General features: G+C 35.3%; 5 protein-coding genes across 7 annotated transcripts; 3 read left to right on the top strand and 2 right to left on the bottom strand.

Annotated features, from left to right (window-relative positions):
* Window positions 1-14,760: 14,760 nt before the first annotated feature.
* LOC145594306 (uncharacterized) lies at window positions 14,761-15,331 on the bottom strand. Its single transcript, XM_081650642.1, has 2 exons — window positions 15,317-15,331; window positions 14,761-15,198 (listed from the first exon to the last, which is right to left on the bottom strand). Exons 1-2 carry the CDS (start codon window positions 15,329-15,331, stop codon window positions 14,761-14,763), a joined length of 453 nt encoding a protein of 150 aa, XP_081506768.1.
* A 96-nt stretch (window positions 15,332-15,427) lies between these two features.
* Window positions 15,428-20,969, top strand: LOC145593622 (cystathionine gamma-synthase 1, chloroplastic-like). Its single transcript, XM_081649907.1, has 11 exons — window positions 15,428-16,036; window positions 16,403-16,506; window positions 16,700-16,773; window positions 16,865-17,033; window positions 17,538-17,597; window positions 17,949-18,152; window positions 18,247-18,333; window positions 18,580-18,687; window positions 19,661-19,756; window positions 19,873-19,991; window positions 20,668-20,969. The coding sequence occupies exons 1-11, from the start codon at window positions 15,553-15,555 to the stop codon at window positions 20,789-20,791; spliced, it is 1,629 nt and encodes a 542-aa protein (XP_081506033.1). The 5' UTR covers window positions 15,428-15,552; the 3' UTR covers window positions 20,792-20,969.
* An 8,285-nt stretch (window positions 20,970-29,254) lies between these two features.
* Window positions 29,255-36,504, top strand: LOC145595367 (SPX domain-containing protein 4-like). Its single transcript, XM_081651764.1, has 3 exons — window positions 29,255-29,921; window positions 35,343-35,505; window positions 35,718-36,504. Exons 1-3 carry the CDS (start codon window positions 29,556-29,558, stop codon window positions 36,209-36,211), a joined length of 1,023 nt encoding a protein of 340 aa, XP_081507890.1. The 5' UTR covers window positions 29,255-29,555; the 3' UTR covers window positions 36,212-36,504.
* Window positions 36,505-39,147: 2,643 nt separating this feature from the next.
* Window positions 39,148-46,600, top strand: LOC145593621 (proteasome subunit alpha type-3). The gene is made up of 9 exons (XM_081649906.1): window positions 39,148-39,425; window positions 39,536-39,619; window positions 41,493-41,566; window positions 42,175-42,261; window positions 42,355-42,439; window positions 42,571-42,617; window positions 42,941-43,006; window positions 44,416-44,506; window positions 46,292-46,600. Exons 1-9 carry the CDS (start codon window positions 39,282-39,284, stop codon window positions 46,361-46,363), a joined length of 750 nt encoding a protein of 249 aa, XP_081506032.1. The 5' UTR covers window positions 39,148-39,281; the 3' UTR covers window positions 46,364-46,600.
* Window positions 46,601-50,575: 3,975 nt separating this feature from the next.
* Window positions 50,576-71,669, bottom strand: LOC145593620 (nodulin homeobox-like). Of its 3 annotated transcripts, XM_081649905.1 has the most exons (17): window positions 71,536-71,669; window positions 70,380-70,505; window positions 69,658-69,816; window positions 63,379-63,456; window positions 60,577-60,705; window positions 60,197-60,415; window positions 57,574-57,705; window positions 57,309-57,404; window positions 56,331-56,492; window positions 55,721-56,012; window positions 55,489-55,614; window positions 55,333-55,402; window positions 53,923-53,986; window positions 53,632-53,824; window positions 53,276-53,553; window positions 53,148-53,182; window positions 50,576-51,485 (listed from the first exon to the last, which is right to left on the bottom strand). In XM_081649905.1, the coding sequence occupies exons 2-17, from the start codon at window positions 70,494-70,496 to the stop codon at window positions 50,915-50,917; spliced, it is 2,721 nt and encodes a 906-aa protein (XP_081506031.1). In that variant the 5' UTR covers window positions 70,497-70,505; window positions 71,536-71,669; the 3' UTR covers window positions 50,576-50,914. The 3 variants fall into 3 exon arrangements, with proteins under 3 accessions (XP_081506031.1, XP_081506029.1, XP_081506030.1); XM_081649903.1 differs by having other exon boundaries at window positions 53,276-53,824; XM_081649904.1 differs by having other exon boundaries at window positions 53,276-53,824; window positions 55,501-55,614.
* Between the last annotated feature and the right edge of the window lie 420 nt (window positions 71,670-72,089).

Genomic DNA, 72,089 nt, shown 5'->3' with positions numbered 1-72,089 from the left:
TTTAAAAAATTAGACAATCTGTCAGAGTGTCAAATGCCTCAAAAATCTCAACTTTAAAACTTTCACTCTTTCACTCAATCTCTCTCCTAGTCTCCCGCAGCCACAGTGTCAAGCGCCCTAGCCACCCATAAGCCGCCGAGACTCCCTCCCCATGACCACATCACCGAAGCGACGCAACCAACTAGCCACATATTCTTAACCAATTGTGCTATTGTATAGCCCACTCGTGTTCCGGCAGCTGTCGCTTCATCAGTGGCGGATCTAGGGGGTACATAGAGTTACAGCTGTACCCCCATTCCGCGGAAAAAAAAAAAAAAAAAAACTGATACAAAAAGAGACCGCCTGTATTTAATAGGCGGTCTCTTAGATGCTGTTATCAGTATTCCACCACAACAGCCTCATTAGCGCGCCTTTTTTGTACTAAACTATAAGAGACCGCCTATTTTAAAACTTGTTTTAGGCGGTCTCCTAGGTGATATGTATTCCACAGACCACAGTATTGCTTTTGAACAAAGAGACCTGTTGTTACAATAACAGGTCTCTTAGGTAATATTGTTTATTTTTCTCCGGTAGAATTGTACTTTTAATCAAAGAGATCTATTGTTACCATAACAGGTTTTTTAGACAATCTCTTTTTGAAAAGATATTTCGTTACTCAATTATAAGCCTTGTTGTTGAAGATAGGGTGTATAGTACACGCAAATACTAATACAATAGTTAAGAAATTATTATTACGCTCCACATATTACTTTATATTTTGTAATTTAGTTAAGAAAAAATTATTACGGTCCACATATTAATTTTTATTTTGTAATTTTTTTTATTAAACTTAATTTCGTACCCCTATTCTACAAATCCTGGATCCGCCACTGCGCTTCATCACTTGTGTAAGTTGTGTTCCGGCAACCGCCGCCCAGTCTTTCTTAGTTTCAGAGCTAACAAGTGAATGCGTAGATCTAAAAATTAAAGTAATTGGTAATATACATAAATGTGAAAGCTTTTATTATTGTAAGCCTGTAATGGCTGTAAACCAAAGGCTTGGTATTTGGTGATTTTGGTCTTCGTCTTCCTACTGTGTAATGTACTGGTGATTTAATTAAAAAATGCATTCCCCTTTTCCACTAAAAAAGAAGCAGCTTTTCTATTTCAATTATTTGCTAATTTGGGCGGTCATGGACTAATGGGCCAATTGCACTTTAACTTTGGATCGGATATCTGGTGATCCGATCTGAAATTTCGGATATCATCCGGTTTTTCGGATTGAGTATTTACCGATCCAAAATTTTTGGATATCCGAAATTTCGGATCGGATCGGATATCCGAAATGGCCAGCCCTAGCTATAAGTTCCTCATTATTCATCGGAGTTGGGCTTATAATATATCGTTGGAAAGCCCTTTTCAAGCCTTATCCAACTGCACTATTATTGGACCCTTATCATGGACCAAATTAAATTGGACTGGCTATTTTCATAAATAGAGCAGATTTTTGAAAATAGAAAGAAAGAATTTAATAAAAACAACCGTAACACTAGACTTTTCACACTTTCACTTTGTTCGATAATCAAACGACGTGAAAGGTATTCATCACTGGTTTGGTTTTGGGGAGACACATTTGGGTGTATACACTATGCAAATAAGTTTTTGTTCCCATCATTACATCAGTCTCAAACTCATCTCATGACATTCTTGAAATTTTCTCAAAAACCACTACCATTGATCCTGTTCCTTTTATAACCTCTCCCGTGATACATGATCACACTTCTCAAAATCCTATTCCTATTTCAGTTCAATCTGATATTTCAGATGTTTCACATAGACAACCTTGCAGAATTAGCAAACCTCCTTCTCCATCTCTCATATTATCAATGTTATGCTGCTGGAAATATGTGTTAACCAAACACTTGTTGAACCAACAAGTTATACAGAAGCAGCTACAGATCCTTCTTGGGTAGAGGCCATGGACAAAGAACATTTTGCCCTCAACAAAAATAATACATGGGACATTGTCATGCTTCCCAAAAGGAAGAAAGCTATAGGTTGCAAATGGATTTATAGAATAAAGAAGAATGATGATGGTAGCATAGAGAGATACAAAGCAAGGCTTGTTGCAAAAGGTTTCACTAAAAAAAAATGGGGTTGTTTATGAAGAGACATTCTCTCTAGTTGTCAAGATGTTAATAGTTAGGTGTTTGATTTCACTAGGTGCACAGAATAATTTGAAATTGTTTCAGCTTGATATAAATAATGCTTTTCTTCATGGAACTCTTCATGAAGAGGTTTATTTGAAGATACCAGAAGGGGTTTCAGCTCCTGCAGGACATGTTTACAGACTTAAAAAATCTTTAAATGATCTCAAACAGGATTCTAGGCAATGGTCTGCTAGATTAGTTGAAGAATCGAAGTTTCAAGGGTTTTCTCAGTCAAAGAATGATTACTCTCTATTTTAGAAGAAAGATGCAGCTGATATGACATTAGTTGCTGTTTATGTTGATGACATAATCATCACAGGTTCAAATGATCAGTTAATTTCTGATTTGAAAAGTCACTTGCATAAGACATTCAGCATTAAAGACTTGGGGGAGCTGAATTATTTCCTTGGTATTGAAGTGAGTAAGTGTGGTAATGTCTATGTCTTATCTAAGAGGAAATTCACCAAAGAACTCGTACAAGATTGTGAATTTGATATCTCCTTTTCCCTCTGCGCTGAAGCTTCACTCTGATCAAGGTGAGCTGCATGACAATGCTGCTCTTTATAGGTGCTATGTTAGGAAATTGAACTTTCTCACAAATACGAGGCCAGATCTTGCATTTGCTGTTTAATCCTTGAGCCAGTTTATGCATTCTCCAAGAGTTCCACATGTTCAAACCATGCAACATACCTTAAGATATGTTGCTAGTATTGTTGGTCAAGGTATCCTACTTGAGGCAATAGATCAGCTCACTCTCAGAGCCTTTTGTGAGTCAGATTGGGCTGCTTGTCCATCTTCCAGAAAATCTGTAACAGGTTATGTCTTACTTTTGGGAAGTTCTCCAATCTCCTGGAAGTCTAAGAAGCAAAGTACAACTTCCAAGAGTTTAGCTGTGGCAGAATATTAGGCTATGTCATCACATGTTGTAGGGGAGGTTGATTGGTTAGTTAGGATTCTCCCTGAGTTAGGCTTGTTTGATTTAAAGCCTATCAAGTTGTTCTATGACAGTCAGTCTACTATTCACATAGCTAAAAATCATGTCTTCCATGAAAGAACAAAGCATATTGAAGTGGACTATCATTTCACCAGAGATAAAGTCCTAGAGGGTTTAATTAAGCTTAGCTCTATTGCAGATGTATTCATTAAGCAACTTCCTGTTTCTTAGCAGCAGGAGTTATTATCCAAACTTGGCATGGTTTCCTCACCACTACCAAGTTTGAGGCGGGGGGGGGGGGGGGTGTTGGAATATATAGCTCGAGTCAGCAGCTAGCTCAGCATGATGAAGCAACAGCAGCAACAAACTTACAGCTCAACAATTAGTTAGTTAGAAAAGTTGTTACATGTTGTTAGTAGAAGTCTTGTAACTAATTCTTGTATAAACACCAAACGCATGCTATAATTTCATTATTCATTCAATAACAAACTTCTTTCTTCTTTCTTCTTTCTCAAGTTTCTTTTCCTCTCTATTTTCTGGAGAATTTCTCCAGAATGAAGTACAATTGATGAACTTCAATTCAATACATACCATACTCTTACTTACTAAATAAACATAAATTGTTCACCCCTATAATAAACCAAATTCATGGTATTAAGTGAAATCAAATTCATGATTTTTAAAAAAAAAAATAATCATGGTATTAAGTAACAAATTTCAACCCCATTATTTCACTTTGATTTCATTCTTGTTTCCAAATCCTTATCACTTTACGAACCAAGCACCCTTGGACCTTGGTGTTAAGTTCATTTTTAAGAGACTTAAGCTACAATCTTCTCAACTAATTAAGGAAATTTAGAACATATAAAGTATGGGCTTGTTCTGATTGACTGAGGTGAGCTGAAACGAACTTATTGGAGCTAAACTGAACTGAACTAAATATTTTAAGAGAGAAGAAAATTAAGAACTGAACTGAACTGAACTGAAAATAATTTGAAGATGCCCTACATTAAGATAAATCTAGTTTAGAATTATCCCCTAAAAGTCTCAAATTTTGTTATTTTTGTGGTTTGTAATTATTTTTATTTTGTTTTCTTAGGTTTATCACTCCCTTGACAAATAAAATAGTATTTTTTTTCTCTTTTTGCAAATGGTTTTTCTTGTTCTTAATTAATTTCTAAAATTATAGATATAATGGGTTGTATTGAAAATGGTTGCTTTATTAAACTATTTAATCTTTAAATACAAGCAGACATAGATGAAAACCATCCTTATGAGCTTTGACTATCACATAATTCTTTGAAAAATTAATACTCGTACAAGAGATGATTGACGATTTAAGATGTACTTTTTGTTTTCATTATATGAGTTCAACAACAAGAAGTTAAATAACAACGTTTACAAACACATCATAATTAACAATTATTTTATGTTCATAAATAATCTAAACCAAAAATCAAAAAATTCCCACATAATATGGTATGTGTCCTTTATTTTTCCAAACATATTGGCACATTGTTGATCCCTCGGTTACTACTCTGGTTCTTAGTGTGCTTAATGGTGCTGCAATTTATGGAATCTATTAATAAAATTTTAATTGTGCTTATTCCAAGAAGAAGGAGCCGGAAAATATGACCGAGTTTAGGCATATTAGTCTTTGCAATGTGGTATATAAATTGATCACTAAGGTGCTTGCCAATCGACTGAAAATTTTTCTCTCTGATATTACATCTATTAATCAGAGTGCTTTCATTCTGGGAAGGTTGATTACAAATAATATTCTTGTGGCTTTTGAGTTATTTCATCATATGAAAAAAATCAAGGAGTGAGAGAGGTTCGATGGCTCTAAAATTGGATATGGCAAAGGTTTATGATAAGGTGGAGTGGGGCTTTCTGAGAGCAGTAATGGAGAAAATGGGGTTTGCGTAGAGTTGGGTGGACAAAGTTCTACATTGTGTTTCAACTATTTCTTTCTCGGTTCTGATACATTGTGCACCTTCGGGGGAGTTTACTTCGCATAGGGATTTAGGACAAGGTGATCCTCTATCCCCATATCTCTTTATTTTATGTGCTGAAGCATTGTCAAGGCTCTTTAATAAAGCTAGAGGGGCGACTTCATGGTGTCAAAGTTTCTCAGCCGGCTCCGGTTGTTTCACATTTGTTCTTCGCTGATGATAGTGTCATTTTTTCTAAGGCCAATATAGAAGAAGTTGATACTATTAGAGAGATTTTGCAGACATATTAGAAGGCTTTGGGACAAATGGTAAATCTTGGGAAAACAACTATGTCGTTTAGTAAGAAGAGTGAGGGGGTGAGCAGTGATAGGAGTACCAAGTGGCTATGCAGCGATGTTTTTGGCAGGGCTGGTGGTCGATTGTGGGCTGCTGCTTAGGTGCTGTTGTTGGCGGATAATGGAGCAAGGGAAATTGGCCGGAGTTGATTGCTGGTGGTGATAGAAGTGACAATGGAGGAAATAAGGAGGTGTTGTGCGTGGTGGTGAGACAGGGGCTATTGTGCGTGTGATTGGGTGGTTGTTGGTGGTTGGTTGTTGGTGTGAGCAGGGAGTATGGGTGGCTGGAAGGTAGATGACCCCACTAACAGAATACCTTAACCAATTATGCTAAATGGTAGCAAAACATATATTTTTTGCTTTTAGATGGCAGTTAAATAAAATAACAATTTAGATGGATAGTAAAAGTCAAAGTGTTGTATTTTAGTAGTAGCAAAGCTCGAATTATTTTATTTTTAGTATAATTTCAAAGAGATAATATTAATTAATAATCCTATATATAAAATGAAAGAGCCTTTTGGGTGATAAATTTCACTATCTCCAAATTACCCCTATCAAGTTGTAAATTTACCTTTTTTTTTTTAACAATTACAGTTAAAATTTAAGAATTATTATTTTTTAAAAAAAAATCCTATCATAACTACTCTATAATAACCGCTCCTTTTCTTCAATATAAATTTACATATTCAACTATTCTCACTCCCTTAAAAAATGAAATCACTCTTGAATCGATTATTTTTTTTCATCTAATTTCTTATATTGTACACGCATAGCGTGTATCTTTGGCCAATTAACCAGATTGGTAAATTTTTTTTTGAATGGAACCAGATTGGTAAATAAAAAAGACCTCTAGCGACAATTTGGTAAAAAAAATTATTCCAACGACAATTTGGTAAAAAATCTTACAATACGCGATAATTTGATAAAAATAATAAAGTCTGGCGACATTTAGACAAAAAAAAAATCTATTTTTTCCAACATACTCTTTAAAAGTCCTAATTTAATTAATTTTTTTTTTTTTGTATTTTTAAATTTATTTTTCCCGTTTAAAATTTTGAATTTATATGTCATCCCCTTTTTTTTTATTTCCAACCCCTTTTTATAAAAATTTTGTTAATAAGGGGTATGAAACTTACGTGAAAATAAATACTTAATGCTTTTTTTTTTTTCCCGTCAAACTAGTTCTTTGCCCGAGCAATGCTCGGATATTGACAGGAAAAAAAATGTTACTATAAGTTTGTGTATATATATATATATATATATATATATATATATATATATATATATATATATATATATATATATATATATATATATATATATTACTATAAGTTTGTATTTGTTTATAAATTGAGTATACATAATACATTTAATATTTTATTTACTTGAAATTGTTATTGTTTTATTATTTAGGTCGTATAATCTCTCTCTCTCTCTCTCTCTCTCTCTCTCTCTCTCTCTCTCTCTCTCTCTCTCTCTTTTTAACCAAATATTAAAGAAAAAAAAAAGGTTTTTAGATTGAAATTTTTTAATGTGGTTGTGACACGTGTACTTTTGGGATAATCTTAGTGATTACTTTAGTAAAATAGTATTGATTGATGAGGATTGTTATTTCCATAAAAAAGGTTGGTAAAAAAACAAACTAAATAAAGCATTCACGAGTAATTTATCGGAAATTTTTGTATTTTTTGAGTTAAATATCGCCTGAGATTATGTTATTTACCAAATTGTCGCCGGATAAAGTTTTTAACAAAATTGTACATAAAGGTCTTTTTTATTTACCAATTTGATCAATTGACCGTGTAGCTCTTATCTTTTTTTTTCTTTTGAGAAAAGACGACGAGCCAAAATTATTGTAACACCCCGTCAAAAAAAGAAGGCGAGACGTTAGCGGAAATAACGTCAAGACGGAATGTCACTCTAAGGGTTACTAAAAACTAAACAAAATAAATAAATAACTGAAACAAAAATAATGAAGAGAAAGAAATCCCAAATGATCAAATAAAACTTCCAACGAGGCAGAACAACCTCAAATTCGACTATCTCATAAAGAGAGGTAAAGACATCAAAAGATAGTCGATAAAACTCCTTGAGAACAACCTAAACACTCTGCTCTCAACCCAGACTCAATAAACGCTACTCTTCACCTGCAAATAACATTTAGGTTCCACAATCAGTGGGGAGTAACTAGCAGTTCTCCCAAAACTTGTAGAAACACAAAGCTAAGCATAGTGTAAAGCATAGAAGCATACATATAAATAATACAACATATATACATGTCAAGCAACAACTTCATAATATAGACAAGATAAACATAATAAGATACATAGATAGGAATATAAGTCAACACCCGCAACATGGTTACAATACAAAACAAAACAACATGTATATTGAACAAAGTAATTATATTACCACATGATCACAGAGTAAGAATAAACAACACCCAAAACACAGCAATAAACTCATAAAAACAATAATTAACTCGTTTTAAAGATTCTTTAAAAAGATTAAGAAAAATTCATGACTAAGACCTTCTCAAAAGTGTAATAATATTGAAATAGACAATTTTAACTTTTCGAAAACTGATCCATGGTGAGGCAAGCATATAAAATATGAACGCCGGTGAAATCCGCAGCCCACCATCAAAGGTTTGTCAGGGCGAACCTACAGACGATTCCGCAGCCGTCTGCGTCTGAGAATGGCCAAACTCCTAGTTTTCCTACTCGAATTCCGCAGCCCGAGTAGTTCCGGACGACAACAATTAACCTAGAAAATTACATCTCGAATTCCGCAGCCCAAGATGTTGGCATGTTCCAACCATTGAATTCCGCAGCCCAATGGTTGTCTTACACTCACGAATCATATAAAACAGTAAAAATACTTCTTCAAAATTATCCAAACACATTTTAGGGATCATCAACCCTAATTTAAAATACTGCAGGTCTTTACTTCTAAGACCAAAATTCAATATAAATCCTTCAAAAGAGTTTAACTTCAAAATTCTTCAAAATATACAAAATCATTTATAAATCATATACAAGGTGTCACTCTTATTGTCTGGATTTGGGTACGAAGCTAATTATAACAAAATATCACAATACACTCCGTACACAATCCTTGGCGAAGCGGTGCTAAAGACAGTGTTATTCTACTTTAAAGTACAACGACGTCGACAACTTACTTGACACTTCAAAACCATTTTTAAAACTCCATAAACACTCACAATATAAATCAACATTGATCCTTGGTCTCAATTTCCATCATTATACCGACTCATTTAAATAAATAGTAAGTTATCCAACAAAATAAAAGATAGAATTATATAAATATAATAAAATTAAATTATTCATGATATAATTTTAACACCCAAAAATGGCAGCCACTGTACGACATCTTAAATGCTTCATGAACACACCCAAAGCATGCCTAAATGATAAAATAAAACTAGGACATATTAATCCACACATTAGGCAATATACACACACAAGATAGGATTAAATTCATGCTTTTAACATACTAAAAACTACATGACAATGCAGCAGCCCCTAATTAGAATTACAGCAGTACAATGCACAACAAACTCACCCAAAACCAACCTTAAAACCCATAATTAACCTTAGCCTAGTAACATACACACTCTAAAAACATAATAGATTATAATAGGCACAAGATTAGGCATATAAATTAGGCAATACATCTCTTAAATCCACTCGATTCACAAACTTAAATGGCAGCAGCAACTTTGCTTAGTTATAGGCATATAATTACATCAAAACTTGCCCAAAATATGATAATTCAATTTAGGGATAAACCTAACATGTTACTACTGTAAATCAAGCATGAAATCCATCATAAGCAACGCTAAAGTTCAACAAAAGCACACGGTACAGAGGCTGTTTTTACAGCAGCTATAATTCATAAATTTAAGGCTTAAACTCAACCAGCATGCATCATTAACAACTTAAAAATAAACCCTTATGATACCTTAACATAAACATTAAAAATAGGCAGATAGATCAACTATCTAACATACTGAGCAGCCCTCAATTCTCACGCACAAAGCAGCAAAACAATCATGAAATTTTAACACCTTGAATTAAAACAAATCCTAATCTAACCAACTCTAATTTGCACCTAGCCTTAACCTATCCTAGCCATGATTTCTAAAGCTTGGAATAGTGCTAGTTACCTCTTATATGAAGGCCATAAAAATCAGATTAAAGTGCAGCAAGGGTTGCTCATCAAAACGCCCCAAACGAAGCTCCATTCACCCCCTTGTCTTGTTGTTCTTGAGTACAATTGAGTGCTCGAATTTGAGAGGAAAAGCAGCAGCAAGTTAACCACGAAAATCCCCATGTTTGAGCCTTGAGATCACACCAAAATTTTGAAGGAAAGAAGGACAGAAACAGAAGAGATGCAAGCAGCGAAAAGAACGCTCAATCATCTTGCTTTGTACGTTTAAAAGAGAGGAAGAAGAAGGGTCCTGGACAGCCACTTAAAGAGGAGTAAAGGGGGTTTTATTACATGAGTAATTAGGGAGTTTAGGCTTTTACAAACTGATCAATAATCAGCCTTAAGGCTGCCGTGAAAAGGGAGAGAAATTGGGCTTCTAATGAGCTTCATATAACCCTAACTTAAGCTACACTTATGGGCTTGATTAAATGATTAATTTAGGCTTAAGAATGAGATTAGGAAAGCTACTTATCTTAATCTATTTATTCATGAAAGTTTTAAGGGAAAAAAACCCGACCCATAGATAAATGCTAGTTGGCTCGAAACTGGACTAGAAAAGGAATGTAGCGGAAGGCATTTTAAAACGCGTTCAAAAACAACAATATAGATTATAATATTGATATCTCAATAATATCAATAATAATAGTGAAAATAATAATTTAAATTACAATACAGAAAATATATATATAGTTCATATGTAACGAAAAGCGACATAAAAGATGAAATGCGAAACCAATAATATTATTCATTTATAATGACCTAAATAATTAAAGGACATTGTAATGAGTTTTATAAATATAAAATAAAGAATAGTTTATAAACAATATCAATTCGATAAACGAGTTGACGGAATCACCCAATACAACTTAATTTATCGATATTGATATGATTGCATGTAAAACGTTTTTAAAACTCCAAAATCATTTTATACCTATTAGATTGGTACTTTAGTCAAGTAATCACCCATGATGACCCGCATCAATCGCAATAGATTAGATATTAAAATTACATATAATTTAGTAGCACTTGCTAAATTGATGCTTAAGCTTAAGGAATCACCCTGTAAGGCTAATATCAATTCAGACAAGTCAAATACATTTGAAATGATCAAAACTCAAATATAGAACCTTTTTAAAATAATAACTTTCAAACGTTAAGTCAAAATACTATAATTAGAGTCTAAAAAGGTTGGGATGACCTTTAAAACAAAGAACGGTCTTAATAATTAAATTAACATTTTAATTTAGAAATTGAGATTTAAATTAGAAATTAGGTTTTACAGGTTGAAACACACATAAAGTAATAGTTCGAAAATACGGGGTGTTACAATTATTAATAAAGAGACAAAATGTCCGAGAGTACATACGGAGCAATGGACGTGGGACAATGATTAATCCACATTTGCTCGGTTCCAAAAGGGATGATTCTAGCTAAGTGCTGGGCAACATAATTCCCCTCCCTCTTTACATGTGTCCAGCAAAAAGAAGAAAAATAGTTGCTCAAAAAGATAATGTCCTCAAGAACACCATCAAAGTCGGAGAAGAATACAACTGCCTTAGTAAGCCTATTGATGAGGACTTCACAATCCGATTCAAGGACAACTTCCTTGAACCCCTGCCTTCTAGCTAGTTTAATTGCCATCACGAGAGCCTTGCCTTCTGCTATTTCAGCAGGCCACCAAGCCTTCACTCGTCTGCAAGCTGAAAATAACACCTCCCCTCTGCTGTCTCGTGCCACTGCACCTATTCCTACCCAACCTGTAACACCCCCAACTCTCCCTCTACGGAAATACCAGTATAATACGTATAATTATACCGTAGAGATAGACTTGGGCGTATTACCGCCGCGTGATAACGCAAGGCTACTCAAACTTACTAAAATAAACCAATACTTTGCAGCGGAAACTCAACTTTCTTTTATTAATACTTATAAAAATAGTAAGATAAGTGCAGGATAATGTAAACTCAATTTATTCGCAAACATGTTTTAAAACCAATTTCCAGTAAATAATCCAATAATTCCAAAACTCATGATTCAAAACCAATTCCAATGATTCAACATTCAAAATAATTGATAAACCAATTCCTTTAAAAATCCAATTCCTTTTTGAACCAATTTCGTTAAATTCAATTTCTCACCCAAGTGTGCACACCCCCCTAAGCTAGTCTCCTTATATTACAAGGCTATTCTTGAGGAAAGACTAGGTCATACAAAGTCCATAGTCTATCAATAAACCAAATCCGCATAGTGGGATTACCAACATGCGTAAAAAGCATTAATAATAATATTTCAATGGTTCAATAATAAATCCTTTTAATATCCAATAATTTTAATATAATTCAAACTCCTTTCACATGCTTTCAAAATCAAAACCTTTTAAATAAATACTTGAGAATAAAATCTCATATTAATAACTTTTCAAAATCAATAACTCCTCCTTGAAAACCTTTTAAAATTAAATCATTTCTTTAAACACGATAAGTAATTCAAACATGATTTAAAAATCAATCATTCAAAATACTTTTATCAATACCTCCAAACATTATTTATTTCAAATCATAGTTCAATCACCAATCAAATCATATAAAACATGTTATTCAAATCAATCACTTTCAAAGGTATCTAGCCACCTAACATACCTTGATCCTTGCTTAGCAAACACACCAAAAGAATCTCATAGCAAAACACACCAAAAGAACCTCAAGAATCTTGATAGAACACACCCTACAAATAAATATAACCTTAATCAATATAAGGTTAACAAATAATTAAAAACCCCCAACTATATGTACATGAACCTTTTAATTAATTTTCATAAACATCATTAAAATATGATTTTATATAATTAAAACTACTCATAGTAATTTTATAAATCCCCCATAATAATAATAATAATAATAATTGAATAAGAGAAGAGAAGAAGAAAAAGATAAGAAACCAAGGAAAAGAGAAGAATTGGATTTGCGTTGGAAAGAATAGGCAGAACTTGCAGAGGCTATAACTCCTTCGATATAACTCCGAATTGGGTGATTCTTGAGCCTAACCTCAAGGATTTTTCGAGAGGAACAATCTTCTGTGAAACGTCAATACCCTAAAAACTGACCAGAAGTGCCCGAAAATTGGCTTCAAAGATAAACGGGATGATTTGTGTAAAATTGAGGAGAAGAAAAGAAGAGAATTGGTGTGAAGAATGTGAGAGGTATGAAGGGATATTTATAGGCTAGTATGGGCATGAATTATGGTAGGAAAATGTAGGAAGAATTATGGTAATTAGGATTTAAGAGATTACTTGGAGAAGTGAGTAAAGAATTAAGGAAAGTTTGGATATTAAGGTGATTGTGTATACTTGAATATGGAATGTATGTATGTCATGAAAAATAATAAGAAAATTAGAATTACTTGGGGAATAATCAAGAGGAACAAAAGGCAAGAGAATATGATGATTGGATACTAAAAAGATGGAGAATTAGAATTAAGGAAAATAGGAGATTCTCTTACTAGTATTTAGGAAGATTTTGCTCGGTTTAAGGAATAAAAATAATTGTGTAAATAATATAGAATAATTAAATACCAATTATTCACCAATAATTAACTAAGAAAATCAAATTTTCTATACATAGAAAATCCAAATTTCCTAGCTAAATAAATGGGAATTTTCGGCCATTTAATATAATAAAAATTTGCTTTAATTAAAATATCCGAAATATGTAAATAATCCGGTTTTTAAGATAAGATAAATGGATAATAATTCTTATCCAAAATAATGATTAGTTTTCAAAAATTCTTTTGGCGCCAAAATTCAAATATTATTTTGGCTCCAAATAATAAATTTACTAAAATACCCTTTTTATAAAATAATTCCTAATTAATTTATTTGGAAGATACGTATGAAAATACAGGGTATTACACAACCCTCCTCTGACAAACAAGCATCAAAGTTAATTTTAATAACTCCCAAAGGCGGAGGGAGCCACCTGGTAGGACTCTTCTTCGATCTCACCTGGCAATTACCATAAATCTTCTTTGTATAGCAATCAAACTCCTCAACCAATCTGTCCAATCTCGCAAGAAGCACATTATTTGGGGTTATAGTTCCCTCAAATACCTTGTTATTACGCTCTCCCCAAATCATCCACATCAAGAAGGTTGCTTTCTGTTTCAACTTCCCATCCATGTTCTTCCACCTAGCAATCAAATCACACCAATTCCCACTCCTATCCACCAGCAGATTCCCACAATTGTTGTCCTCCCATAATTCCTGCACTTGGGCACAATCAAACAGTGCGTGAGCACTCGTTTCTTCCTGCACTACACACCAAGGACACCCAACATTATCAAGTAAATGACGATGGTTCAGCAAAGCTTTTGTGGGAAGCGTATTCGTACACAATCTCCACAGAAAATGTCGAACCTTTGGCGAAACATTCATGCCCCATATTTCCACCCAAGCTTGGTGAAAATCATCAAGATTACAACCTTTCCCCAACATATAAGCTGTTTTTGCTGAGTATAAACCATCCTTAGTAAACGCCCATGTTAGCATATCCTTAGTAGCCATAGAGTTAATCGGAATTGCAAGAATACATTTTTTATCACGCTCATTAAAATTATCAGCTATAACATTAGTCTTCCATTCTCTTGAATGCTCATCAATCAAGTCACTTACAGTAGAAAAGTCGGCTACCTCTGAACTTGTAACAAACCTGCCTTCTGCATCAGCTAGCCAGGGATCCCGCCAAATATTCACCTCCTTCCCACTCCCAATTCGCCAAATGGTGCCTTCCTTCACGAGAGCTTTACTACTCCAAATACTCCTCCATGAATAGCTACCCCCATACCCCAAAAAGGCATCGAGGAACGAAGAATTCGGATAATACTTAGCTTTCAAGACTCTGCTAAGCACTGAATTATCTTTATGGACGAGCCTCCAAGCTTGCTTCCCGAGTAAAGCATCATTAAACACCTCCAGATCTTTAAATCCCATACCTCCCAAACATTTCAGAGCACACATAAGATCCCAAGCTTTCCAATGTATCTTTCTTTGAGCATTCCGTTGACCCCAAAAGAATCTAGCCATAACCGATCGAATGCTATTAGTAACCGAACTAGGGAATTTATAGATTCCCATTAAATACGTCGGAATATATGGCTTGTATGACTGATTTAATCAAAATTTCTTTCCCAGCTCTTGAGAGAAGTTTTTCCTTCCAACCCTGCAACTTCTTCCAAATTCTATCAGTGAGCGCCTCAAAAACGGATTTTTTCGACCTCCCTATCACTGTGGGAATCCCTAAGTATTTACCATGTCTCTCCACCTGTCTCATGCTCAAAACCCCCATCAAATCCCCCTTTTGTTCGTCGCTAACTCCACTACTAAAGGAAACCTCCGACTTCTCATAATTAATTTTTTGCCCGGATGCTACTTCATACTGGTTGAGTATATCAACTATAACTTTGCATTCTCGTCGGTTCGCTCTAGCAAACAACAAACTGTCATCAGCAAACAAAAGATGGGAAATAACAGGGCCACTCCTACTCGCTTTAGCTCTTATCTTGTAGAATATAAAATCATCCAAGGTCCAACAAAAACAGAAAGTCTTTTTTTATTGAAAAACCAAAATATAAAAAATATAAAAAAAAAATCAATTTTTTTTTTATTCTTTAAAAAACCTTAGTTAACCCCATTTTCTCTCCAACTAACCATAGTTAAGTTAAGCCCAAATGTTTCCCCACCAACCAATACCAATTACCACCCCTTTATATTTGAAAATCAACTCTCCATTCAGAAATTTCCGTCACATTTCCCGGACAACGGAACTCTCAATACTCACCCAAACCAAACTTCACCACCATCACAAATCTCGAGGAGAGAGAAAAACCCTCAAAAAAACCTTCAATCTTCATCAATGGCGGTTTCTAGCACCTGCTACGCTAGGGTTTTTCCCGCATTCGAGTGCCGCTCTGAGCCTGAATTCTCCGCTACCTTGAAACCCGACATCCCTTCCTCAAACGCCGGTAAATATCGCCGGACTTTCGCCGGAATTGGCGGGAGTTCGTCGTTTTCCGGTACTAGCGGTCTTTCCTCGATGATCCTGCGATTTCCTCCCAACTTTGTTCGGCAGTTGAGCACCAAAGCTCGCCGGAACTGTAGCAACATCGGTGTTGCGCAAATTGTTGCGGCTTCATGGTCGAACAAAGAGGGTGATTTTAGCGGTGTTCCGGCGGCTACTGCCGTCGACGCCGCTGCCGTCGCCGCCGTCGAAATCGTGAATGATTCGTCGGAGGTTGATGATGTTGTTGATTGTAAAACTAACAGTGATGATAATGGTGGTGTAGAGTTTTCTTCTTATGATTTTTTGGGCTCTGATGGGAGTCTTGCTATTCATGCTGGTATAATTTCTAAATTTATTCAATCATTTTTGTTTATTTTTTTTTGTTGAGGTGTTGTTTTTAAGGTTTAAGTTGGATAGTATTTTATTTCTGAAGATAGTATTTGATGTTTCTATAAATGATTAAAAAAAAGGAAATACATTTTTGATTAATGAATATGTTCATACTTGCTGATTGATGTTATAGATCTCTTGTTGATTGATATTAGGGTTTTGGTGTTTCGGGTTTTAGATAAACCTGCGCCAAATTTATTCGTGTCGAAATAAGGAAGCAATGAAAATAATGATACATGATAGGAGGAATATGGTGTTTAGTTTTGTTGCAATTATATTGTGTGTAACTTGCTGAAGTGTTGATGTCGTGCAGGTGAACGATTAGGGCGCGGCATTGTTACTGATGCTATTACTACTCCAGTAGTTAACACCTCTGCATACTTCTTTAAGAAAACTGCTGATCTTCTTGATTTCAAGGTATTAATCTTTGGCTTTCATTGTTCGAGCTGTTTGGTTGATACATTACTTGATTTTTGGTGGGAGAATAGTTCTGATTGTTGTCGGATTTTGTTATTGTGAAAGAGTGATCTTTTTTGGGGTATGGTGCAGTAGTTTCCTTGCTATTGAGTAGTGTTCATTTGTAATTTACATCAATTATCTCACTTTGTAGGAGGGGCGTCAAACAAGTTTTGAGTATGGCCGGTATGGTAATCCTACGTCACAGGTTTTGGAAGAGAAGCTGAGGTTTGTCTTTTTATCAATCCACTGAGCTGTTTTTAATATCCTTGCTTATTTAGTTTGTAGAATGTCGATCTGATTGCTTATGACGTGACAGTGCACTTGAAGGAGCTGAATCAACAATGTTATTGGCATCTGGAATGTGTGCAAGTATTGTCATGATGTTGGCTCTGGTTCCTGCTGGAGGTCATATTGTGACTACTACTGATTGCTACCGCAAGACCAGAATGTTTATTGAGAATTTCCTCCCAAAAATGGGAATCAAGGTAAATTTATGCCATCCGTGTATATGTATATAAATTTCTCCTTATTTTTTTGTGGAAGAATCTTAATTACTTGGTATTTTATTGTATATCAAATGTGATCTTTTATCATGTCTTGCTCATTTCTACTTGGCATTTTAGAGGTCCGTATAATGTGGGAGAATACCAGTAGACCATTTTTAAGTAGAATGAAATGTTTTAATTATAAAAGTGGGGTTCGACCATTCAAGTGGTTTAAAGTATAAGCTTGCCCAGAATGTCATTCAATATGTTTCTAGAATCTAGATCATGCGAGGTGATGTGCTCTTTATGTTTTTATAATTTTCTCTGAAACTCATACTATCAATCTGTATGAAATTAAGGGCCGTCTCTTGATTGTCATTTTTTTTATCATCTATTTCAAAACCAAGTATCCTAGCTGCTGATTTGTATATTGTGTTGTTAGTAGATGAGGTTTTATTGGTTCTCATTGCGTGCTTTTTTTTTTTTTGTTTCCTCTAACTTTAGGCAACCGTCATTGACCCTGCTGATGTTGAAGGCCTGAAGTCTGCATTGGATCAGAATAATGTAAGTAGTAATCAGGGAAGACTACTTTTGGCCTTCTAGTTTTTATCTTTTTTCTTTGTTTTCCTCCAATACACCCTCTGTATATTTTTTATCTGTTCAATTTTGACTCTGCACATTTTTTAAAGCACTACTTTGGCCCTTGTTATTGTTAATTGTCATTGTCATTGTCAATGCGTAAAAATTATAAAACGTTGATGTTGGAAGTTAGACAAATCTAACAAGGTCTAATGTATATAACCACTGATGGTCAAAGTATGTGAATAGTGTTAAAGTTGGATACTACTAAAAAAGGGGTCGAAGTATGTAGTTCAAGAGATGAAGATATTAACAACATCATATGGTGTTTGGCAGGTTACTCTTTTCTTCACAGAGTCTCCGACCAATCCATTTCTTAGATGTGTTGACATTAAGCTGGTATCAGATCTTTGCCACAAGAAAGGAACTTTGGTCTGCATTGATGGAACATTTGCCAGCCCGCTTAACCAGAAGGCCCTAGCTCTGGGAGCTGATCTTGTTGTGCACTCAATGACAAAATTCATTGGGGGACATAATGATGTATGTCGACTCTTACTTTGGATTTGATCATATAGAAAATTGGTGCTTAGGTTTCTGTTTCTGATATATACATTTGAAATGTGAATTTTTGTAGGTGCTTGGTGGTTGCATCAGTGGCTCACTAAAATTGATATCTGCAATACGCAATATGCATCACATTCTTGGTGGGACTCTTAACCCAGTAAGTATCTTTGCTGGAAATTTTTGCTTTTCTATTTTAGCTCTTGTTATTCATGGTTATGTGAGATTCATGCTTTTGTATTTCTTGTATTATTGTAGCTTTTGACTTTCTTAAGCATATCATTTTGGGAGTCAGTGGATGTGCACACTGAGAGTAAATTGTATCATAATTATTACCTATTATGAATTAAATTTGTTGGGCTCTGCCCCCCTTCAGTTCTCATGGTTTGGATTTACTTTTGTCCAGAATGCCGCATACATGATCATTCGTGGTATGAAGACTCTACATCTTCGTGTACAGCAGCAGAATACTACCGCAATGAGGATGGCCGAAGTTTTAGAGGCACATCCTAAGGTAATTAAGTTGGTTTATCGTTTTGGTTACGCGACTTTATCTGGTGGAACCTTTTTTTTTTTTTTTTTTGAAGAATATCTGGTGGAACCTTGTGTGCTCTTGGTCTCCTGTATTTAGGTGTGTTCTATTATACGTTACCACCCCCCGCCCCCCCCCCCCCCCCCCCCCCCCCCCCCCCCTCCTATCTATATTAACGTGTTATGTTACAAGACTTGCAACTTATCTTACAGACAATTGCTTTCTTATGCAACATCTTTTCTTCACGAGATTGTGTAGATTCCTTGGTACAAATTACCCATGGAAGCTTTTGCTTACCAAAAAATTTACCTTCTTATTATGGTAAATTGAAGGAGGCTAGTTTTCATCAGACCCTTTGTTGACAAGAGTCTTATACTGACCATTGCTTCTTTCTCTCGTAGATAATACAAGGCTCCCATGCTTTTGAGGTCGAACTTCAACCATTTTTATCTCTTGAAATTTATTGATAGAAATACTAGAACTATGTTGTTAGAAAATCTATCTTTTTGATGGCAATGTTTTGAGTAAAGCATAGATCAATTGGGCAGAAAGGTCCTTGATTTATTCTGATTGTGATAAGAAGGTTGGGTTGTCAAATAACATCATCAGGTTGGTTATGTTGTAGACCTTTGGTTCAATATGCAAACATATCAATAACACTACCTCAATCTGCTTTGTTTATTCATGGTTACTGTAGCTTGATAGTCTCTTGTTCTTACTCTATGGACTATTGATTTTTGAATGTTAAATACCTAAACTAGTATTGTGACAGCCTTAAATATGGGAATGTTGTCCTTTAAAGGTAATAAAGTATAGGCATGTATAACATTTAATATTTCAGTGTCATCTATGCCCTGTGCTGTATTTGCTCGTGGTGAAATGATGTTCATCACTTCCTTGAAACTGTTTCTGAAATTCTTTGAGATGTTCAGAACTAACTAGGCAATATTGGCAGGTGAAGCGCGTTTACTATCCCGGCCTTCCTAGTCATCCTGAGCATGAGTTGGCTAAAAGGCAAATGACTGGTTTTGGTGGAGTGGTTAGTTTTGAGGTGAGTGATTCCGTTCCGCACTGGTTAATGATATTTGGCAAATTTGTTTCCTGAACTGTTGCCCTCATTGCAGCTACATCCGAGTTTGAAATAACATTCTATCTTTTGTATTACAGATTGATGGTGATCTGATGGACACAATTAGATTTGTTGATGCATTGAAGATTGCTTATATCGCTCCATCATTTGGAGGCTGTGAAAGCATTGTTGATCAGCCTGCAATCATGTCTTACTGGTACGTATGCCTTTTCTTTACGTTTTTCTTGGAAAGTAACGGACCAGAATAAAGAGGAGTTTATTTGTCATGTTATCATTTTCCTAAGACTACTAGATTGCAAATTGCTCAAAAGTTGTCAAGTTGAAGAGAAATCACTTAAAATTGATAGCCTGTTGTGTGGTATTCTTAGGATTTAGTCCTACTTGCTATGTCATTATAAGTAGTTACACGCTGATGTGTAATATGATGGTCCCTCCACTTAGGCCTTGGACCACCTTGTTGCTATGATTTTATTATTGTCAATTATATGTTCAAAAGCTGCTATTTTCCTTATTTAAATATATTTTCAAGATTTGGAAAGATTTGATGAATTAATTTTAATTGAAGCAGAAAATAGTTACAAAAGCATATTGCTACAAAAGGGACCAAAGTAGTTTTTTTTTTTTCCTTATTTCATTGTCTTTATTTGGGGCAAATTTATTATTTGCAACTAGAAACAACTATCCTTAATAATTTAGGGATGTATACTTAACCGTTAGTACCCTTTTAGAGTGTTGTCATTATGTGGGAGTATATGTTCGCAGCATATTCGGAGTACATGATAAGTAAACTTTGTCAAATTTATGTGAATTGTGGAGGTCGATTTGCATTGTTTGGTTGATTGATCTACTCTTTGCATGTATTTTAAAAACAGGGATCTTAGTCAATCTGAGAGGCTAGCGTATGGTATCTCAGACAACTTGATTCGATTCAGTTTTGGAGTTGAGGACTTTGAGGATTTGAAGGCAGATATGCTTCAAGCTCTGGAGGCCATATAAGGCGCAATTTCTTGCTTTCTTTATTACAGTAACTTGTTTTGTTCTTAGGATGCTTTTTCATCCCCTAAATATTTCTCTTCATTGCGGTTGGTGATTCATTTAAATGATTCCCGATTTTCCCGATGAAACATTGTATTTGCTTATTTCATAAGAAATCAGTCATTTGCGTTGTTATTTACTGTTGCTCTTTGTTCCCTGTCTGTTTGTCAAGTTCTGATGCTGAAAGGGTAAGCTCATACATGGTGGCAAGATTTGAGGTTGAAGAGAAGTTCTCAATCAAAACTCTCATCAATGGGGATAACACAAACCTTCAAGCCTTTTCTCTATAACTCCATTTTCTCACTCCCCTTGCCTTTGTTAAAGATTCGTCCAATTCTAAATCACAAATCCATAGCCTATTTCCTCCAAGGGTTGTCAAAAGTTGATGCAACATGATAGGCCAACACGAGCTTGACTCAAAATAAGTGGGTTTGGGTCAATAAGTTTTGAACCGTTTAAATGGTTGGATTAGCATAAACTGAAAACGAACGGGTTAATGTGGGTTTCAACTTGAAGCTAACACGTATAACCCGATTATATAAATTGTTTAAATGTCAACCAATTTACTTAAACTCGATTATGTAAAGCTTGGTTTTTGCTCATTTTAAATAACTAGGCTAAAATCCTGTGCAATGCACGGTTGTTAAATATTTTTGACAACAATGGTACAAATATAAAGTATATAAATGGATATGTGGAAATATATCATTTGGGTATATATATGGAATATGATTGTTAAATTAGAAAGAAAATATCATAAGGTATAAATAGTTTACTTAAAGATTTTGCCCCAAAAAAAAAAAAAAAAAAAAAAAAAAACACACACACACACACACACGATAAAAACGGGAAAATTTTCACAAGGTAACAACAAGTGTCATTGGTTATTCGCTATTAGTATAAGTTCATAGATATCAAATGAGCAAAATATACTTTTTGGCGCACTTAGCACCTGAGTGTATATAATTTTTTTTCTCGGGGAAATTCTCAATGGTAACCCTTTATTTGTGCTACATTGAAATGGTAACTCGCTTTTTTTTTTTTATTTTTTTTTATTTACAAAATGCCCTATCTAAGAATAATTATCCCATTTTTTCAAAAAAAAAAAAAAAAAAAAAAAAAAAAGAATTGGTATCCCACTTATAACCTTATTTACTTAAATAATTAGTTAAAGTTAACTATGGTCAGATTTATTTCAAAAGAACTCTAAAAAAAAATGGAAAAATTGCTTCTATTAATCTGAACTTTGCCTCGTCCGCCCAAATTAATCCATACTTTCGATTATTATCTATCACTCCCAACTTTAGGAGGTATTAATTTTTATTGCACCCAACAGGTCATCCAGCCTGATGTAGTAGGTTACCTAAACATGTGTCAGTGTATGATTGGCTTAATTTTTTTAAAAAAAAAAACAAAAAACAAAAAAAAAACCCACAAACCACCCATGCCCAGCAGCTTCCACCACCCCGCCACCCCCACCCCGCCGGAAAATCAGCCCCATCCCCGAAAACCCCTCCCCTGTTGTCGGAAACCGCCGCCCAGCCTTCCCCCTCCCTCGAAACCCACGCCCTTCCCTTCCCCCACCCCCGAAAACCCCTCCCCCGCTCCCGGAAACCGCCGCCCAACACTCCCCCTTCCCTCGAAACTCACCCCTTCCCTTCCCCAACCGCCGAAAATCCCTCCCCCGTTGCCGAAAAACGGCGCCCATCCCTCATTTCCCTTCCCTCACCCTCAATTTCACCCACTTACCTGACAATCAGCCACGAAAACGGTTGTGCTGGGTTGTTTCCACGGTCTGGGAGTGGTGGTGGAGGAAGGTCGGTGGTTTTTAGTGAAAGTCGTAGGTTGACCGACCGTTTGCCGGTGAAATTGAGGGCTAGGGTTAGGGTTTCGGCGTGATTGAGGGTGGTGGTAGTGGTGGAAGTGGTTGTGCGTGAGTTTTTTTAAAAAAAACCTATCATGATGCAACACGTGTGCAACTAATCACAAGTCAACAATGTTTACCTGATTAACCGGTTGCAAGTCATTTGGGTGCAATAGAATTTAATACTCCCTAAAGTTGGGAGTCATTGATAATAATCGAAAGTATGGATTAATTGGGCGGACGAGGCAAAGTTCAGATTCATCATGGGAGCAATTTTTCCAAAAAAAATAAATCAACCTACCCAATCACCAACCCAGCCACCCTCACCCTCACTTAGCCACCACTAGACCTCGACCCGAACCCGAATTTTGACCCTGACCACCGCCTAAAACCCAATTAGACCCCAAACCAACGCCTCCACCCTTCCTCTCTTTATCCTTTGACCTCTCCTCCTCCATAACCGAATTTCATTAATATTAGAATTGTGATTAGGGTCTGGGGCGGGTGGGGGTGATGGTTTCAGTGTATGTATGGGGTGTGTTTGGGGTTTAGGGGTGAGAGCAGGGGTTGGGGTTTCGAGGTTTGGGAGGGTGAGGGTGGGGGTGGAGATGGTGGTTTCAGGGAGGTGGAGTGGTGAAGGTGGTGGTTTCAGTTCAGGTGGTGGGATTGGGAATGGATGGGGGAGTGGAGTGGTGAAAGTGGTGTTGAGTTAGTGGTTTGGGTTATTTTTATTTGATTTTATTTTTATTATTATAAAAAAGAAATTCTAACCACAGTTAAGCATTTATTTAAAAAAAATAAAAAAATAATTTTTCTAATAAGGTCATTTTGTATAAAAGAAAAAAAAAAGTGTCACCATTTCAGTGTTCAAGAATTGGAGAAAATAATGCTGAAATTGGGGCTGCCCGAAAGATATGTAACTTTGGTTATGAATTGTGTGACTACAACGTCTTTTGATGTCCTTGTGAATGGCCAACCTTCGAAATGTTTCAAGCCTAGTCGGGGGCTCAGGCAAGGTGATCCATTATCACCAATCCTTTTTATTATGTGTGCGGAAAGTTTGTCTGCTTTAATTAGAGATGCTGAAAATAAGAGACTCATTCATGGTGTTAAAATTGGTCGGGATGTTAATCTGATATCTCATCTTTTTTTTTTTTTTTTTTTTTTTTTTTTTTTTTTTTTTTTTTTTTTTTTTTGCGGATGATAGTCTCTTGTTTGTTCGGGCAAATGAAGAAGAGGTGGAGAATGTGTTAGGAATTCTTTCAACCTATGAAATTGCTTCTAATCAGAAACTGTATAGGGATAAATCTGAGGTATCCTTTAGCCGAAACATCGATCAAGAACGGAAAAATATTCTTCAGATGAAGTTATCTTTTTATGCTGTCGAGGGTCATGAAAAATATTTAGGATTACCAACTTACATTGGTAGTTCTAAAAAACAGGTTTTCCAAAATATTCAGGATCGAATTTGGAAAAAAGTGAAAGGTTGGAAAGAGAAATATTTATCCCAAGCGGGGAGGGAAGTGTTGATTAAATCGATAGCTCAAAAAAAGAATTGGGGGTTATCATATACAAACTTGATATGCTTAACTTGTCTATTGAATAAGTACAAAAAATGAATTTTTTTTATGCCAATAATCTTGCTAACTGCATATTTTGGCGGTACAAATATTTAAGGAAAAAAGAGTTGCGTGAAAATTGATGAGGGTCCATTTAAATGACATTTGCTCGTTTTTCAATGTGCATCTTTAAACTTAAATATTTTGAACAATACATCTCTACCTTATAAAAAGTACAAAATTACTCTTATGAATAGTATAATGCCAATTATACCCTTCAAAATGTATATTTACGTATATACCCTCATTAATATGTACAAGTTATTTTTAATGAATAGTGTTTGGACAATTATACCCTCTAAAATATTTATGTACCTTTATGCTTTCATTAATGTTAGTTGACTTGGACATTTATACCACCTAAACATGTTTACATATTTTCTCTTATTGTTAATTTAACTAATTTTGTGATTTGAAGGCCAAATTGAAAGAGCTTCTAGATATGACTAACTATGATGCGCGCATCGCGCGCGTTAACTCCCCTAGTATAAGTAAAAGTCTAAAAAGATTATGAAATTTACATTGAGACCATAAGAGATAAAAAAAATTGGGTCGGGTCGGGCCTACGCATAAAATCCTGTGCCCAAACCCACAAAATAGTTATCGGGTTTATAGTTATTAATACCTACATCCTAGTGCAGGTATTAGTACCTACACGGCTACACCCCCCCTCCCCACATACACTATACAGCCTATAAACCTGTTTTTCACCTTTTCTCTCTCCTCTTATAAATCAATTTCTCTATAGTTTTACCAACATTTTAAATTTTTCACTCTTAAGCTATCAAAATCTCCCAAATTTGTCTAACAAAATAAATTCAAACACTCTTAGATCTCTACCAAAATATAGTATGTGAGAGAAAAAATTGCAGAAAATTTCTACAAAAGAACGACTAACAATCAAATTTTAAGTTGATTTTGTTTATTTTTGATAAAAAAAAAAAAAATTAAACCCTAACTTTTTATTTGTCTTATTCTTCAATTACTTTCTCTATATATATGAAATTCCAGTATTACTTCATGATTTCTTATAATTTTTAGCATAACAATGATTTCTTATAATTTTTGTCATAACAGTGATTTCATATAATTATAGTAGAGTGATATTTAATTTGGTATAATAATCCACTTTAAGTTGAATTAGTTTGTGGTGTATTATTAGCTTATAAATTTACTGGACAAAAAAAAAAAAAATACATAAAGTAGAATTTAATTGCCCTAATTTTCAGGATTTGATCTATTTCTTATGATTATAGAAATATAAATTTAGCTCGTATATGAATGTTCATTTTCATTTTGATAAATGTTCATATATGTACTATTATATGTCCATGCACATATTAATATACGCTCATTAGAATTATGATAAATGTCCTTATCTCCATTTTCTTTCAATAATTTCTATTGATCTAATAAGGAACATCAATCTATTGTAAATTTTCACTTTAGGTGGAAAATTGATTATTTTAGATGGATTTTATGTTCATTTATATTCAATTAGTTTTGATATATGTTCATTCTCTTTATATTTTATGTTCATTCTTATATCGAAAGATGTTCATTTGCGATCTAATTCAATATTTATTCTCATATATAAACATGTTCATTTAGATTTATACTTATTCATTCATTCTCACATTAAAAGACATTTATTTCAATTTTAATAATTGTTTGTTACTATATTGAAAAATGTTCAATTAAATTTTAATATTTGTTCATTCTCGTATTGAAAAAAGTTTATTTAGATTTTGATATTACTTGTTCATCTTCATATTGAACTATGTTCATTATTTTCTGGCAATATGTTAAAATTTTGTATTTTAAAATGTTTCTGCCTTGTTCATAGTATGTGTGTTTTGATTGTTACTAACATTTTACTTTATAAAATTTTGAACTCTTATCACACAGGACAATCAATGAAATAAAAAAAGTTGAAGACAATAATGTAGGTATTGATGAATAGATATGTACCAAGGAAACACACACAAATTAAACATCATAAGAGTACGTAAAAGGGTATCTATTACAAGGACGATAATTCTACAAACTTTTTATGTGTACCAAATGTATTAAATTAGAGGCGATGTTCAATTCATTTTGTAAGACACATATATACTAAGTACATGATATGTACATTTTTGAAGTTTAAGATTAACGCTTTTGATTTTTTTTTTTTTATAAAAGTTTCTACTTTTAATTAATAAAATTGAGCTTGTGTACATCTATACATTTGAAAAGATAAAAATGCTATGCTTAAGAAACAATAAGTATATAGTATCGCCGTATTAACAATATTGAACATTTAATGATACAAAACTGAACATTTATATTTACAAAAAAGAACATTTATATATACCAAAATGAACATTTTATATATGATTCGAAATCCAAAAATTATAAGATGACGTAATTATTATGAAGAGGGGGTGCAGGTAGTGCTACCTACATAGGGGTGTAGGCAAAAATTTGTATCGGGTTTATCGTGTTCCAATCGTTAACAGTTGAGGACTTGAGGTTGAGCCCAACTACGTATTTATGAAGTCTCTACCAAAATGAACATTTACTATGACAAAGCCGAAAATTTTCTAAATGTTTATTTTTTCTAGTAAATGTTCATTTTTTTCTAGTAAATGTTCTTTTTTTTTTTTCTAGTAAATGTTCATTTGTGTTGCGCGACTCCACCTAGAGCTAGCTGGGCGTGACTCTAGCTAAAAACTTGCGGGTTTATCGGTTTAAAGCGGATTTTTCAATCTTTTTTCAGACGAGGCTCGAATTTCGAACTAGAAATGCATTTTTAGTATTGCCTAAACCCACACTTCTTCCGGGTTGAGTCAGATTGGGCTAGCAAGTTGTGCCATAGATGGCCACCTCTAGTTGAGACAAACCTAACATGATTTACTCGTGTTAATTCTTTTTCTTGTATACTTTATTAGTCATTTTTTTAATGCTTGCATCACTTTAAATTCTTACACTATACCCATACTAAATTTCAAAATATAATCTTTTTATTACTTTTTAAGTAAAACATACTCAATGATAGTTATGGTCAAAATATTATGTTGACAAATGTGAATAGTAAAAATGATGCAACTATTAACGAACAGAGAATTGAGAAGTTAACATAAAATCTCCTTGATTGTGGTAGGGATCACAAATAAAACCAATGTTCGCGTGAATACATGAAGATATAGAATAATAACCCATTGTTGAAAAACAAGAGTCTAATATACTTAGTCAACAAAAGATGAACAAGAAACAATAAAATTAATCTTACTAAACAATGGAGGAAACTCGATGTGGCGTGTTAAATCATTGCCATTTAAAACGAATTTCGACGCAATCAAGGTGCATAATTGTAATTGCCGACTCGTTTCCTAAGATTTCACACCACTCCCACACAAGACACTTTTTGGATGGGAAGTGGAGTTAAAGTAAGCTCATGTCCAATAGATTAAAAGTGTTTTGCTTTTTGTGTATGTGTAAAATATGATTTTCAATTGAAGTATTTATGAGAAAGACTTGGCAACATGAAGAGTTTTGGGATAGATGAAGAGCAAGAGAATAAATAGAGTTAAGGAGTTAATCTACTCCTTAAACATCCTCTTAAACAAGAGTGTTAAGTGGGGTGTTAAAGGAAGAAAAAAAGATTGGAAGACGAATAATCACCCGAACTCCCACCGACCAATAAGATATGGCCTCGCCCGACTGGGCGGACAAGAGCAATAGTACCTAGTAAATCGGGTGCTCTCGTACCCGACCTGGTGAGGCATACCCAACCGGGCGAGCATGAAGGCTTGTTTTTCATGCTTTTCCTTTTGCTCTCGCACCTGGTCTCACATAGCTTACCCGACCGTGCTTGCGTCCTTTGGTCAAACTCGTCTTCCTCTCTATATTATAACAAAAGTGATGGAGCGTAGAGACCAAGTTGTGTCTATTATCAAGGATCAAACCTAATTAAATTATGTTGGTTGCTTTGTTTGTCTTTTGCAAATATTAGATTTGTATGAGTTTCATTTGTTTACATTAATGGTTATAAATTTATAAACCGTAATTAACGCAAAAGGTAAATATTATATAGTTCTTGTTACATTCAGTTAACCTTTGATCATCAGGAAACTATTTATTCTCCCGGTGAGATCAACCCTTTTCATTCATTTTGATGTAAAGATTTTGAATAATAATACTCCCTTCGTTTCGTAATAATCGCAACGCTTTTCTTTTATGTCTGTTTCATAATAATTGCAAGATTTTTTTTGCTAAGGACCCACTACTATTTTATTAATTATCTCTCCTAATAACCCCACTTAGGGCTTGTTCTCTTCAGCTTAATTTCAATTAAGTTAAGCTCCAATTAGTTCAGTTCATATCCAATCAATTCAATTTAGTCCCTAATTTCCTTCTCTCATAAACAATTTAGTTCAGCTTAGCTTTAGTATATTAAAATAGTCCCTTATACTACTTTTTATTTTTTTACTCCTTTTTTTTTTGTTTTTTTTTTTTTTTCCTCTAACTAAAAATTTATCCACTTGCATTATTTTATTGAAGGCTACAAGCCTACTCTATATTTCTTAAACTATATTGACTCCCTAAAGACTCTAGAGGGTTTCAAAACCTGATCTTGAGCTTATCATAAATATAAGCTAACCACTGATCCAACTAGTGTTTTTTTGTGATTATTTATGAAACAAATTGCATAGATACTAATTTTTGGGTCCCTTGTTTTTTGGGTGCCCTGAGTTGTCACCCACCCTGCACCGGCCCAGCCCCACCACTGCCGTTATAATTGTTACAAAACGGAAGAAGTATTATAAAGAGTTCATATTCTGAAAACAAGACACGAATCTAATTCAAATTTGCATGGCTTTATTTTCTGAATCTTTAATATTTCATATACAATTTAGAAAGACAAGTTAAATTAAAATTAGTGAGCAATATTAAAATTCAAAGTGTAACCATTATCTCAAAACAGTCGAACATAAGCAAAAAAAATTCATTGGCCTACAAGGCTAGAAGACTCCAACCCAAATATTCGCTTACCCGACTCTTTTACATCTCATGCATATCTTAAGTTTAATTAATAATCCAATTTTCAGATTCCAGATTCTCTCACTCCCTCACTTTGCACTTTCTAGCCCCTCTTTATTTCCTCTCAATTTCTCAATTTTTTTTTTTTTTTTTCCCTTGTAAAAAATTCTAAAATACTGTTCATTTTTTTTTTTCCTGAAAATTGGTTTTTTTGAGCATGAAATTTGGGAAAGAATTTCGAACCCATTTAGAAGAAACTCTACCAGAATGGAGAGATAAATTCTTGTGCTACAAACCCTTGAAAAAGCTGCTTAAACGATTCCCATATACAATTTCTTCTGTTAATACTAATACTAATAATTCTAATAATAATAACAATAATAATAGTATTAATACTCAAAATCGTCAACTGGGTGTTGGAAATTATGAAGGTGGTGGGTCCAGTGGTAGTCGCAGTACAACTGAGAGATCCATGACATTGGAGGAGTTTCAAGATTGGTTTGTTAGACTTCTAAATGATGAACTTGATAAGTTGAATGATTTTTATGTTGAGAAAGAAGAAGATTTTGTCATCCGTTTTCAGGTTTGTAATTTCATTTTTTTTGGATTTTTTTTTGGATTAATTTTGATTGATTGTTGTTTATGAATGTTTTTATTGATTAGATTTTTTGTGGGGTTGTTGAATTTTGATTGATTTGAATGTTGTTAGTAAGAAATTTAGTGTTTCTGTTGAGGTTATTGAAGTTTGATGTATTGATTGTTAGTGGGGGCATCCTTAGATTAGGTGTTAAATAACTAAGTTGATGGATGCATTAGTGGAGTATGGAAGTGGGTACTGAATCTTTTGAACGATTCGTTGTCGAAGGCGAGATTGATTTGTAAATTACTGAATTGGTGAAGATTGTATATGGTGGATGAGAACTTTCAATTGTAGTTTAGTATAATAAAGAGAGAATTTATCAGAAAGTGACAGTATTTTGAGAATTCAATGATTTAATTGCATTATTAATGGAAAGTGCTCAAGAATTTTGGTATTAATTATATTGATCAGCCTAACTAGGTAATTCCTTGTGGATTGGTGTGTATGACATACATTGTCATTGAGGATTCTGAATATGGGTAATTTAGTGGACCTTATTTTGCATCTGTCCAATTGATGGAGAATGAAAAGAACCGCTTAATAGAGAATCAAGTGCCCATAGTATCAACTCTTATCCGAGAGTCTAAGTGACATAGATCACCCATTACTAGCATTAACCGTTAGCTCATAGAATCAATTGAGTTGCATGAAAGCTTTAAAATTGTAGCTGTAAACTTTAATCTCTAAAAAACACACACCCGAGTTTAAAGATAAAGTTATATGCATAGGAGATGAACAATTGCATAAAGAGTGACATTAACGGTGTGTTTGGATAAAGAAAGGGGAGGAAAAGAAAGGGAGGGAGGAGAAGAGGAGGGGAGGGAAAGGGAGGGGAGGGAAGAATGGTAAGTTTTCCTTCCAAATCTCTTCATTGTTGGAGGGATCAATTTCCTACAATTTAATCCCTCCATTTCTCTCCCCTCCAATTCCCTTCCTTCCTCATTTGTTATCCAAATGAAAGATACCTCATCTTTCCATTTCCCTTCCCTTCCCTTCCTTTTCCTCCTTTTCCTTCAATCCAAACACACCGTAAGTCATTAAGCATATAAACCATCATAGATCACAATTTTGTAAGACTTGTCCTTGGCAGAACTGCAAGTGATCAACATGAGTTAAATCACGTGTACTCTTTAAATGGTAACATTTGGAAATCCAAAGTACTAAAATTGTTTAGCTATTTAAACTGGCACTATATTACCCTGAATAAGAAATTCAAATAAAATTTTGAAAATGGAAAATACAGCAGAACTGCAATTTTTAATGTTGAGAGTTTGACATGAAACAAATAGGAAATCAACTAAGAAGGTAAAAATGGCACAGCCAATCAGGAGTTCAGAGTAGGTATAATTAAATCAGTTGTAGTATACAAGTCATTTGAGCAAAAGATACTGTGTCATGTTCTGTTAACTTGACCACTGATTTTCTGAGATTAGATTTTATGTGTAGACATCTCGTCTTCTATTTTATTTCTTTTTCTAGTGAGACTTCACAGAAACTATAGCTTATAAAGCTTTATTCCACAATTGTTGGTTTCACGGCATCATAAATGCCATGCCTTTTGGTATGCTTCTTGATTCTATAACAGGGATTTGTGCATTTTTTTGTAAGCTTCACCAGCTGACTGTTTGTTGATTGCCAAGTTATTGTTTCCCTGTGAGGTTCAATAATTGCATTTTATTACCATCCTGGTGTTTTGATGAGTTGAGGCGGGTTTGATCATAGGCAAACAGCTGCTTCTCTCATCCACCTCCTTACTTTCCCTTGTTAATTTATTGATGGGTTTTGATGAACCTGAAACTCTCCCACATCTTGTCTTCATTTGCTGTCATTCCTCCTTGTTGCATATCTTTATTCTCATTGCATGTATTGCTTGCTGTAAATATCATACCCCATTATATTTCACGCTATCGATATATATTTTTCTGCTTGCCACTTCCTCTGAAATGGTTGAGGTCTTTTTGTCTTAGTGTTATTCTTAGTAGTAGTAAATTGAGGAAAATCAGGTTGGAAGCTCCAATAATTTGATGTAGTAGTAAATTGAGGAAAATCAGGTTTCTTCTTTTTAATGGACGACTCTTGTAATGCAAGTAATTTTTAAAACAATCTTCTAGTGCGAGCTTCTAATGCAACGATGAGTGACTATGTATCACCATGTAACCTTTGCTTTTATCTTTGTAGGTGAGAGGGATTATTTGGGTTTGTAGTATAGTCACACCTATGAGTGAGAATTGATTTTATTTACCCCTGGATATGTAATTTATCATCACAATTTCATGAGAGCAACATTTTATCGAGTGAAAGCTTTGAACATTTGACCTCCCTAGACCCTGTCTCTCTAGAGTTCATGCTAGGATGTTGATTTGGTTTATGTTGGACTTTTATACATCTGGAATTCTCTTGAAATACACTTACACACATAGACACACACCGGTGGACTTGTAATGGGTGTTGTATTTGATGGCTCTTTGACTTGGAAGGTGCACACATTGGCAACTAAAATACAAGCTATCAAATTTAAAAAGAAAAGAAATGGCACCATTCCTGAACCTAAAGAGTATTACACACAAGTTACATGTTACCATGTGGAAGTGCCAAGAAGTAATTAGATTAGTATAACCAGAAACTCTTAAACTTTGTTTTAATAGATGAATCTTGTAGTAAGACGTGCTTTATAACAACGTTGAGTAAATTACTTTGGTAGTATTCATAGGGTATTTAGCAATACCTTGTAGATTTCCAGTGCATGACACTTGGGTCATTGGGTGTGTAGGATGGTCCAAATTATGACTGAGGTTATGCTGTTAAATGTAGTCCTTTTTATTGATTAATGGACTTTGCATGATACATGTAACACATACTGAGTGTAGCAGGATTAAATGCATCTTTGTCATCCTCCTCTTCCTACCTTTAGTGTGAGCTGGCTGCTTTCTTGTTGACTTACATGTTGCCTGCCCATATAGTTGTTATGTTTTCCCTGATGCCTTAAGTTTAATTTTATGAATAAGTGCATCTATACCGTTTCCGCTGTCCTTCCTTTATTCTTACTATGTTGATGCCTTAATTATTTGTTGCCTGCATGTAGTCAGTTGTAATAGCTGTGATGTTATGCTTCATATCCTGTGCATTAAACAATTTCATATTCAATTTGTTAGAAGTTTCGTGAATTATATTTTTTTTATTTGGGGGGGGGGGGGGGGTGGGGCGGCATTTGTTAGACTCATTTTCAATACTTGGGTTTAGGAGCATTTCCAAAGTCCTTAAGACCTAATATAAAAGGCCCATCAACCACAAGCAGTTAGAAGTAACAGGAAAAAAAAGCTTGAAATTAAAATTCCCATAGATAGAATTCAAAATCAAAAGGGGAGCAATTAAACTCATGAAGTATGAAGATCATGGACAAGCAAAGAACAGTTACTCCAGCAGCAGATTTTAGCCTCTGAGTTTATCCAACGGCCCCCTTCAAACCTATCAAAGCTATAAAAGGAAAGAGGCTCTCCAGAAAAAGGACATCAACAAACGCAAACTTGCATTCGATAATTTTTAGTCTTTCTTTAGTGCTTGCGTAGCCTCTAGGTTTAGTGGCCTAGATTAGTATAAAATTAGTAATAGTTGCTCACAATGTTTTGGAAACTCTTTCAGAAGTCCGAAGCATTCTCACCAAGTTTGTTTTGGAGGTAACTCCTTTATTTGTTTGCAGTTGTCTAGGATGATTATCAATGTGCTCATTTTTGCGTCTAGTTGTTGCATGTGTTCTTACTTAATTGATTTTGTAGTATTTCATCCATAGAAATTATTCCTGAGCAAGGTCTTAAGCCATAAAAGACTATCAACCCTCAGCACAACACTCAAGAGCCTTAGGCCTAAAGAATAGGTTGCCACATGTTTGTTTGCCTTTTGGCATTAACAATCGTCAAAGTAGAGCATGTGAAAGTGTAAAAGTGAAAATGTGGCTAGTATCAAGAAACGGAAGAAGTATATCAAGAAAGCATTTGATCTATTTGCACTTTCTTTTGAAGAGGCCTGGATTTTGTGATGGGAAGGGAGTTGCATTGTTGCCGATTTATGAAAATTCTTAATACAGAAAATTTGGATACCAACCCGCATTTTCAATAAGCAAAGGGATCATGCACCAAGTTATAAGTTTGCCCATCGCTGTCTTAAAACTTTTATTCACCAATTTGCCTTCATTATACAAAATGTATCTTTTTGTCTAGTTACCAACAAAGCAGCCAGACAAATCTTGAAAATTGCTTCTTTGTTAGAAATCCTAATAGCCTTGGTCAAACTGCAGATATGTGGTGTTGAGGATCCCTAATAAGTGCAGAATGTGGTGAGTTTAGCAGCTTTGGTTTAAAGATGATTACCTGAATGCATTTGCACTTCACAGGCTAGAAGATTTTGCAAGTGCTTCAGGTAAACTAGATGACACTTTGAATTGTAAACATGACTTATAGAATTCCTAGTCTGATAAAACCAGTAATCTGCTGTCTGCTTGATTATTTATCTTTGATTGTCATGGTAACAAATATTTTGGTTGGTTCTCTGTACAAGGCACAAGGTTTTTTGCTTTAGTTGTTAGGAGCTGGTACAAGTCTACTTCAAGTTACTTGAGTGCTAAGGTTATCTTGTATGTTTTTTAGTCTCAGAATTCTTTCACTGCTTTTTGCTGAATATTGTTGTAAAAAAATCACATTATCTTGTTGTTTCATGCCTAAACCATATCTGTTACCAAAGGGCCTTTCACAAGATTCCTATATATACAGGGTATTGGACTATTGGGGGATCTAAGATCCACTGCCTTGCCATTGCTTTTATAGCTGTGTCCATTGATTTTATTTTATTTTTTTTATTTATTTTTTTTTTTCTAAAAAGCCATGCCCATGATGTTGCTTAAGCTAAAAAGAATTGTAGAAGTGATTTTCAAAGGTTATATAAAAGAGAATGCACACAATTTTCACAATTCTTTCACTGCTTTTTGCTGAAATATTTATAAAAATATCGCTTTCTGTTACCACAGTGCCTCTCATGAAGTCACGAGTTACAAGTTTTACTATGTATAGGGGATTTCAGATACACAACCTTGCCAATTGCCATTGTTAAACTTGTGTCCATTGAATCTTATTGTTAAAGCCATGCCCATTCATTTGGGACAAAGGCTTTGTTGTTGTTGTTGTTGCTGTTGTTAAGCCATGCCCATGTAGTTGCTTACGCCAAAAAAGAATTATATAAGTGTTTGTCAAAGCCTCAAAGGTTATATAAAATCGAGAAGTTGCACAGTGATGATTGTACCTTCTGCTTTCAAGTTTTTACTTGCGTAATTTTCAGAAATCTATTGTATGTAACATGTGCTTAATATTGCTACAGGAATTAAAAGAAAGAATTTTAAGGGTAAGGGAGAACAGAAGGGATGAAATTCCAGCATCAGAAAGTGAATTTAGTGAAGAAATGATGGATATTCGCAAGGAGTTTGTTACTATACATGGCGAAATGGTGCTATTGAAAAACTATAGCTCCCTCAACTTTGCAGGTATAGTGGCTATCTTTTGCTTTACCTATGGGTTACTTATTTTGATTCATAAGGCGGTGTCACTCATGATAGGGAGATGCTGCTTCCCGAAAGTATACCTCCCTAAATTTTACAGGTATAGTCAGTTTGTGTTCCAGTCATGCTGAAGATATTACGCAAAAAAAAAATTATAACTAATTCCTAAGTGCAACCTGTGAATTGTATATTGACAGGACTTGTTAAGATATTGAAAAAGTATGACAAAAGAACAGGAGGATTGCTGCGCCTTCCTTTCACACAACTTGCAGCACATCAACCCTTTTTCACTACAGAACCTCTTACTAGATTAGTTAGAGAATGTGAGGCTAATCTTGAGCTTCTTTTCCCTATAGAGGAGGAAGTCACTGAATCTACTTCTGCTCCTCGGGATCAAAACCAAGCAGATCCTGCTGTCTCTGATGCAACCAATATGCCTTCTGATGCATCATCATTAGGGGAAGCGAGCCAAGATATATACCGGAGTACTCTTTCTGCAATCAAAACCATACAAGGCCTCCGGACAAGTTCAACCTATAATCCGTTGTCCTTTGCAGTGATATTTAGGGACCAAAATGATGAAGGTAGTGGAGCTGTAACGGATGAGAACTCTCCTTCCAACAGTAGCCATGCACCACCATCAGAGAATGAAGAAACTGTTGACCAAGATGATACTGGTTTGACTCCATGAATGTTGGAAAGCCTGCAGCCTTTTGCTAACAACTTAGTGTAAATCTACAGCAGATGGAGCCTTTATACCGTTGAACACAACACAAACTTAACATTCGAGTAAAACCCTAAAAGTCGAACAGAAACAGCTTTTATTTTGTGTATTTCTTAATATGGCCACGCTGCATCATAATTACAAAGTTAGCAAACAATAGTGATGAAAACAATGAAACTGCTTCCAAATATTAGTGGATGCTATGTTATAACTTTGTTCTCAGTCGGATATCAATGTAGTTTTAGTTTATGTTCTGCTGAGATCATTTTTTTTTTTTGCTAGTTTAGTTTACTGTTATAGAATCCCTTTTTGACAACATTACCATACTAGTATACTAACAGTTGTGCAAGTTTGAGTTTGTTGCAGAGTTGAATTTATTGCTTGAACATTATATTTAATTATTACAGGAATAATGGTACTGCAGCAAGTTTGTTATATGGGTTCGAATTCAGTCATTTTTCCTTTTAGCAGTTCATGGGTGCCATGTAAACACATTATAGGGGATAAGATATGTGATTCTTCTCCTTAGTAACTCATAAGGGATTCGTTGAGCATTGCATGTTCACTTTCATTATACTAATGAACAAGATACGTACGAGACTATGGAAACCAAAGAAGACATCATATAGAACTATAGAAACCATTATAACATGAAACTTCTCTCTTGCATCGTGCTTAATCACAACTCACAAGTAATCATCAAATTCAAATATACATTCTTCCTTTAAAATATTCCTGGAATGTCTCCCTGGTTAGGCGTCTTTTCCCTGAGTCCGTTGCTTCGACTATTCTTGGTCTAGAACGTCCGACTCAGAAGGTTGATGATTTTGTTTATTGGAAATACACCCGAGATGGATCCTTCTCTACTAAATCAGCCTACACTTGTTTGCTTTTTCAGGACTTATCCTCGGATGTCAGGTCACTTCCTACTACATGGTGGAAATGCTTGTGGGGTTTGCCGGTGCTTCCAAAATGGAAGATGTTTGCTTGGAAAGTTTTACATAATGCACTACCGACGGCAACTTTACTTGTGCTCAAGGCCTTCCAGTCGATCCGACTTGCATTTTCTACCACCAATTCCAGTGAGTCGGTAGACCATTTATTTCAGGATTGCCCTTTCTCTCAAAGGCTTTGGGACACCTTCTCTTGGAACCATCTTCCCACGTCTGGCACTTCAGTCTCTTTTCATGGTTGGTTCTCGGATCTTATTTCCGGTTATGCTAAGTCCAGGGACTGGTCTAATTCAGACCATTTTCTGGGGGTTTGTTGGGCCATCTAGTTTAACTAGGAACAATGTTAGGTTTCGATCGACGGTTTACTCTCCTCAGTCTGTTTTGGATTTGGCTTTTGATTGGTGTGATAGAAGTAAGCAGGCTTGCAAGATGTTGGACTTACCAGTTGGTATTCCCCCTGGTTTCTCTTAACTCAAGTTCTTCGAGGTGATCTACAAGCTGTCTGTGATATCTATATGTTCTTTGATGGTGCATGGGAGCAGGGGAATCTTAATGCTGGTGCGGGTTGGTGTTTCTGGGACACCTCTTCGTCTCGGTACTTAAGGGGTGGAGCTAGAGCTTGTGTGGCCAGTCCAACTCTCCACTTTGAGTTATTAGCTTGTCTGTTTGGGCTTAAGCATGCTCAGGGGTTTACATCGATTATCCTATTCACTGATTGTATTGTTATTCTTAGGGGTGTCCATTTTTCGGATAAAAACCGAAATCCAATCCAATCCAAACCGAATTATCAATTCGGATCGGATTCGAACTTTAAATCGGATTGGATCAGATTGAGATTTTTTGGCAATTCGGATTTTCGGATTGGATCGGATTTACCCTAATTGGATCCAATCCAAACCGAAAACCGAATTGTAAAATTAAGTTTGTATAAATATGAATTTCTTTATTTTTTAAAGTTTAGCTCAAATACTTACTAGTACAAAAAATAAATTAGGGAGACTTTGTATTAATTAATTAATGACTTGACGTTGAACTATTTATTTTACTCATTATTTTAAAGACTTTTATTTGTATTGAAGCTTTATTTTTATAATTGTATTAGGAGCTAAAAAATAATGTAATTATAATTCTGATTTTCGGATCGGATCCAAATAACCGAATTTTAATTCGGATTGTATCGGATTGGATCAAGAGAGAAATTCGGATCAGATCGGATTGAGAAATTGAAAACCGAATTATATTTCGGATTGGATCGGATTTGGACTAAATCCAAACCGAAAACCGAACGGACACCCCTAGTTATTCTTCAGCTGCTTACAGATCTTGGGCCTAAGGATATTTCTCTGGGTTCTACGGGAAATCCGTGATATCTTATCCTCTTTTGTTATGTGTCACATTTGGAAGGTCTCAAGGACTTCAGTTGTAGATGCTCACACTCTAGCTAGGGCTGCTCGGCGTTTGGATTTGCTTTATTTTCTTTTTTAGTCCGTTTGTTGTGTGTTCCCTTTGTCAAAAAAAAAAAAAAAAAGCTTCATTTCATTTTTACTTCAAATGAACAATCATCTATGTATTATTGTAGTTGATAAAACATACAACGTAGAGTCAACATGTAATAATTTTTTGGGATAAACAACTCAATTTCAATTTGCTACGTGACTTGAACCGACCTGACAATTGATATGTCTAATAATGATTGTTTTATTAAAGTAAGCATATTGATATTGAAATTGAAAATTACTCAACTCTCAACTCAAATCAAATAAAACCCTTAATCAATCTGAACTAGACTAAATAAAAAACTTAATCCAAACAACCCGATTGTCACCTCTTTATTATACGACGTAGTCCAAAACAACAACCCGCTTACCCGCAAGGAGAGTCCGTGTAGCGCACCATTTTGTGTCTCTCCCCTCTTGCTCTTAACATTGAAAACGAAACACAGATCTCTATCTTGCTCTCTACGAAATCACCTGCTTTTTCTACATTTCCCTTTAACTTTGTAGCACAAAGCAGCAAAAACACACTCACACAAACACAACCAAACCAAAGCAAGGCAATTAGAGGAGAGAGAAAAAGCAGCGAAAATGAGCAGCATCGGAACTGGCTACGACCTCTCGGTCACTACTTTCTCACCCGATGGTCGAGTTTTCCAGATCGAATACGCTGCTAAGGCTGTCGATAACAGTGGTACTGTTGTTGGCATCAAATGCAAGGATGGAATTGTTTTGGTAATTCTTTCATTTTTGTTTTTAGGGTTCTTTAATTAGTTGATATTTTGATTTTGAATTTGATTTTGATTTGGGTTTTGATTTGGATTTGTGAATAATGATGAATTTAGGGTGTGGAGAAGCTTATACAATCAAAGATGATGTTACCGGGTTCGAATCGACGAATTCACTCAGTTCATCGTCACTCTGGAATGGTTATTTTCTATCCCTTTTTGTATTGCGTTTGAATTTATATTAGTAGTTGGAATGGAATCTGTTAATGTGGTGGATTAATTGCAATTCAGCTCATTTTGCCTGGTTCAGCTAGTTAATTAAGCCTGAGAGTTTGAAACCATTAAGTTTGTCTTTGATTACTTAGTTATCGAGTACGATTTATTTCGCGTTGAGTTGTTACTGGGCTCGTTTCATTGGCTGGTTTAGTTTTGTATCTCGTGTTTGTTTCGTTACTGTGGCAGTGGGAAGGGTTATTTTGGTAGTAAGGTGATGTGGCGATGCTGATAGTTTTGGGACGAAAGTATAGTTAAGGTTGCCAGGGTGGTGATAATGAGTTATGGAGTCGAGGGTATATGATAACCATGGGAGGCGTAGGGTTTTAGTAAGGAGGATTGGAGGACCAAGATTTATTGTACTTTGGAATGAGAAGGAAAATAATGAAGTATATACCTGAGGAGGGAGTGGGGTTCTATTCTGTTTCTGGAGACTGAAGAGTGCAGACACAATAATCGTGAAGCCAAATGCTTCTGTAATCCGTAGTTTGTTTTTCTTTACTTCGTTTATCAGTTGCTTTAGTGTAGTGGCATCAAGAAAATCTTTTAGTGTTATTGTTATAAGGAACAAGAAGAAATGTGTTTGGTGGCTGGAGTAGCAGCTGTATACTTGATGCAATTTGGGGACAGAGACTAGGTAACAATGCCAGTTGATGGCCCAAAGACGCAAATTTATATGGGTTTCTAATAGGCAATATCTTTGGTTGTTTGATATGATAGTCTGAATCTTTAGGAAAGAGTTAGTGAACTTGCTGATGATCAGACCTTGAGAAAATAAGATTAATATGTTTGCCCGTCCCAAAACGTTATTCTTTCTACTTATATGCTAAACTGTCCAATTTATATTTTGCATAAAATGAAATCATTTAAAGGTTTGATATAGTGGTGCTGTACCTCTGGGGTTTGTAAACAATATTTAGCAATAGTTGTGATTATAGTGATGGGTTTAAAGACTCCTCTCTCTCTCTCTCCTCTTACTGGACTGTACATCTCACCAATCTCACTTGTTCTCAATTGATGTCTTCGTACTCTTTGTGATTTTGGTCTAGTGCTTGGTCCATAACTAACTAGTTTACTGATAGTATGATGGGTTTTAATTTTTAGGGTTATTAGAGATTATCTATGTGTAGTTTAGGTAACTTGATAACGTCAAAATTCACTGTTGGATCCATACATTTACATTGGCCATTTTTTTTTGTTGTTGTGGTGATTTATTTAGAGCGGGTGGGTAAAAGGGGGGGGGGGGGGGGGGGGCGGGGATAGAGGGAGGAGTATAGCAGGAGGCACAAAGGGTATGAAGATCTTGCAGATGAAATGAAGTTTAGAATCTGATGACCTTTTAATGACGGGGAAAGGATTTTGAAGATTTTATTATCTTTTAATGTTGGTTTTGTTTTTTTTTGTTTTTCCCCAAATTGATGGCTGAGGTTTAAGTGTGTTGAATAACAGGTACATTGAACCAAAAGTTGAGGACACACAATTCCTAGCATTTGAGGTTTTCTTTAGTTCTTTAATTTGCTTTCATTTGTTGACTTTGTTCATGGCCTGATATCTCTTTCAAGGTCATCAAGGATTACTTTCACTTCTTTGGTTCTTTAGCAATGTTTCTTTTTTTTTTTTTTTTTTTTTTTTGCTATATGACTGTGTGGGTTAACAGACTATGTGAACTAATCTAATCCTTAGCACCTTTTTCCAATTTGATTTTGTCTAAGTGTCTATTTGTTATTGTTTTCTCTCCCAGTTGTGTGTATTTGCACTTTCTCACCCTTTCAAACTTGCCATTTCTTTGTTTGTATAACAGGCAGTTGCTGGATTAGCAGCAGATGGAAGGCAAATAGTTGCTCGTGCTAAGTCAGAAGCTACAAATTATGAGAGGTTGGTAATGATACATGCTTATGCCTATGTGTTATGAGATCATATACTTATTCGGCCTAGTAATTTTTAACTGTCTTTTGGTAGTTTGTAAGCTGTAGTTTGGCTTTAGAAATTTATCTTGTGAAACTCATAAAGGTAGCCTCATATCTTAGCTGTTGATATTAGGTAACCTGAAAAAAGTAACTGAGTAATTTTAATTAGTGGTTGTATTACGGTTTGTTATACAGTGTGAAGCATTAATGATGGATTAACTGTTTATTTATTAATTCGAGGTAACTATGATTATGTATCTTTATGCTAGCAAAATTGTATTAACCTCAAAAGTTGGTCACCTCTATGTGGCACATGATATTTTTCTTCCCAAATTATAATGTAAATTATTTTATTTTATTATTATTCCCCTCCAAATCTATTCTCTTTCTCCTTTTGCAGTCCCCTTCCCCTACTTACACCGCTAGCAGCCCCCTCCCTGATCTTTACCTAGCCACCACTGCTCCCTTCTCCCTAGCACCACCACCATTTCCACAATAGCCCCCCACTTGCGTAACATTTTTATCATTTGCTTGCTATTTTCATGAAGGCTAACTCTGGAAAATACTCTTATGTAGTACCTATGGTGAAGCTGTACCAGTGAAGGAACTTGCTGACCGTGTTGCTAGCTATGTGCATTTATGCACACTCTATTGGTGGCTCAGGTGCTATAGAATATGCCATAATTAATTACTATGAATTTTTTTCCCTACATATGTTTAAGTCTTGTTAGTGATCTTTGATGATTTGTGGTGCAGACCTTTTGGATGTGGAGTCATTCTTGGAGGTTATGACAGAGATGGACCACAATTATATATGGTTGAGCCTTCTGGAATTTCATATGTAAGTTAACAGGTTTATGCTTCCACTTTCTTTTGCATCTTTAGAGTTAAATTTTACACTTTTATTTTGTAATTGCTCTACTGCCTCTGCTAGCTCTATGCTGAAACTGAGCTTACTATATTTTGACGCAGAGATATTTTGGCGCTGCTATTGGAAAGGGGAAACAAGCTGCTAAAACGTAAGCTGCACCTTCATGCTCTAGAATTTCCTAATAAGGGTCTCCTATTGAATATTGTGACTAGTTTTTTTCTCCACCCCCCTCCCTCCACCCCACCCTAAATGCATGACCGATTGTCAAATTGCAGAAATATGTGGTTGTTTGATTTGGGTTGCGTTTGAGTGGAGATAATGATCAATGCCTTTTTTTCCTGAATAATTTTCTTATGCAATATGTAACTATGTAATTATATAATCCATAATCTGTTGTTCTGTCATGCATCTTCAGTAATCTTACTTTGTTATTATATTAAAGTTGAGATCTTATGATTGATTACATCTCAGGGAAATCGAGAAGTTGAAGCTCTCTGAAATGACCTGTAGAGAAGGGATCATTGAAGTAGCCAAGATGTATGTGCTTTTTTCTTATGGAACAAATTCCTTATGGTTCTATATTTTCCTCATTATTTTTTTGCCTTCTTTTATAATGAAGATATTGTTTTGAAATATACTACTCTACTGAGTTTTTGGCAGTTGGAGAGCTATTTTCTGTGCATATGCACTATTGCTGATGGAGTTGGTGTCTCATGCATCTTTTAGTCTTTTGGGGTCTTGATGCTGTCCTTTCTTTTTGTATGCTCCATATTTTAAGTGTTCAGTTTGACTTTTTAACTATTTACATTCACCACTGACTTTGCCCTATGTTTGTGGATTATGCATAAGATTAAACAGTCATGTGGGTGCTTGTTAGATTTGTCTCAATGTATAGTTTCCATATAACAACTTTTTATAATATATTGATGGTTTAGATATTGGTCAAAGTTTTGCATTGACGTATGTCTGAGTCAAACAAGAGCACTTTAAAAAAAAAAAAAAAGAGGGAGTATTGATTTGAATGCTCTCCTCTTTCCGAATGTAATTGTTCACATGTGCTTTTGGAGGCAAACATTGATGGAGAATTTTTTTCATGATATACCACTGATTTTAAAAAGATGATCTTTTAAGTCATCATACTGATATCTCTTATAACATTTATATTAAATCATATATCATTTTAACAATTTAATTCACTCTACTCAATTGACAATTATGGCTTGTTAATTAGTAAATTAGAGATAGTATATGGCTTTTGCACATTAAAGTTGGTTTGTGGAAGCTGTGCGATGCCCACTTTTTGCTGATACAGCTAAAGCCTTAATAAATAACTAATTTTGCTTATTTTATCATTGGAGAATACTAGAGCTCATGATCAAGTTGATCTTTTGTATGAGCCTTACCTGGACATTTGGATACTTTATATCTTGGCTGTTCTAAAAGGCATTATGCAGAATTATTTAGCATATCAAAGGTTTAGGATATGGAAATGATGTAGCACTTTTATTAATATTAACAGCAGCGGGGTTCATTTTTAAATGAGAGAAAAAATAATTTTATTTCAAATTTGAGAAATTAAGATGTGAATGAGTTTTAATTCGAAAATGTCCCTACCTTCAACTGGTCTTACCACGTTTTAAATGTTTAGCCCCTACTTTTGCATAGTATTTTGCCTACCATGATTGATCATTTATACCACAACTTTTTTTCTTGATTGATAAAATCCCACTTTGATATTGGGTAGCTTTGTATCTTTTTAACTTTTGATAATTAGCTCATCATAGAAGATGGGAACTGTTGACAGGGAACCTTCTAAAGGGTCACGTGGAATAGTTTGTATATATTTTTCTTCTATCTCATCCGTGTGTTCAAAATGAAGTTTGCTAAAGTATTATGATTGCCTGTTGGGATCATAATTACATTCTTACGCTTATTTGCAAATTCAGCATATACAAGGTTCACGATGAAGCAAAAGACAAAGCTTTTGAATTGGAGATGAGTTGGATTTGTGATGAGTCAAAACGCGAGCATCAAAAGGTAATCTCTTGTACTGTCCTTAAATGGCATTGCACCTTGTCATGTAGAGCCATGGAATTAGAATTTAGTATAGATTATTTTTCTTGAAGCTTAAAATTTTGTGCAACCCAATTCAAATAAATTTATAAGCCCACCAAATGTCCTTGTTTTTATATGAAATTCGTCATCTTATATGAAATCTATCAAAGAAAATATCTTGACAAACCACCTATTTGTCAACACCTTTTGGATATTTTATTAGCCAAATGATCATATACTGCTAAAATTACATGGTTCAGTTTTTGTGCTTTGATTTACTGTTCTAAAGTTCTTTATGGACAAGATGGAAAAAAGCTTTTATTGACTGAAAGGAAAGAAAGAACTAAAAAGGAATCATCAAAGGGTGAGAACGGAAAGGAATCAGATTAAGGGTTCATCTTGATTCGTTGATGTGGGAACTGGGAATAATTTTTTATGATTAATATTTGCTTTTTGAAAATGTAAGGGAAAACAAGCTTGTTTTTCATCACCCCCAAGCATCAGTCATCCTTCATCACAACTTTCATCATCTACTTATTCCTTGCCATTATCATCTTCCTACCTGTCCTGCCATTAATGCAAAATATCATAGATGTTCTGGTTTTCATGGTTGGCTGCTCTTGGTTAGTTATTATGGTGTTTGATGGTCTGATTTCTGTACTGAGGTTTGTGGAGTCCTTACAGCGAGGGCTGGTATGATACTGGGTTGGGGTGTTGGATGGTGTGTCAATTACTCAGGGCCTGTTCACATTTACTTAATTTCAGTTCAGTTCAGTTCAGCTCTAATCAGTTCAGTTCAGTTCCAATCAGTTCAGTTCAGTTCCGCTCTTAATTTCCCTCTCACATAAAATATTCATTTCAGCTCAATTCAGTTCAGTTCAACTCAGTTCAGTAAATGTGAACAGGTGTTGGATGGTGTGTCAAGTACTGACTGATGGAGGTGAGCTTAGTAATTGTTGTTTAGTCGCTCCTGTGGTGAGGATAGAAAATAGCACTGATGGTGAAGTATTATGGCTGATAGTTTCAACTCTGACGGTGGGGTTAGAATTAGTTGTTATGTTAGTGCCGTTATGGAGCAAGGTGTCTTGATTTTTGAGGGATTCTGGGAAACTTGAGGGAGAGGGGTTGATTAATCAGGATATTAAGCTTTGAGGCATTAATAAACGCTAGACCTGGTTATTGGGCGGGTCGGGTCAGGGTCGGTTGTGGGTCAGGGTCAAAGAGGGTCACATTTTATAGGGTCAATATAGGGTCAGGCCAATGCGGGTCGATAATGGGCGGGCCTACAAAATATCAATTAAAATAAATATTGGACAAAGCCATTATTAAATACATATGAATACAAATTAATCTATATAATTATTTTTACATTATATATTTTCTTTATCAACTAAATTGGAAAAACATGTTGGCCCTATATGGACCCTACCTAATAAGGACCCTGTCCATTAATAGCCTTGTCCATTAAAAGCCCTATAAGCTTGCCCTGGCCCTATTATCATTGGGCTACCCTGTCCAATAACCACCTCTAATAAACGCTAAAAGTGGTGTATAAGGACTTCCAGAAAATTCGAATTATTCAACCAGGGAAACAAGGATGTTCATTCCTTCATTTTTTGTTTTAAACCTGTAGATTCTCTTTTATGGTTTCTTGAATCAGCAGTAGATTATTTTGCTGTTGTATATCCAAGATGTTACTCGTTAATTGTTTTCTCTCTACGGAGTAATATTTGCTCATTTATCATTCTTTTCCCTGTTGGATGTCAGGTTCCTGAAAATCTTCTACAAGAAGCCAAATCTGCTGCAACTGCTGCCTTGGAAGAGATGGATGCTGACTGATAAGTTTATATGGGGTTTATAACTAGAGAGTCATGTATTCGAGTGAACATTTCTGGAGTTAGATTGGCAGTAATTTGTATTCACTCCTTGACAGCTGCCGAGGTAGCTGGCCCTTGATTCCAATCTTTTGAGCTTTTAGAAATGTCTTTTCAGTTGAACTGCCGAATTGTTCACCCCCATGGGTAAGTTTAGTTTTTAGTGGTGATAAAATTCTTAATGGAAAAAGGTTGAACCCAACTTGCTTTGTACTCAGCTATTTACAAATAGCATTAGATGTTAATGTTGATGTTGATGTTGACGTTCAGTGCTAATGATATTGAGTCTAAGCAATGTGACATAGTAAAGGCACGACATAAAACTGATAAAGTGAATTCAGGAAAATGTATGGTGGAACTAGTCATGATTCATGAACACTGATAAAGCAAAAAAGGGAATGCTATCAAGCCTTAGGAAAATGTAGGAGTGATGAAACCTTTGCAGCGTATAAGGAGGCTAAGAGTAAGGCAAAGGCAGCTGTTCGCCAAGCAAAAGAAAAGGCATATCAGGAGGTTTATGAAAAGCTTGATTCCAAGGAGGGAGAAAGGATCATTTATAAGATGGCAAAGAGAAGACAAGAGGCAAGGAAGGATATTGGCATGGTAAAGTGTGTCAAAGATAAGAACCAAATGGTCCTAGTGCAAGAGGATGACATCAAGGACAGGTGGAAGGGGTACTTCGATGAATTATTTAATGGAAGTAATGGAGTTGTGATAGGAGATACCTCTATGAGTGATGAAGAAATCAACATGGAGTATGTGCGAAGGATTAGGAGAGTAGAGGTGGAGATTGCACTGAGGAAGATGAAACCTAAGAAGGCGGTTGACCCTGATGGGGTACCGATAGAGGTGTGGAGGTGTTTGGGTAAGATTGGTATTGATTGGTTAACAAACCTTTTCAACAAGATATGGACGGCTACAAGGATCCCACAAGATTGGAGGAAGAGCACCTTGGTCCCGATTTATAAAAACAAAGGAGACGCTCAAGATTGTTCTAACTATCGAGGAATTAAACTTATGAGCCATACTATGAAGTTGTGGGAAAGGGTGATTGAACATAGGTTGAGGGCATTCACAAGCATTTCAGATAACCAATTTGGTTTTATGCCTGGGAGATCTACTATGGAGGCAATCCATTTGATAAGACAAATGATGGAGTTTTATAGGGTAAAGAAGAAAGATCTTCATATGGTCTTTATTGATTTAGAGAAGGCATATGACAAGGTGCCAAGAGAGATACTTTGGTGGGCAATGTTGAAGAAAGGTATCCCACGAAGGTATGTAGACCTAGTTAAGGATATGTATCGGGATGTGTCAACAAATGTGAGGACATGCGGAGGGTTGACAAAAGATTTCCCTATTACAATCGGATTGCATCAAGGGTCTGCATTAAGCCCTTTTCTTTTTGCAACGGTTCTAGATGAATTAACTAGACCAATTCAAGATGAGGTTCCATGGTGTATGTTGTTCGCGGATGATATCGTTTTGGTGGATGTGACTAAGGATGGGGTTAATGTCAAGTTGGAGCAATGGAGGCAAAGGTTGGAATCTAGAGGGTTTAAGCTAAGTCGGAGTAAGACTGAATATTTGGTATGTCGTTTTGACACTCAGAGGGGGACAAGCAATGAAGTGGTGAGTTTGGATGGAAAGGATTTGACCATGAGTGAATGTTTTAAGTATCTTGGGTCGATCATCCAGAAGAATGGTGACATTGATCAAGACGTGGCCCACAGGATTAAGTCAGGGTGGCTTAAATGGAGAGCGGCCACGGGAGTGTTATGCGACCGCAACATTCCCTTACAGTTGAAGGGAAAATTCTACAGGACTGCCATAAGACCAGTGTTGCTCTATGGTACAAAATGTTGGGCTTCTAAGAAAGAGCATATTAAAAAGATGGAGGTTACGGAAATGCGCATGTTAAGGTGGATGTGTGGAAACACTTTAAGAGATAGAATCAGAAATGAGGTTATTCGCAAGAAAGTAGGTGTGGCAGGCATTGTAGATAAATTGAGGGAAAACCGTTTGCGTTGGTTTGGACATGTAAGACGGAGACCCGAGGGTTGCTCGGTGCGAAGAGTGGAAGAGTGGGATCATGGAGGGATTAAACGAGGAAGAGGGAGACCAAAAATGACTTGGTTGGAAGGAGTGAGGAAGGATATGAAGTGCATGGATTTACGTGAGGATGAAGTTTTGGATCGTAAGGGATGGAGGAGAAAGATTTATGTTGATGACTACACGGAATAATCAAATTTGGTTCATGTTAGCCGACCCCACTTTTGGGATTAAGGCTTTGATTGATTGATTGATTGATTGATAGACGGGAATTCTTACCCCTAAACTATCAAATTGGATTGTGGATAGTGGGTTCGAGGAGGCATAAGTTATATTTGTGATACGGAGCTGATTTGTTTTGTTTAAGTAGAGGTAGCTGGTAGACTTGTCAATTTTTAACCCAACCCAAACATCCGACCAACCCGTTCTTTGTGGTTTTTGAACCAATTGACCCAAAACCCGATTCAACCCGTGAATTTACAATGTCAAATCCAAGGTCCCGACTCGTTTTTTTTTTTTCTTTCATCATTTTAGTAAAACTACATTGATAAATGAAAATCTAGTTCTTAGATTGAGTTTGATCATCCATCCGCCATTCGACATTCATTTCTCTAGAATCTACCTATCTAAGATGCACACTAATAACCAATCGCCACACCTACACAACCTACTTGTTAGAAATATGCCTTGAATCGAGGTGACTGAGTTGGTACACGATTGTGTAGTCCATTGTACACGATCGTGTAGTTGTGTTATGTACTCTTCAATATACACAGACATGTGGTCCTTGGTATATGGTCGTGTAGTTCTATTACTACAAGACTTGTCACACGGTTGTGTGATTCAGGGTACACAACTGTGTAGATGGGCGTACTACTTGACTGTGTGATATAAATGGCCGTGTGGGTTAAGGTACACGGCCTTGTGGTTTTGGTCCGTGTGGTTATTGGTTGGGCTTTGGCCCAAATCAGATTATGTTTTAGGAGAGTATTATAAATACCACTTAGGATTAATTCTAGTCACCATGATATTTATTATCAATCTGTAATCTAGAATTTCCTCAAGATCAATAAAGCTTTTCTCTCGCCTGTCCGTGGACGTAGCCAACACATTATTGGTGAACCGCGTAAATTTGTGTGTGCTATTTATTTTAGTTTTGTATTCATTAACTTGTTCATTCTCACATCCGTTACAACACTACTGACTTACACCAATATCTGCATAGCATGCCGCGCCACCAACCGCATAGCCCATATTAACCTTAACTGGCCATTGTCAAATGGTGTTTAGTTTAAATTTTGTATAGGCATCATTATTTTGTAATTTAAGGTTGAATTCTATTGTATTGATAAAATTTATAATCTACGAATATATATTACAAAGATAGTTATTGAAGATGATGTAATGACTTTAACTTAGGTTAGGGAGATAATAGACAACTCTATAAGGATATTATTTACATAATCAAAGGGATTATATACACATAAAAATTAGTCAAATATATGATTTGAAGTTTAAGTGATAACAAGAAATTATATCAAGAGATATTATTCTCTGTATGGCTTCTTCCATTTATTTTGTAATGTTTACAAGTTTTGTAATTAATTTTATTATGATTTTGAGTAGCCAAGAATTGAATGTGCCTTGGTAATGTAATGGCTAAATATAATATTGGTGAGAATGATGGATTAAAAAAACAAACAAACAAAAAAAAAAAAAAAAAAAAAAAAAAAAAAAAAAAAAAAAAAAAAAAAAAAAAACAGCAAAGGAATATTAAAAAATCATATATTTCTTATAATAAGCCAAAATTTTTTTAAAAAAAAATTGTTCTTAAACCCATAGAGTTGACTAGAACCCGAAAGTAAGGCTAAGCTCAACTTTTGACCCAAAGTGATCTAACCTGAAATCAGCCATGATGACCTGAAGTAAACCGACCCAACTCAAAAGACCGGTTGACAAGTCTAATTTTAGGAGTTGATTTTTTTCATTTGGTTTTTATGAAGATTTAGGAGAACGAGGAGCGTTACTAGCTCTCTTTAGCCATTTGACACCGATAATCTTACATTCTTACCTAAAACATTGTACGCAATTTAATTCAAATACTCTTAAATTCCTAATTAATTGCAAAAATTGTAATGGTCACAGGTATAGGATGGAGGAGCTGTACAACATGGTCAGAACTCTGAAGCATACATGATAATTACTCTCGGATATCATTAGACATTAGTCATTTACAAATGACATTGTTAAGAGCACAACTATCCAATAAAAGATGCTATACAAGAAATGAAGAAATGGCGCTCAACTTTTAAAAAAGAGCACCCACCTAATCCTGTTAGTTTGTTTCTGCCAAATTTGTGGCTCTGCTTTGTCTTGGATCAGCATTACCAGCTACCTCTACTTAAACACCTCCTAGACATCTCCCCTTTCTAAAGGAGACAACATATATGACATTCTCTAGTCTCTATAGCTTGAGCATCCGACCAGAATCCCATAGCACTCTCATGGTCCCAATCTTCACTTCCGCTTGTTCAAATGTGGCTCCAGCTTCAATAGATGGATGGGGAAGCCTTACAATCCTCTCAGATCTAAGTTCTGTAATATCTACAACACAAGTTCTAGTATCTGACAGATTGCAGCCATGCCATTCACCTTCTACCTGATATACAGTTCCTTTCGCAATTTCTTTCCCTAGTGTATCGGTAAGTACAACAGCTTGACCTGCCAAAAAGTTTACACAACTCGTATCTGTTGCCAGACCTTCATTTTCGATGTTTAATCTGCTTGAACTTTCAGGGTGGGCAGCCTCAAGACTTGGTATAATATTTATCCCCGAACTGGTTCTCAGAACAGTTGATACTTGACTGTGGTCATTGGCAGCAGCAGAAGCAGGCAGATCCTCCATACGACTCTCAGGAGAATCCGAAGTTGTCTGCACAAGGGGCCCAACTTGTGTGTCAGTTATAGCATTATCCTCAGATAATGGGTGACCATCCTTGGCTGCTCGTGCAAGCTTTGCTCTCCTGTTGTTCAACCTGTTTACAAGCACCACCAAAATAAATTTCACTTATATGTAGCCGAAGATATAAATGGTCAAAGACGCGCATCGAAGACCGCACGGATGCAAAGTGAGTCGAGCTTTCCAGAATGGAGGGAGTATATCGAAACCAACCTTCGGTGAGAACTTCCCACGGTGTGAACCACATCGTCGGCTACAATATCAAGAGATTCATTAATGGCATTTTCGTAATTTTATACATCTTCGAACCTAATTTTACGAAGATACCCTTAATGAAGCTTCATATCGCAGCCGTCAAATCCACAAGACCTAATGGCCCATGATGGAGTTCTCACCGACTTACCATAAGGGTTATTCTCACATAAACCTAAATATATACTTCTTCCGTTTTATTATACTTGCAACAGTTTGACTTTTACACTACTTATTTGCTTCACTTTGACTAGCATTGGTGATTTATAGCTAAGAAAAAATATAGTCATGTGGGATCTTATTAGATTCGTCTCAATTTATACTATTTTAATATCAAATGTTTATAATTTTTATATATTGATAATTAAAGATATAAGTGATTGAAATAATACATTGGCAAGCATAAAAAGAGAAGTGTTGCAAGTATTAAGAAACATAGTAATTACATATAATGTTGTAACCAACATAACTGCTTAATTTTCTGAACGAAAATCCTTACCCATTTTTTCTTCTAACTATTCAATTTATTCGACTTTGAGGTTGAATATTTGTGTATCTAATATTACCTACTCCCTCCGTGTTATTTTAAGTATTACACATATCAAATGCAGCCTTATCATTTTAAGTGTTACATTTCTTTTTTTTGGCAAAAAAACTACACTTTAGTATTAAAATTCTCTCCTCTCATGGTCCCTATCCAAACCTACTTTTACTTTCTTTTTTATCATTATTTTTATTCTACTCTCACATTCATTATTATTCAAAAAACTATTAACCCCACTATATTTCTTTTTACATTTTTTTTAAATACTCCACTTACCTCTTATTTTATTTAAGTTAATTAAATTGCCTAAAACTATGTGCGGTCAAAGTGTAACACTTAAAACAATGCGGAGGGAGTAGAATTTGATTGAATTTCTTGATTTGTTTGAGAAGAAAAATCACAAACTTATCAATCACAATTTCTTGTTGATGTCTCTTTTTTTCTTTCTTTTTCCTAACCGAAGAAGTCCATAAGAAGGTATTAATGGGCTTAGAAGTACTTTCAAAGTCTAAAATGAAGTAGATAGTCGAAAGTATTCTACATATAGCATATCTATGCAAACCTTGATTTCTCTCACGGAAATTACACCTTTGGTAACCAAGAAATGCAAAGCTTAGACATTAATGGAAAAGCATTGCTCCCTTAACATAGATATGGATACATAGCACACATTATATATTACTTTTTAAGTTCGGATCACAACAGATCAGATAAGCAAAAATAGAGTGAACTAAACATATCCTAAGCAGAATTTAAGCAAGCACATAATATTAAGAGTGGAAACAGGCTAGGTAAGGAGGGGCAGCATCTTAATAAACTAGCTGAACAACGCAGGACAAAAAAATTGAAGAGAAAACAGACATCTCTAATGCTCAATAAGCAACACAAACAAAGAATGTAGTTGATAATGTATATACACCTGGAAAGAGAAAGTTGTCTCACCAATTTTTTAACTGTGAACATGTGACTTCTGAACCCTGCAAGGACCATAGATAAGAATCAGATATAAAAACCATCTCAACGCATAATAACATCAAATAATTAGTAAAAACTAGCTGAAATTCTCTTACATGTAAACTTAATCTGTCAGCCCATGATTGTAAAGAAGCTAAGTTCTTATGGATATCAGGTTCATCCAGCAGCCCTCTTTCAATTAACGATATTTGTTTATCGTTCATTATATGTCTCTTACGTTTCCTTACTTGCTTTTCTTCACCATATACACTTTCTACCCTTTCATCTTGTTGAACACCTCCAACTACACTTCTATGGAAATGTTCATTTGGCTTAGTATTTTCACCATCACCAACTTTATCATTGGGGTTCTGTCCTCTAGTAGTGCTTGAATCTGATCCACTTGTCTCTTCATTATGAATCTCCTTTTCAGTCTCGACTATACACTCAGCTAAAGCTTTAATAGATTTACCTTCACATGTCTTGTGATCATGCATTGCACCATCAGCTTCAGCAGTAGCCTCAACGTTAATGCAAGAATTGTCCACTCCTGGAAAAGCTGAATTTTCTGACATACCTTCTTTCAGGTTAGAGTGTCTGGTCTTATGATCAAAATCAACATTTTCTTGAAGAGAAGCTGTACAGCCCTTTGAACTTTGAAGCTCCTAGCGACAATAATAACAGTTGTCAAGAATTAAGCAGCCAAAGATAGGTAGGTCAAGTTTGCAAACAGTTCCACTTCATGTTAAAGATACACATTTACCAGTCCTCTATTGACTTCATATTCAACCGGGCCAATAAGTGACTGCAATTGGGTGAAAAAAAGCCTGCAACAGAAACCAATAATAAAAAAGGAATTTATAATTTATTTTAAAAAAATGTCTTCATGGTTTATGACTCTTCGCTCTGAGCTAGAATTCATCTCCACATTGGCGTATTTGACTTAAGATAGCCAATACAATGCACGAGGAAGAATGATCGTAGATCATCCTTGTTGAAAATTTGTTTGGAAGTAGATTAGGAGCATTGATTAAGAAAACAGAAGCACAAGGAGCAAATACTTGGGATGCCTCAGACTTTACTTCATTCAGCAAACTTGACGGTTTAATTTTTTTTTTTTATACTACCTCTGTTTTAAAATTCGTACAACTTGGGATGTTTCACAATTTATGCAATATTTCCTTCAATGATTTTTTTTGGGGTGAATTTACCACATTTGTAACTTTGTTGTACACACTCCCTCTTCTAATCACACAAGGAATGTGTCAAATTTCACCACTTTGTCCACTCAATTGGGTAGCATGTAATAAAAAATGATGCATATATTGTGAAATGGAGGTAATATTTATTTATACATTTCAAGTTAATTTCCCCCTAGCAGTAAGCACTGAAATTTAACCATCAAATAAAAGTAGGTACATAGTTGACTTGCTTTAGCATTCATATACAAAATTTTCCATCTAATCCCATATGAGGAAAAAAAACTATAAATGGATTTAGCAGCTAAGCTCTGCCTACAGATACATTTTTTCAAGATAGATATGTTTATTTTGACGTTTAATTTCAATAAACTTTAAAATTTTCACATACATAAAATAATTTATTTTTTCAATACAAATTTTATACTAGTAAATTTGTAACTTTTACATCATCTAAATTCATTTTGTAAAGCACTTTTAAACAAGATCTATTTATGATTCATTTAAATCAATTAAGTGTAACAACTCTAAATTCATTCAAAATAATACCAAATAAAATAACATTATAAAATATATATATATATATATATATATATATATATATATATATATATATATATATATATATATATATATATATATATATATATATATATATATAATAGTTTAACTTTTCAAGTTGTGTATAGTTTAGAATATAAATTTAATAGAATACAAATGCATGTAAATATACTAGCCTCATATGATTATTATACTAATTCCAGCCTTGTAAAACTATTATGAAAAGAAAAAGAGAAAAAAAAAAAAAAAAAAAACATTAAACCAATACAAGTATGAATATGTAGTACTCTGTATAAGTTACAATCAAGTTTGACTTAAGCAATTTACAATCTACAATTTTATTGAAATAAAAATATTATAAACAGAAATCATACAAGCTTAAAGAGCACACTGCACGTAAGACGCCAAATTACCTTAATAGCTGTACATCCTCCTCGTTAAGAAAAGTGGGGATCAAGGATTCCGCATGACCCAATAATGAACCTACACAAATTGTACCAGGTACTCATAAATTACGCAGAAGTTTTTATATCAAAATCTGAAAGAGGTGGTCAGGGAGTTATAGTTACGAAGATTCTTGCATATAGTAGCAGCTTTTTGAGGTGCAGAGTTGAATGCAAATCCAGCCTCTGGATCGTGCCAATCCATCTTCAGACGTTCAAGAAACTTGTGAAGAAATAAATTCCTCTCCTGCTCTGTAATTTAGGGTGAAAGCTAGATTGTTAATTACAAATAATAGTAAGTTGATGCATTTTCAGATGAATGCTTGATACACATGAAAAGAAAATTTAAGAAATTAACCTTTGCAAATCTTAGGCACAAAACAATGAAGATTGGAAATCACTTTAACCAATAGAGAAGTTCGTTGATGGGCATAAGATGCTTGAGCATTGTTGGTTGGAATAAAGTTGGATTCATATGTTTTTACATTTATCGTATCTAGTGTTGAAGATGAGTCCAAAATCCACCCAGCCATAATAAAAGGCTCGTATTCCAGTGAAGCATCTTCTTCCTTTAGAGGTAAGTCAGATGAGCACCAACCAGCTAAAAACTGTTGGTAAGGAATTGATAAGATCCCTGCCAGCACTTCAGCCTGGACAATAATGGAAAGCCTGTGCAATAAGTATGGCACTTTTTTTTTTAAGATAAACAAATGATGTGCATGACACGAATAGAGAAAAATAGGCATCAAATGGAATATACAAATACAAAGTGTTATAAGACAATAAACATAAAAGTATAATAAGTTTGAAACATGTTATATGGCAAATTTTGCCCCTACATTCAGCAAATAACTTGTATTGACATGCCAAGTCAACTGAAAATGATGACCAAGGGTAGAGGGGAAACCATGTGATAAGTACACTATTGAATGATTAATAAAACAATAAGGCATTGCAGGAGAGCTTACGAAATATGTTGTAATGTAGGAACGAAAATTTGAATCATCAGAGAAGATATCTGTCAGGCGCAATGCATTGAGCTGCAAAAGCCCCCTTGGGTATATTTTACCCGAGTGATTCACCAGCAGTTTAAGATCTCTGCTGAGCATGGTCTTCAGTAATGTAATAACCTAGATCAACACATGGATCATTAGTGAATTACCTAGAAGACCCTTGGTTCTAAAAGGCATATGTGAGTAATGCAAATTACTTCAAAAATACTTGACTGAGAAGTTCAACTCAAGAAATGAATCAGAAAGGAAAATGACAATATAAAAAACTATAGTCTATATCTACTATTTTTTATAGAGAATGAATTGTATTTTATTTTCACATGCTATAAGCCGAAGTAAATATCTGTCAGTGAAGCCCAAACTCGAGTAAGAATCTTAAAATTATAACAATCTCAACTCATAGGCAAGTAAAATAACAGATATTCTCACAATTTACCAGTAGTGTGCTTTTGTATCACTTTAGATTATTGTCAATTTAGTGGCCAATTTGAATCCTAAATTCCTAACTTAAAGTTCCATAATATATAGCAAAGGAGAAGAAGGTGATACTCAAATTCTGTTAAGTTCGAGAAAAATTTACTATAATTACTGAAAAGTGAGCCACAAAACAATGCTTACAAAAAGTAAAAGATGCAGCATATCAATATAAATCATTTTGGACATCTTACTATTAAATAAGAAGGAAAGATTCCTAAAAAAATAGTAGGACGATGTTCTCAGGGAAAGGGAGGTGATTGATTCCACTAGTAAACATTTCACCAATAAACACTCTCTTATTTTTTTTATTATGTTTTTTTATGGTTTGTGAAAGAAAGCGGTGATGGCGATACCTGTATGATGACCAACTTTTAAAAGAGAGTGAATATATGAAAAACATATGCTTTTCCTCCCATAAGAACTTATAGAATACAGAATCGCTCTATTAACAGTTACCTCTACAGCAACACACTTTGCAAGCTCCAGGCTTTCTGGAATGCTGGCAACCTCATCCAGAAAAGACACACTTTCTATTTCACAAAGATGCAACAGCTGCAAAAAGCCAATTCTTGTCAAATTAGTAGCCCTCTTAGCAATTGCAATTCTGAAGTTCACTGGTTACCATTCTCAGCCAAACTACAGATACTGAACTAACTAAAGTGCAATAATAAGTCCAATTCTAGAGGATCACTTGAAGAAAATCTACACTTTTTGGACTTACAATTGATAGAACTCGAGCTTTTAGCCTAGAAACAGCAGCTATCACTGCAAGAGGCTCCTTGAGAAATGGTGATATATTCAATTTCAAGGTGGCTTGAACAAGACGAAGGATTCCTCCCTTGCCACACAACTCCTACATTGATACACAATACAAAACTTCGTAAGAAATATTAAATCATGGTGAACCAAAAATAATAATAATAATACATATCTGCAAGAAAATCACTTCAAGCAAATATCATAAGGATTACAAATGCCAGTAATGTACAAGTTTTTTTTTTATCATTCATTATTTTAATAAACTGATTCTGATCCGGCAACCATGGCTCCCTCTTACCTCCCTTACATATTTAAATGTCATAACATAAAAATTTATCACGGTCAAAGCTCCCTGGATACCTTGACAAACAAGTACACTAGAGAAGAGCACTGGAAAAAATGAGCCTACTAATCATGCTTTCTTTGCAGAATTTAACAACTAGAGCTGGCAAAAAGTCGTGTCGTGTCGTGTTCGTGTTTGGTCTCGTGTCAATTTCGTGTTGTTCATAGAATCTATCAAAAACTATGTAAAATGCAAGATAAATGCATAATTTGACCACTTTATCTAAACGGGTCGTGTTCGGGTTGATTTCGTGTCGTGTCGACTTCGTGTTTTCTCTCAGTAACTTCGTGTTCGTGTCGTGCCGGTTTCGGTCGTGTCGTGTCAAAGATTGCCAGCTCTATTAACAACCCAGAAAAACACCCAATGTGACATTAAAGAAAGCTAGACACACAACTTATAGCACAGATCCCAACTAGCATTTAGTCATTTACATTTTAAATGTTTGGACATGCCTCGGCAACCATCAAATCAAATGAATAGAGAATCACGCTGATGTCCAACAGATGACCTATCCATGGTTAATGATAGGAAAGTAAATAAACCTGCAGATTCTCCATCATCCCAAAAAATCTATCCCGTGAAAACCCCAAGTCTCAAAGATAAACATAAGATGATATATAGGCTATGCTAATGACGCAGAGCACACACCTTTAGTTTCCAAATCTAGAGCTTGTCACCAATGTCGAGCTTGTTGAAACAAGTACCCAAATCAAGGCCTAAAACTACTTCAAGACCTTAGAGTCTATAATCTCTTAGTTTCAAATGGCGCAAGGCACACCGAGGAGCAAAACCTGGATCCGTGAAGGCACACACCTTTCAATCTTTCATACATGAGGCACACTCTTAATTTATTTTTCAAATTTTGATTTTTCTTTTGGAAAATTTGTTAATTACTACCCGTAAAAAAAAAAGTTGTTAATTACTACCCTAAAACTGATGAATTCTATAGATTGCTACCCTTTTCCCTAATCAGCCCCTAATTAGGTGATTTAATATATTAATAATATCATTATCCGGCTAATTTGTAATCAGTTGCTTTTAAACCTTAAATAATTAATTAAACCCTAGAACCACCTCCACACCACCATTGCACCACCTCCGGCCACCCTCCACCCACTACCGAACCTCCCTCCCCCAACTCCTCACCATGACAACACCCCTTTCTCGGTCCCCACCCTAAAACCACCATCTGCCCACCCTAAAACCACCTTCCTTTCACGATACCCCAATCCCCTACCCGCGGCGGCCCTGACCCCCTACCCCTCACCGGAAAACCTTGCTCGACCATCCCCAATCTTGCTTTATCCCCTTTCCCCCTAATCACCACCCTAGAGTTTTAATTTTAGGGCTTTAGGGTTTTAATTTTGGAACATTAGGGTGGTGATTAAAGGGGGGAAGGGGGTGGAGGAGGCTTAGGGAGGGCCTAATAGGGTTCTCTGGCAAGGGGGAGGGGACTAGGGACGCCGGTGGGTAGGGAGGAGGGATTTATTTGAGGGTTGTAGGGATTGTTGGGGGGTTTAGAGGTGGTTCAATGGGTGGTTTAGAGGTGGGGTGGATGCCGAGGCGAGGGTAGGCTGCCGGAGATGGTGGGGATGGGGTAAGGGGGCTGCCGGAGGTGGTGCAGTGGTGGTTTAGAGGTGGTGCTAGGGTTTATTTAATTAATCATGCCTTAAAAGTAACTAATTACAAATTAGCCGGATAATGATATCATTAATAGATTAAATCACCTAATTAGGGGTTGATTAAGGAAAAGGGTAGCAATCTATAGAATTCATCAGTTTTAGGGTAGTAATTAACAACTTTTTTTTTACGGGTAGTAATTCACAAAGACCTCTTTTTTGAGGTAGTAATTAACAAATTTTCCTCTCCTTTTCTTTTTTCTGTGGTACCATAATCCGAGGAAAGGGGAAGGGTCATGTGACTAGTCTGACTATTTCAGTCATCATAAAGAGGCCAGCAAGCCCAGCACACTAAGTACAAAAAGAGAGAATGTCTATTGTAAGGAAAAAAAATAAAAAGTAACTACTTTAAAACGAAAACAAAATGTTATGCAAATGGAAAGCTCCTTGTTCTTGTGTAGACTGCCAAATATACATGTGAGATGGTACTTGTTAGATGTGGATCTAATTGTCAACAGTCTACTTCTCCATCATAAAAGCCAGCCACCAAGCATAATTGGAAGAGAACAAAATAAAATAATACATAATAAATGTTTTTACAAAAATATAAAAACAGTGGAAACCTTATTCCTGAGAAGGCGTTCTCGAAAAGACTTATTTTGGCATAACGACTGGACAAACTGCAAAGAAGCCTCACACTGCTGGCAACAGAAGTTGACAGCCTTTTCAGCGCCTAGACTAGAACTTGAGTGAAACTCATTTTCCTCTGCTGACAGCTTTATCTGAAGGCAGTTGATATTTATGTGGACAGCTCTAAAGGCTGCATCTATAAATATGTCAACCTGTCAAAGAAAGACTTGTTCAGCCATTCTAAATGTCAAAATGGTAAACCACTAAATCAGAACCGATGCCAGGAGGAACACATATAAGTTATAACAACTGGGATAAATTACCAGCTTTACATTGATTAACAACAACAAATTGACGGAGTACGATATAATACCTTAGGATGTGCCTGGAGAACATAAATGAGTTCACTCCATTGTGATGAAATGCAAGCAGTGATTAGATACATACTGCAAGCTACAAGTGCCGAGTATATAAGTGGCATACCACCAGAAAAACTGTATCCCTAGATCATGCAAGAAAAAATTCAATTTTAAATATCAGTTACATCATCAAATATTTATAATAAATAAATAAATACTGACATTCGAAATTGCTTCCTAGTAAACAACTATTCGTTATTTAACATTTCAGTCAGCACCCCTGTGGTTATAAAGCATCGCACTGATTGATTAATAGGCAATTAGGCACTATAAGCCAATCAATAAGTACTAAATAACAGAAAGTGGATCCGAAGTGGTGTAGGAGGGGAGGCCACACCAAAATCACTAATAATCTCCATCACCAACTCTATTACTAGAAACACCAACTCTGCCACACCAGAACTACCACCAATACCCTATCACAAATTCACAACCATCAAATCTTGCATTATCTTGAATCCAACTAGCAACATCAGCAGCCACTTTGAAAGACAGATGATTCCAAAATATGTAAAAAAAACAAAGGGAACAGACCCCACCTGGCACAATTACCAACTGATGCCAGCCACCACTACAACCCGAAAATTACATAATGGTATTGGGACCTTGATGTGCATCCTGGTCCAGAGAAACATAGTTCAATATTTATGAACACATAGTTCAAAGATAGTACCACTAATAATCTGGCCTTCTGTAACACAAAGCTATTAGGCCCATAATCTAAACAATGGATAGAGCATAAAGTTCAAACATAGTACCACCATAGTTCTAGGAATCTATGCAGTGGAAATTCACCATCAAAGCTCCAAAACAGAGCCCTTGACAGTTGAAATTTAAAATCAAATGACCAAATCTAAGACCCAATGGACCAGGCAACTTTTGGCAGAGAGAAAACATGTCGATGGCATAGTGGGTTAGTAAGAAAATAACGTATACTTAGGAGATGGAGATCACGGGGGCAGCAATGACTCAAAGTCGAGAATTGGATACTTGAAAGGGTGAGGAGAAATGGAAGAAGTAGATTTTCATAAATTTGAGATTTCTTTTAGGATGGAGCCATGGAAGGATTTATTTTAGTACCTGATCAGTGATGGGCTTATTTTGGCAATAATGCCTACAGTCTTATACATACCCTTTTGTTTTGCATCATTCACATGGTGTCCTAGGTCTAAAGTGTGTACATGGAGGCATATTTTATTTTAATGTCCAGGCATGCATATGCCATGTCTGTAGAGAACAATGTTGACTTGTAGATGCTACAACACTGACAACCTTATTTTCCCAACGATAATGTCCCTTTGGCTTAAGTCCGGATGTTAATATGAAACATTTCGTTCCAATTCATGGAACAAGGATAAGAATATAAATCGCTTATCCTCACCAAATGCAAAAGTTACTGGAGGCCACTAGCTTAAAGAATTAATTAAGTATATAGTAAAGGAAATCATGAATGTTCACTTCTGCTGTGTTTGCAAGCATTTACGCTAGCTAAAAATTTAAAGTGGACAAATTAGTATCGAGATATATGGAGAACAAGCTTTTACAAATTTTATCTAGTTTGCAAAACATTTTAGAATTTCAGTCAGCTGCTGCATTTTTTAATTTCATTTTCAAATATGCTGTTTTAAATTAAATCGACACCCCACCCCGTATACCTCATACCCCATATGGTGAAACTTTCATAATCAATCACTCCATAATTGCCAACACCGAGACAATTGCAGCATCCGCAACCATCATACCATCTTCCTCTCCTATTTCCTCATCACATCTACTCCTTATAGCTTCCTCTTCTTCCTTATTCCACAACACCAACAGTAAATAAAGAATCAATAGTTGACCAAATTGGAAATGGATGAACAAGAGAGACAATTAACCAGGGACCAACAAGGTGGGGATATATCATAAATTGATGACTGACTAACATAGATCCATGGCCCAACACACCTATGTCTTTAACCAGCCATGTGTCAGAAGTAGCCGCTAATTTTTTTGTCTTTTAATCCATTGCCTCTAGCATTCAAATATGCTGTTTATGGAGCTTTGAGGAGGCAGTATCAGTTTTACATGGTAGTACAGTACATGATTTTACTCCGGAGGTAGTATGGGAACAAGTATGCATACTCCCGCTATCCCACAAAAGTTACCATAAAAATTTCAAAGACTTATAGAAACATCACTTTGAGTTGTCTACTTACAGTTCAAATTACCCAAACTTGCAAATTTGAAACACTGATTAGATCTTCCATGTTCCTCTTCTTCCATTTAACAAACCCAACTCACCAAGCCCATGGCAGTGGCTTTAGGATGTTCTAAGCAATTGATAAGCATGACTGGGGGGTAGAGGGATTGATTAAATATAATGCCTGGAAGGAGTTGAGAGAGAAAGAGAAGGATTTTGCTAAATATAGGTCAGTGAGAGTTGCCACTTAACCTTTGGCCCTACCACAAAGAAACAACTATTACTAGAAGCGACAAGAAGGCAGGAGGCTGGAATGCACTGACTTATTTTTTCTTTCTAGTTTACTTTAGTTCTTTTTCATTACATACATTACATATTTTATCGCTGTTCAAATTGGGCCACCAAATGCTTAATAACATAAGCAGAACATAGACCACAAGTCTTATTAGGACATAATCCAAAATGAGAATATGGAAAAAATAAGATGGAACAATTAAGAGATTCCTTGCAGCATTTTGGCCATGATGTAGAATTTTCAAGAGCATAACTAATTGAGTCAATGAAGGTAGAGAACCTGTTTACAGCAGAAAATGAGTAAATAGAACACCAAATCAAGTAGCTGTTCTGACACTTTCAGATCGTCGACCAAGATCTGTAGAATAAAAGAAGGGTTAATACACATAAGGATGAAAACAAATTCATATTTAAATGTTTATAAGCCACTCATAGAGAAGTTACAGTACGACTTGACCACAACTCAAAACAGATACAGGAAACAGAGAATATTAAAGGTCCAAATATAAGCTGTACTGGAAATGCAGAAAACAGTAGGCAATCAAGGTCACAGGAAAAATATGGAGAAATTATTACCATGTAACACACAGAGGTATTATTAACGCAATGTGTTAGTATATCTAAACCGGCTTAATTTCCCTCCAAAACTCATTAAAATGAAAGAAGTGTTTTAAACTTTTAAGTTTTAACAAAAGGGTAAAAATAAACAAAAAACTTAATGGGTAGTATTCTTGGTAAAGAGGATTAACTTCATATTAGCTTTAAAGTAAAAATCTAGATCAGCACAGATGTGGAATTGATAATCTATACTGCAACTCCAGAGATAGTACCCAAAATCAAACAAGGCACCATTGTGCTGGAATGTTGGAGATGACATAGCAAGGGATAAACAAGAAAGCATTAAACTTTCCCTATTAAATGTTTGTTTCACTTTCTTCATCTAATTTTCTCCTGTTTATGGAAAACCATGATGGCTCAGACATCTTCCTTTCATTCAAAATCTGATTACTTGAGATTCAATAACACAAAGTGGGGTGAAAGCAAAAGAAAAGACATGTCACCAAATGCCAGCTAACCACCTAGCATAACCAGCATTCCCAAAAAGCCATCAAATTCTTGATAGTTCCTTTCCTTTCTCTTTAATCATTGTGAAATGTGAATCAAAGGTGACGTGTTACACACATGGTTTTTTTCCTTCTTGGATACCTCTTGGTGGTCAAACAAGCTAAAAGGTGGCAGACTTGGGGTTACATGGGCACCAAAGGTTGCCGGCTAATTCCAAGTCGATTCCTACTTCTAATGGGAGGTTTCATATCCTAGTTTAATTAGAGTTTGCGTCAAATTTGGTTTGCACAGTATAAATATCCTACTTGGTATAGGTGTTTTGTGGTTTAAGCACTTTAGCACTTCTTATACTTTCAGAATCCTTGAAGGATTAGGATTCTACTTGGAGTTAGATTTCATCTACAACTTTATGCTAGGCGTGTTGACTTGTCTTAGGCAAGTAATCTTAATCTTACCTTGGTTTGCAGATTTGTTTAGTCTTCCCTAAGTGCATCAGAGCTCTGATAGGCATGGCTATAATGCCTATATAAAGGCTGATGTCTACATTAATAAAGATATCAGTTTTGACTTTTGAATTGTTATTGAATTAAGGAGTTTTTCTATCAAGTTAGCTTAACCAATCATCAATTGTTGTGGCTTGTGATCATCTACTTATTGCTATTAGGAAGAGAGCCCCTCAAATCTCACTCCTTTAATATTGGAACATAGGGGAAGTGCACAAGATTTTAGGTAGAGAGGAAGTACAAGTGATTGCAAGTATAAAGTAAAGCTAGAAGTATGAAAAAGTAGGGGTATATTGGGTATTTATAGTGTGAAAGGAAATATTTGTTCACCTAAAGGCAATATTTGTAAAACTTCTTGAAAAGGTAAATGTTACAATATTGAAAGGAATGGAGGAAGTATAACCTTAAAAAAATTAAGCTTTCATCACCTAAAATAATCAAAATTATATCCGCGTCAAAAGGTAACTATAAGCACAGAGCACATAGCAATATAGCATCTCTACAGGCAAGAAAGTGTCACAAGATACTCACAAGATAGGTGACACCAAAACCCTACTAAAGTTAAATAATACCTCTGTTTCTTTTTATCTTTTTACTTGCAACAAAGGGGTAATTTATGTGAGACATAAAAATTCATTTGTTGCAATAAAAAGAAACGGAGGTAGTAAACATGACTTATTTTCAACCATTGTTAAGGAAAACTTATAGTCATGTGGGAGCCATGTTAAATTTGCCTAAACTTATACTTCCATCATATCCATTTCTTAGTTTTAAAAGGCGCAAGGCGCACCAAGGCGCAAATGGTCCTTGCAGCCTAGGCGCAAGGCAAAGGCGTGCGCCTTTTGTATGCAAGGCGCATGAATTTATATATTTATTTAAAATTATTTTTTACTTTGATAGTAATTAATACCAATTAAAAAGAGTCATAATAAATTAAATAATGACATATGTAAAGCTAAGGTAGTCTAAATTTGAAAAAGTGTCCACTATTCTTCAAATTATAACATAAGGCGCGCCTTACCCAAGGCGCACGAGGCGCCGTAGGTGACTGAGCCTCGACTAGCTAAAGCCCATTTCCCAGAGCGTGGGAGCGCTTTTTAAAACCTAGATCCGTTAAAAAATTTTACATGTTATTAATTAAAGATATTAGTGATTGACATAATGCATCGGAAAGCATGAAAAGAGAAGTGTTGTAAGGAAAAAAAACACTAACTAAATGGTTGTATATATGAAGATTATGAACTTTAATGACCTATAATTTAATATTGTTTGAAAACATCCATATTTACTTTTTGGAGGGAGAAGACAAGTGGATGATTTTTTTTATTATCATTTATTGATTTAGGCTTGGGTTCCCCACATTTTAGTGGGTCCATTATTAGGAAAAAGGTACATTAGTGCACATTTTTAGAAGTGTTGCAATAAATATGAGAAGGAAAGTGTTACAATTAATGTGGAATAAGAGTCAAATATGAGAATATCCTTAAAATATATTGAAACCTAGAGTTGCATTGTTTATAAGGATTCCACATGCATGACAGCAAATGTAGCCTCCTTAAACAAAATTATTTGTTCTCTTGGTTTGAAATCTTAACACTCTACACAATATAAAGTTTTCCAAATTATTCCCAATATACTCCTTTTGTCCTAGAATGATTGACACTTTAACCATAGTTAATTAGTAACATATTAAAAATAAATTTTATCATGAAAAATGCATTCAAATAAGAATTTTTAAAATATACTACCTCCGTTTCTTTTTAGTTGACACGTATTCCTTTTTAGGAAGTTTTTTTTAGTTGGCACCTTTCCTTTTGGGGTAACTTTTTGGAAAAATTGACAAAAATAATTCCAACTTTCGCCGATTCGCTCAAAATAATCCCAACTTTGGATTATTTTAAATAATCCAAACTTTAAGGGATATTCGCTTAAAATGGTCCCAAGTGACCAACACCCACACCTGTTAAAGAGGTTTTTTTTTTTTTTTTTTGTGGGTTTAAGTGGCTGAAAATAAATAAAATAAAATAATTTTTAAAAAAAAAAACAAAGAACACCCAACCCCATCCCTCGCCGGTCCACCACCACCGACACTCTGGCCTCCCACCGGCCTGGCTAGATCCCCTCCCCAATTGCCAGTTGCTCCACCTTTTCCCAGCGACCTTTCCCCCCGGCGTCGGCGTGAAGGAAGGTCACCACTCCCCAGAATTTACCCATGACTCCTATCCCAACCACCGAAAATTCGAAAACCACCCTTCTCCCCTAACCGTTTACTTCCACCAAATCAGACAGTAAATCGACGCCGGTATTTTATAAACGGCCAAGATTAAACACTCCATTAAAATGCATGGAGAACAACATGATACGACTACGCATCTCGTCGTGGCGACTTCTCCAACGGTCAATAACGACTTTTTCCGAGTTGGGGAAAAGGAAGGGGTGGTTTTTCGGGTGTGGGGGGCCGATTTTGATGGCTGGGTCATGGTGAGGGAGGAATTATGGTGGTTTGGGGTGCGGGATGCCGGAGAGTTGAAGGGCTGCCGGCAGGCCATGGGGAGTGGGGAGGGTGCTCGTGAGCCCGTGAGGGTTATTGGTTGGGTTTCTCTTTTTTTTTCAGTTTTTTTATTTTTTCTAATTTTTTTTCCATTTTTAAATTTTTTTTCCAATCAATTAAGCAGTGACACATGTCTCTTTACCTGTAATAACAAGTTAGGTTACCGGTCGGGACCATTTTAAGCGAATACCCCCCAAACTTCGGATTATTTAAACATATTCCAAAGTTCGGATTATTCAAAAATAATCTAAAGTTGGGATTATTTTGAACGAACCGGCGAAAGTTGGGATTATTTTTGTCAATTTTTCCTAACTTTTTTACCTTGCATTTACAAGCTACCCCACTTGCTTTTTCATTCTCTCTCACTCTCTCTCCTCTCCTTAATATATGTGTCTAAATCAAACGTATCAACTAAATAGAAACGGAGGAAGTAGTTTCATAATATCAACTTTTTACAATTATATTTTTTTAAAGTTCAAACTGGTATTTTTTTTACAAAATTTTGAACTTTTTTACGATTATTTAATTATATATATCTAAGGTCAAATTGGTATATTGGGATATTTGCCAAGTTTGACTATTTATATTCGAATAGGTATACTTTCTCCCTATTTCATGTTTGTCCTAAATAAAATCTTGCTACTATTCAAAGTAATTGGAATCTTGCACTTGAATAAGTTTTCTTTACTTCAAAACATAATCATTTGGGATCTTGTCAGATTAGTCTCGATATTTGTTTCTAAATAGGAAATTTTGTCTAAAACCACCCGCTAAAAACACATTTTTGTCAAAAACCACCCACTTAAATATATGTTACCCAACACCACCCAAACTTAAAATTTTGTTGTCAATGACCACCTGACTCAACATTCCGACATTGACTATAAATTTTGGCGTTGACTTGGGGCACGTGGCTTGCACGTGACTTATAATAACCCCCCAAAACCACAGAACCACCACCACAGCCATTGTCGTTAACCCCAAAGTACGCACAACCTCCACAACCGCCACAAAAACCCAGAACCTTCACCGCGTAAATCTACCCCTTCACCCGAAACCAACTATACTGCTAGAAAAACCCACCTTCCCAGCCACAATACGCAGCCACCTCCACCAATCACAAAAAGTTGAAAACCCGACCACCTCCACCGCCTAAATCCACCCCTTCTTCCGATCCAAGCCCACCAACCAAAAAGCCACCACAACTGCTCCTCTCCTTTTCCCCAAATTTACACACACCACTTCGAAAACCTACCCCCACCACTCGTAACCCTAGACCCACCACCACTCCTTGAAAACCCAGACCCACTACTACCCTATTCTCACGCTAATTCCCCGAAATTAGGCGGTGATGGGACATTGCCATAAAGGTACGGCCATAATTTTGTTTGAAGCTTGCAGATAGCAAAGGAGAGAGAGTCAAAAGAGCGGTGAGGGAGAAGAGATTGAAGCTAGAGAGAATAGAGGGCTCCATGATTTTCGAAGGAAAAAAAAAAAAAAAGGAAGGGGGGTTCATTTACAGTCACGTGCAAGTCACATGGGGTAGGTCAATGCCAGGGTTTTGGGTCAATGCCGGAATATGGAGTCAGGTGGCGTTTGACAACATATTTTTAAAATTGGGTGGTCTTGGGCAACATATTTTTAAGTGGGTGGTTTTTGACAAAAAAGTATTTTTAACGGGTGGTTTTAGACAAAATTTCCTTCTAAATATGTAATTTTATAATACGTAGCTTGAGATATTTTAATTACAATATTACATTGGAAATTGTGCAAAAGGCAAGATTAAAAAACGGAGGGAGTAGTCAAGTGGGATCCTATTGATTCGTCTCAATTAATGCTATAAAAACATATAATTTTTACTAGTAGTTCCTCCGTTTTCTTTTACTTACAACACAGCCTTTGGACACACAATTTTAGGAGGTAATTAGTGAAAGTAAATGAATGATTTATTCAAAATAATTTCAACACTAGGATTAGGATAGGATCAGGTACCCAGTGTAAAAATTATTTTGATTAATTTGGTCGTTTACATTATATAATCCAGACCTCAAATTGTGTGCCCCAAGGCTGTGTTGCAAATAAATAAATGTGCTTTGGCAAACATGCATAGTGAAAAACTAAAGAAACATAAGGAGTACTTCCTCCAGATAAATAAATAAATAATTTTAATCATCAAAGAACATGGATTAAGACAAAACATTAATACAGTAAAATGAGAAACTAATTGACAAAAATAATCTTGCCATAGTAATTGAAGCATATTTAATAACTGCATTCAGAACTTATAGAGGCTATTAGACACAAACTGATGACGAAATTGTAGGTTAATTAGCAATTGAAAGTATTAATAGGCACCTATTAAAGAAGTAAGTACAAACATTTAATGGGAAAACAGGAGTATACAATTGAAAGGTTACATATTAGCCAAAATGTTACTGACCTGTTCAAGCTTAGAGTGTCGAGTAGCTATTTCACATAAAGAATATAGAAGCCGGAGTCCAGATAATAAGTATTTCAACGAGGCTTCGTCTCCTTGAGAGGACAATAGCACAGCAATAAGGTGTGGAGGAAGGAGTCGAACGAGTTTGTCCATATCAATCTGAGAACAACTGCCTTAAATATCCTTATCCACAAAAGCGATCAAAATAGGAAAGAAAAATCCCCTCCATTTCCAAAAAGTATGGCATGTAACCTTGCTACAATTGTTTTGTAATGTATGTCACTTGACAAAACTAATACTTATCATGGTACATTTGATGTAATCCTACCTTTAATTCTTTTTAAGGCTATAAAATATACAATAGAAATAAATGAAAAGAATTGAACCACACCTTAATTTGAGGGCAACTTCAACATGTCCGAGTACAATTTAAAACCAAGGGAGGTTATAAATATAACTTCCTTCGTCCCCAAATAAAAGTCTCACTCCACCTAATTATATTGTCCCTATGTAAAAGTTTCATTTCACCTCTATTTTTAAGTCACTTTTGTAATTAATCAAACCCCACCTTTTTCTTCACTTATAATCTAATTTTTTTTAGTCACTTTAATCGAGTAAACCCCATCTTGTTTTTTCTATTCACTCTTAATCAACCAAACCTCACTATCTTATTTTCCTATCCCCTTTACATAAAGATGTTAGAATTAAGATAGTCAACTCACCTGCAAAGATGAACCATTTGCAGTAAGGTGGATAAGCGAGAAGTTTTCCGAGTCCTTTAACAGCTTACTTAGCTCCTGAGAGTTAAATCTCTGTAATTCTTTTACTTCTGTGATCATGTCAATATTCTGACAAACAATGAAGTGTCATATATTATGAAAGAACAAAGAAACAAGTGAATTACTGAAAGAAAAAACAACAGCCAGAAACAGAAAAAATATGAAAGACCACAACTACAACAAGGAAAATAAAATAAAAATAACCTTTTCCGTTGACAAACAAAGGTCAATAGAAAAGTTGAAACAGGTCGCCTAGCAACGATTTAGAATAATCACACGCACAAAACAGGAAAAAACAACAAGTCCGTTATTGTCAAGACATTCTTTGATCAGAATAGATTCAGATATAAGAAATGATGAGAAAGCTTTAAAACTTATGAGTTTAAAATGTTTAGATCATAATTACCACATACTTAATGATGTGTAATTAAATTTTTAAATTTCAACCCAGGTAGTAAGTGGTCTGGGCAGAGAGATACCATCTCCAAATGGACAGGCCATTCGCGGAGCCATACAAACTGATACTGCCACTAATGCTGGTAAAACATGAGAGTAGAATAACAAAAAGTTCTCAATTTTTATTCTAGACTTGCATATTACAATACTTTTTTCTCATCATTTCTTAGAGCCTAAATAGGGTATAATTTTGCACAAAACCAACCAAATAAACAGGCCCGTCCCTGAGCCAGGAGGGGCGGCCGCCCTGGGGCCGAAGAAGAGGTCTAATTTCATAGTTCAATCTTGACATTACAGGGTTGTGCAATACATTAGCAACCAAATTAATTCAATTATCAAACAAGGCTCAAATATCACACAATTTTGGGGATATGTGATTCAATTATCAAATTAGGCTATAAAAATCACATAATTTAAGGAATATGTGATTCAATTATCAAATTAGGCTATAAAAATCACATATTTTAAGGAATATGTGATTCAATTATCAAATTAGGCTCATATTTTTCTTTTCTAGCAACATAATCGCTGGTATTAAAGTAAAGATTTTCGAACCCTACACTAACTGCACTGACAATTAAATTAAGTTAAACCCTAGATTGCGAAATTGATACGATGATTACTAAAAGAAATCACAAGTTACCTCAGAAGCTGCTGATAACAAATAGCTTGTAATGGAGAACGTCAAATGCTATGTTGAGTGCGCTTCAATGGAGGAGGAGAAGGCAAGGCAGGGCTATCAGGCTATGTTCATCGGTGTTTTTGTTTTTGTTTTATTATTTCTTTTCTCTTTGACTGAGCAATTCAATGAGCTATATATGGGTCACATCCGTCCAAGTAAATAAATGGGTCGGGTCTCTATACGATCATTACAAACATTTGCCTAATACTTTGTCCGTTTGTAAATATTTGCTTCATTTCTCCATATGCGGAGTTTTAGAAAATTTTGGAAAAAGTAATTAAGTATATGGAGGTAGCGGAGTTAGTGAAAGGTAAATGAAAGGAGAGGGAATCTAAAAGTAATAAAATTGGGTCCACTGGACACTAGTTGAGAAAAATGAATCAAATGTTATAAAACTTTCCAAATAAGGAAATGGAACAAGTATTTAAAAACCGCCGCAAAAGGAAAGTGGAGCAAGTATTTAAAAACGGGTTCAGTATATAATCGCGAGAGTGCTTAAAAAATCATATTTAATT

This window comes from Chenopodium album, chromosome 19, assembly GCF_948465745.1.
Source record: "Chenopodium album chromosome 19, dcCheAlbu1.1, whole genome shotgun sequence".
NCBI classification, from domain to species: domain Eukaryota; kingdom Viridiplantae; phylum Streptophyta; class Magnoliopsida; order Caryophyllales; family Amaranthaceae; genus Chenopodium; species Chenopodium album.
The sequence above is the reverse complement of the archived record's forward strand: the minus strand, read 5'-3'. Positions and strand labels throughout refer to the sequence as shown.

Excerpts from the sequence above, each read along its gene's own strand:
- LOC145593620 (XM_081649903.1), bottom strand. The coding sequence starts at position 70,496 with ATGATCACAGAAGTAAAAGAATTACAGAGATTTAACTCTCAGGAGCTA. Across the intron at positions 56,493-57,308 it reads CAAAGTGTGTTGCTGTAGAG|GTTATTACATTACTGAAGAC; the intron begins GTAACTGTTAAT and ends GTGTTGATCTAG. Across the intron at positions 51,486-53,147 it reads TGTTCACAGTTAAAAAATTG|GTTGAACAACAGGAGAGCAA; the intron begins GTGAGACAACTT and ends GCTTGTAAACAG.
- LOC145593622 (XM_081649907.1), top strand. The coding sequence starts at position 15,553 with ATGGCGGTTTCTAGCACCTGCTACGCTAGGGTTTTTCCCGCATTCGAG. Across the intron at positions 17,034-17,537 it reads TCCCAAAAATGGGAATCAAG|GCAACCGTCATTGACCCTGC; the intron begins GTAAATTTATGC and ends CTCTAACTTTAG. Across the intron at positions 18,153-18,246 it reads TCATTGGGGGACATAATGAT|GTGCTTGGTGGTTGCATCAG; the intron begins GTATGTCGACTC and ends GAATTTTTGTAG.
- LOC145595367 (XM_081651764.1), top strand. The coding sequence starts at position 29,556 with ATGAAATTTGGGAAAGAATTTCGAACCCATTTAGAAGAAACTCTACCA. Across the intron at positions 29,922-35,342 it reads ATTTTGTCATCCGTTTTCAG|GAATTAAAAGAAAGAATTTT; the intron begins GTTTGTAATTTC and ends ATATTGCTACAG. Across the intron at positions 35,506-35,717 it reads TAGCTCCCTCAACTTTGCAG|GACTTGTTAAGATATTGAAA; the intron begins GTATAGTGGCTA and ends GTATATTGACAG.
- LOC145593621 (XM_081649906.1), top strand. The coding sequence starts at position 39,282 with ATGAGCAGCATCGGAACTGGCTACGACCTCTCGGTCACTACTTTCTCA. Across the intron at positions 43,007-44,415 it reads ATCATTGAAGTAGCCAAGAT|CATATACAAGGTTCACGATG; the intron begins GTATGTGCTTTT and ends TTGCAAATTCAG. Across the intron at positions 44,507-46,291 it reads CAAAACGCGAGCATCAAAAG|GTTCCTGAAAATCTTCTACA; the intron begins GTAATCTCTTGT and ends GTTGGATGTCAG.